This window comes from Hoplias malabaricus, chromosome 1 (assembly GCF_029633855.1).
Source record: "Hoplias malabaricus isolate fHopMal1 chromosome 1, fHopMal1.hap1, whole genome shotgun sequence".
NCBI classification, from domain to species: domain Eukaryota; kingdom Metazoa; phylum Chordata; class Actinopteri; order Characiformes; family Erythrinidae; genus Hoplias; species Hoplias malabaricus.
Window position 1 is genome coordinate 65,539,796 of NC_089800.1, and position 60,948 is coordinate 65,600,743.

At 38.4% G+C, this 60,948-nt stretch overlaps 3 protein-coding genes across 20 annotated transcripts in view; 1 reads left to right on the top strand and 2 right to left on the bottom strand.

Annotated features, from left to right (window-relative positions):
* Positions 1-3,149, top strand: part of pcgf5a (polycomb group ring finger 5a) — a 15,889-nt gene extending 12,740 nt beyond the window's left edge. For 6 of the 9 annotated variants that reach the window (XM_066670855.1, XM_066670888.1, XM_066670880.1 and 3 more), the window contains exon 9: positions 1-164. This exon is cut by the window's left edge and continues 554 nt beyond it. Coding sequence is in view for 3 of the 9 variants with exons in the window: in XM_066670905.1 (XP_066527002.1) it covers positions 414-461 (48 nt within the window). In the remaining 6 variants the exon portion in view is untranslated. Of the gene's footprint in view, positions 165-413 lie in introns of those variants that run through there. The other 3 variants (XM_066670905.1, XM_066670910.1, XM_066670917.1) reach the window with 1 other exon arrangement.
* Positions 3,150-29,986: 26,837 nt separating this feature from the next.
* On the bottom strand, positions 29,987-37,994 carry ppp1r3ca (protein phosphatase 1, regulatory subunit 3Ca). Of its 8 annotated transcripts, none has more exons than XM_066681774.1 (3): positions 37,972-37,994; positions 36,195-36,320; positions 29,987-32,088 (listed from the first exon to the last, which is right to left on the bottom strand). In XM_066681774.1, exon 3 carries the CDS (start codon positions 32,064-32,066, stop codon positions 31,191-31,193), a length of 876 nt encoding a protein of 291 aa, XP_066537871.1. In that variant the 5' UTR covers positions 32,067-32,088; positions 36,195-36,320; positions 37,972-37,994; the 3' UTR covers positions 29,987-31,190. The 8 variants fall into 8 exon arrangements, with proteins under 8 accessions (XP_066537871.1, XP_066537846.1, XP_066537855.1 ...); XM_066681749.1 differs by lacking the exon at positions 37,972-37,994 and adding an exon at positions 37,394-37,915 and having other exon boundaries at positions 36,195-36,315; XM_066681758.1 differs by lacking the exon at positions 37,972-37,994 and adding an exon at positions 37,394-37,915.
* Positions 37,995-50,315: 12,321 nt separating this feature from the next.
* fgfbp3 (fibroblast growth factor binding protein 3) lies at positions 50,316-56,955 on the bottom strand. 3 transcript variants are annotated; one of them, XM_066681811.1, is made up of 3 exons: positions 54,639-54,693; positions 52,939-52,982; positions 50,316-52,057 (listed from the first exon to the last, which is right to left on the bottom strand). In XM_066681811.1, exons 1-3 carry the CDS (start codon positions 54,679-54,681, stop codon positions 51,281-51,283), a joined length of 864 nt encoding a protein of 287 aa, XP_066537908.1. In that variant the 5' UTR covers positions 54,682-54,693; the 3' UTR covers positions 50,316-51,280. The 3 variants fall into 3 exon arrangements, with proteins under 3 accessions (XP_066537908.1, XP_066537922.1, XP_066537915.1); XM_066681825.1 differs by lacking the exons at positions 52,939-52,982; positions 54,639-54,693 and adding an exon at positions 56,868-56,955 and having other exon boundaries at positions 50,316-52,054; XM_066681818.1 differs by lacking the exons at positions 52,939-52,982; positions 54,639-54,693 and adding an exon at positions 56,868-56,953.
* Positions 56,956-60,948: the final 3,993 nt, after the last annotated feature.

Genomic DNA, 60,948 nt, shown 5'->3' on the forward strand with positions numbered 1-60,948 from the left:
GGAGTGGCAGTGGAAAATCTGTTCACAACTACTGACAGCTCTATGACTCACACATATCCTGTTACACACTCACACAAAACACACTTTCAGATATAAAAGGTGTACTTTAATCGATTTGATGATTCTGTTTGATTTGACTTCTGGGCTGTGATTTGGTTTGTAGCATGGACGTTTAAACTTAAATTTGTACTAATTAAACCTTTGTTATATGCATGATATGCAAAGCAAAAAGCAAGTCTTTTTAAACAATAAAAATATATACAATGAAAACAATTATTTAAAAAATATATTCTTGAACAAAATTATTGCCCAAAAATAAATAAATAAATAAAAACACGTCAAACAAGTGTAAACAATCAAATGTTTATTCTAAATCCAAGTGCTTAAATTTTCTCTCTTTTTTCCCCCCTCAGGCATATCCCATGGTTTTAGAGTACAGGCCTCGCATTGACTTTGGCTAAAAAAAAAAGTACATGAACCTTTGGACAATTTTTGGTCAGAAAATGACTGAAAGTCATGGACAGAAACAAAATAAAACTACATAAAATGAATGGATGTGCCTCCTCAGAAATACAAAAATACAGTAAACCTGACATGGCTGCTTCCTGTCCTCCATTCCTGGTTCTTCCCTTGCTTGTTTTTGAGTGACAGGCTTTGCTCCGCCCCAAAAATTACACACATTGCTCCGCCCCTTAAGACTGCTCGCCATCTCCATGGCAACAGAGCGTCGTGAGCGGCCCGTCGGGAGTTTGCTGCTGAGGACAAACAGGGTCGTGACGGACGATAAATAAGAAGCACTTATAAAATAATGCACTTAAGCCACACTAAAGAAATTTTGAAGAAAATACAAATGCAGTGTCCCAGGTTGTGTGGAATTTAAGCTGTTTTTAAATATAAGAAGTGGTGAGTCCACTGTACCAGTATTAGTGTTTGTTTTGGCATGATGCATCGCATCAGGAGAAGGAATTCAGTAGAGGCTTTGCTTTCTGTTTCTCACTTGTATCTTTCTTTTTCCTCCTCCTGTTCTCTCCTCTCTCTCGCGCGCGCTTTCTCTCTTCCTCCCCTCTGTCTGCTTCACTCTTTTTTTAATCTTTATCTTGCGCGCACACATTCTCACACACACTCATCTTTGTTTTCCACCACTCTATCTCTCTGTGATTCCTGTAATGCTGTTTTTGGCAGCCATCTGCGATATTAATGGATCTTATTCAGTTGTTTTTTTTTTAATGGAACTCAATTCCAAATTTTATACAGTGGAAAAATAAGTCACAGAAAAGGAAGAAAAAAGGCAGCATCTACATAAAAACTAACTTTTTGGAGTCACAGTAAAATCCAGGTTTTTAGTATCATGGCATATTCAGAAGCACAATACAACTGAACCTCTGAGATGCAGAGCAAATATTTATTGACTGATGAAAATGGAAAGCATGTAGCTGATGTTTGGAGACAAAAACATCAGTTTGAAAGACTGAAAGCTGGGTTTTTCCAAGGGTTCATGCACAGATCTGCATCATGTGCTTAAATGAATAGGTTCCATTCCATTGCTCCATTAGATATTATCAGAAAGGCCTGGTTTAGTTTAATCTGAAGGAACTGCCAGCATCAGTTTGAGAAGCGTTCTTATAAAGTTTGTTTGTGCTCACTTTCATTAGTCTGAGTGCTCCTAGACTTGGCTGAGTGCCATGCTGTACTGACCTGTTAACCCTATGTTTGATAGTCTGAATTTCATTCACAAAACATTGAATATTATAACTATACTGTTATAAAAAATCTAAGTTTGCCATTTTCCAACAATTGGAATACTGATATAATCATGCAGCCTCTTAGTATATTTTTTTCTACAATATTATCACATCATATAATCAGTTGTTGCCTTTTACATGAACTAGAAATGAAAAACAAGGAATTGAGATTAGTCTAATAATTTATATATATTTCATCATGAATCTTTTTTGCTAGAGTGAAACCAGAGCTACATACCGCTCACAAAAGCCTGGGTTTTAAAATAGATTTGCTATGTATGGTTAGAAGGGTTCAATTCTGAATATGCATTAACAACATTGTAAATATGAAAACAATTTGATTTTACATCAACCTCAACACTGAAAAATACACAGTGCATGAAGATGCTGCCATTTTCCACTTTTCTAATGACTAGCAGTTGTTCCATTTGAAGAAAACAGGCCCAGAATTAGTTGAACAGGCTTTTTTTCTTTAAAAGAAACTCATACTAAGACATGGTATATATAACAGTTTGATAAAATTGTTTAATTAAAACAGTTTTAACCAAGGGCCTCATTTATAAAAAACAGATTTGTTCTTAAAATACAGTTTGCCCAATCATGTGGCCACCTGCTCATCCAACTTGGGTAGTAACAGATAGATAGGGTAGTAATCCAGAGTATCAGATGATACTCCACAGCCCAATGTTAAATGTTTTAAAAAAATATACTCAAACAGCCCAAACTTGGCATTGCTCATGATGACCTTAAGCTGCTATTTCAGTTCATGCCTTTCTCTGGAGATTAAAATCACAAACTGTAAACACTGGGTGCACTTTACAGTGCCTAAATTAAGTAATTATGTGGGGTGTCTGCAAACTTTTGGAGATACAGTGCAAGTTCTCAGTATTTGAATATCTGTGTGTTTCTACGTGTCTGTGTTATAAATGAGGCCCTGCGACATGTAGACCAAAGCAGAACCAGTTAGAAAGTTTCAGTGATTAAGAAGTGAGAGTGTGATGTTTCAGTCTAAGATTTGCAGTAGGATTTTTTTTCATTTTCTTTTAGTCTGGGAAACGTTTCTAGCAGCTTTGAGAGAGTAGTTTTAGGCCCACTGGAGGAACATGTGCAAAGCAAAGTGTCTTTGAGCTCTGATGAAGATGATGAAGATGTATTTTTGTAACTCAACAAAGCACTTGTGTACATTTGAATCTATAATCAAAAGATTTGATGTTGTTTCTTTTCATAATCAAAAATGCTGCTTAGAGTTATTTATTATTCTATTTTTAAATGTAAATTGGCTAGAGATGCATCCCTCCTGTAGACAGTAAAACTGTACTTGAGAAACGTTCTGACATGCTATAATTACTATTTAATTATCATGAATATTAAAAGTGAAAATGTTGCTCGACTTTGGTTTTCTTTTTCTTCTCACTCCTGTTTAAAGGGTAATTCCACAGATCTTTCAGTATTTCAGCAGTGATGTCATTAAAGGTGTTTTGATGTGTAATGGTTCATTTTACACATCAAAAGGTTTCCATGGTGGTGAAAATATCTACAATAAAACCTAAATCTAAATGGTTTCATATGGAAGTATGTATTTCCCCTTACCATATTTATTTATTTATTTTGACTAGTATAGTCAATTGATGCTTGTAGAGAGTAAATATTCTATGTGTAATATGTGAGTCTAAATAACGTGTGTGACTGGGGAGAATCAGTATAGAATTGATAACTAGTGATGGGGGGAGAACATTGAGCTAATAACTATAGGTTGTACTTTTGTTGTAGACATAAAGACGGTTGGTTCTACTCACCACCACTGTAAAGAAAAATTAGTAAGTGTGACTTATGCAAAATTATTTAAGGTTGAATTCCACATTACTTGGCATCTTTAAGAGTGTTTTATCAGCTAAAAAATATAATGACATGTATAGGTTAAGATGAATATCATTCACACAAGTTCCTAGAACTATTTAAACAGCTGAAACATCCACCACTGAAGTGGCTTGGTGTGGAAACGCTCTGCTGTTTTTGTTATATATGTTTGGTATGAATCAGCTGACGAATGTAATGGGAGCAGCAGGTTGTCAGATGACAGACACTCATGGGTAGAGCAGTTGAGAGAGCATATTGTTGCTGAAAAACATAAATCTCCAAAATAGTCAATTTACAGGGGAAGGGAATAAACTTCTAAACTTTCAATGGAAGTCAATGTAAAAAGATTTTTTATTCCAAGTCTTTCTGGAGCATTTCTATTGGTTCATACATCATGGAATTTTCACAAAATTTGAAAGACTGCTGGTGTCCAAATTATGTGGTAAACTAGTCATCGACAATAATAGAGATACATGTTTTTTTTGTTTTGTTTTTTTGGACAGCAGTGATATACTACATACAGTAAGCTGTAACTTAGAGCCAGGCCTTCAATTTGAGCTGTAACCATTGGAAACACAACAAATTTCAGCTAGTAGCATTATGGGATTCTAGTTTTTGGCTGGCACTAAGTTGGCCAGTTCGTAACAGATGTATGGCAGTACATAGCTCAGTATACTGCTCATACATGTAATCATTGACATACTGAATCAAAAAGAAATTGGACATTGTGCAAGATGTAAATAAAAATGCAATGATATGCAAATAATTTACACCCTATATTTAATTAAATATAGAACAGTATGGTAAAGATTTTTTTTGTTATTTGAAAAATAATTGCCCATTTTGAATCTTATGCTAGCAACATGTTCCAAAAAATTTGGAACTGGGGCATATTTAGCACTGTGTTGCATCATCTCTTCTGAAACACTAAACATATGGGGTCTGAGGAGACGAGCCCATGTAGTTTTAAAAGTGAGCACTTTTCCTATTCTTGCTCATTATAAGATTTCAGGTGCTCATCAACTTGTGGTCTCCATTACATCCTGAATGACACAGCCAACCAATATTGTTTTTGGGCCTTGTCCCTTGCCCTTGATATAGAGGAGATTTCTCTGGAATGATATAGATGATGAAATCCCCAAGTTCTTTACTATTTTAAGATGGGAAACATTGTACATGAATTATGTCACGGTTTGCCCTGTTTTTGACAGGGTTGTGAACGCAACCCCATCTGTAATTCTGAAAGACTCTACCTCTCTGAGATACTCTTTTTAAACCCAGTCATTTCATTGACCTATTGCCAATTCAGCTAATTTAATAATTCTTAGTTTTACACAACTTTGCCAGCCTTTTTTGAGAATTTTTCCAACTTTTTTTGGAATGAGTTTGCAACATCAAATTCAAAATAGGCAAGTATTTAAAAAGAAAAAACAATAAAAAATTCAACTTTTGAAATATAACTAAATTAATTCATTCATTATCTGTAAGCGCTTATCCAGTTTAGGGTCACGGTAGGTCCAGAGCCTACCTGGAATCATTGGTTGCAAGGCAGGAACACATCTTGGAGGGGGTGCCAGTCCTTCACAGGGTGACACACTTTTGAGTCACCAATCCACCTACCAAACATGTATTTTTGAACCGTGGGAGGAAACCCACACAGACAGTCACCTGGAGCAGGACTCGAACCCACAATCTCCAGGTCCCTGGAGCTGTGTGACTGCGACACTACCTGCTGCACCACTGTGCCATACTAATATAAATAAATATAGGGTTTAATTGATTTACACATCATTGCATTCTGTTTTTATTTACATTTTATCCCAACCATTTTTGGAAATGGGGTTCTAGAACATATTTAGCACTTCCAGAAAATCTAGGTCATGTTCCTTTTAAAAATAATAATAATAAAAATTAAATAAATTTCCTATACATTGTAAATCAAAACCTAACTGATTGTTTACATTGCCACTTCTTAATAGTGGTTAATATGACAGAGAACACCAACAGTTAAACATGCGAAGGTCTAATTAATGGGATTGCGCACTTGATGTGCCTATGTCAATACCATTTTAAAAAATCCTGATTGGATCATTTTTGCTCCTTTTTGTTTGTGACCAAAATTTCACAGTCAAATAAGAGAAATACATCACTTATAAAGACAACATGCTAGATGACTATAATAAGTAAAACTGAACTTAGGCTTTACATAAAATGCACATGGGCTTTGGCAGTTCCTCACTGGCCTTAGTAAGCTAATATGATGGCTAGCAGCCTGGCTGTACTTCCTGTTTGTTAGGTAACTAGAACATTTGAGCGTTCACATACTCCTCCAGGGTTTGTGCCAGTTTGGTTTGGAGCAGCTGTGTGATGATGATGCCAAAGTCCAAGTTTATTTAGCCACATTTGGGCCTTGGTTTGAGTGGCGTGCTATACATAGTTGAACATGACTCCAGGCCAGTTAAATCAGCCCCAAGTTAAGTGCTTATGAGCTGGATCAACAATGGTGCAATGGCCAGGCTCAACCCATAATCAAAAGGATATTAAATGAGGCTTGGGTCCTTGTGTCCCAGTTGGCTAGTGACAATATTGTGCAACTGATGTTGCTTGATCTTGCATCATTCCTCTTGTAAACTCTTTATTAGCCAGTTAGCATCTATTGGGTAATTATATCAGCAAGCTAGCCATATCCAATGGCCTGCTAGCTGACTCACTGCTGTTAGCATTTATAGATCTGTCACTGGCCAGTTATTGGAGCTAAGATTATTCAGGCAATTCTGGAACTGTGGAGCTATGATTCTGACAGTAGTCATGATCTATCTATATATACATTTTGTGTGTGTGTGTTTTTGTTGCTCTGATATGTGTGGATCAAACAAAGCAGTGCTTTTTGGATTTTTGAACACTTTAGTAAACGTGCTGGACAGAGATTCATCAACCAAACACATTTAGTAAAAAGTGCCCTGTAATACTTGGCCTGTGTGTGAAAACATTGTTTATAAACTGTTTTACTTGTACTAGAACAACACACAGTAACACCACCATGTCAGTTTAGCTGCATTTCTGAGAATGATCCACAACCCTAATGATATATTTTCTATATGTTCTTGTAGGGGTGGATCCTGACCATTGAACAGGGTGAAAGGGGGCTAACAAAAAATTCTTAACAATGGATGCACTACGGTCTCTGATGTATTCTTTGTAGAACTACAAAGTGCATTTATATGGTAGGAAAGAAATATAAAAGCAGCTAATTTGTGCATGGGTAGTAGTTTGTAACCTTCATATGCACATGTTATGAGATAAATAATCTTACAGTATGTCATCTGATGAGTGGTCTAAACATATAGTTCACTGGTATATGTAAAATATAAAGTTTATATTAGGAAGCAAATTGGTCAATATGGGTAGCTAGCCCCATACAAAGCAAGCTATGAGCCACTGTCTATTCTGACATCTTTCTATCATAGCCAGCATTAACTTATTTGGCAGCTTGTGGTACAGTAGCTCTTTTGTGGGATCTGACAACATAGGTCACTCAAATCTTTCTGCTCAACCATTTTTTTCTGCTCTTAACATAGAGCCGACTATTCCCTCGCTGCCTAATATAACCTACACCTTGACAAGCGTCTTTATAACCAGAAACACATTGTTATTTGCTTAGCATGACATTGGTTTTAATTTTGTGGCTGGTCAGTGTATTTAAATATAGATATATATTGACAGGCAGACTCTGTGTTTAATAGTTTCTTTGTGACAAATTATATGTGGTGGCCGGTTCCTTTTTTTAAACACCAACAGAGAACTGGACCCTATCACCTGTTACTTAGATATTTAACCTTCATTCATCACACACACACACACACACACACACACACACACACAAACACACAATCCTCTAGAATGTGTCTATACAGCTGGCTTGCCCTTTGCCACAGTGGTGATGTCATCACTCCGACATGTTTGTGGTTAAGTGATGATTTCATTCCCGAAGCTGACTCCATCGCATGGTGATTTCACCTCTTTACACGAACAGAGCAGTGACAGAAAAGGCTGTGAAAAGTGTGCTGAAAGACATGATGTCATACACAAGCTCGAGACGGACTGTAGACAGATGGAAAGAGAGGGGGACAGACGGGAAAGGCAGAAAGGCACACATACACACACAAACAGAGAGAGAGTTTTGAACTGAACATTATTAATGCCATCAGCTCACATTCCACCAGTTAAACACTGACTCACATGAAAATACTGATAAATTCAGACTATCATACAAAAATTGACAGTCCATAAAAAAAAAAAAGATAATAACAATAGGTCAGTATAAGTTTGGCCATCAACAGAATTAATACACAATACACTCAGATCAATCCACTGTAAATCATGAAATCCACCTTCATCCTCACCTGCATCAATCTTTTAAAAATCAAAACCACATCACAGTCCTGAAAAGTCCAACTTTGTCTTTCTACTAAATAAATAGCATTTTTGCCTGATCTAAAAATTATTCCACTGGCCTTTCTACTTTTGAAAAAGAGAGTCAGAGAGAGAGAGAGAGCACCTCTGAGACAAAGAATATATATATATATATATATATATATATATATATATATATATATATATATATATATATATATATATATATAAGTGTTTGCTGCTGGTTTGTTGCTTTGTGATGTGATGCATTAAAAGGTCTTCAGATTCAGAAAAATGAAGGTGTGGCAAGCCCTCTTTTGTGAGTTCACTTATAGCCTCATCTACTGGAGGAATCCAAGAGCTGCAGCATGATTTTTCTGTAAATGATGTTTATACTGCATTGGATCGGCGCGTGTCAGTGTTAATGGCACTAATGTTTTTTAAGTAATAATTCTTAAAAATAATAATAATAATCATATATTTACATATACCAGCACATACAAAAGGATGCCAAAGGCAAAACAAAACATCAGATCATGCCTTGTAAGGAAATGATGTTGGAGTTACTTGACCAACACTGTTGGAACTTAAGATCCAGACCTTTTAAACCTCAGATTCTCTGGACTTTTATATAATTTTATTTTTGAACATGTTACAAAACTTTTAGAATTGCTGTATTTTTTAACAAAGAAAATGTAGTTGCTTCAGGTTCTTCTGAGCCTCTGATTATTCTCTGTACCCCAGAGAGCCTCCTGTCACTGAGGCATTTCCTTCTAAGTATTAACATGATGTGAAAGAATTTCCTGAGATATGTCCCTCTCCGTATTCATATTCCATGTGCTATTCTGCTTCACCCCGCCAGGGGGAGCCTTTTGTGTTCTCTTTGTGTTTACCACAGGTGCCAAACTTTCATAAGATCAGATGTTACATCAGACCTCAAATACTGAGTTGTTAAATGTCTAAACTAATGTCTTGGAAAATCTTGGAACTTCAAAAATGAATCATGTTTGGGGAAATGCATTGTCACTGATGTTCAGGGTCATTCCTATTACCCCAGGGCCCTTTATTTACTCCTTTTTCCTTTATGACATTTCTTAAATTTAAACAAGTGAATAAATATGTCTGCTGTTATTCCGTTCACTGTATCTACAGCACAGCAATATTATATCAGAATACTATGCCATTTGATTCAAGTAAAAGCTGGACTTTTTGTAGCTCATTACCTGATGTTGACATGTGGGCCATGCCATGGGCTAGTCAATGTTCTGAAAAATACCAGCAGTTCTTTGGTTGTCTTTGATTTCATCTTTTCTGTCCATTTCCTTTTCTCAGTGCAGGTTTACTGATAGTTTCACTGATAGTAAGACTGCAGCTTTATTTTCTCTTCTCTCAAACACGATGAAATCTCTATTTAATGTGCACAGTGCATTTTTGCCCTATCGCTGAGGAAGTTTGTATCGATTAACACTGGGTCACTTCGGGGCACCATTCTACGGTTGTGCTGCAAATACAGGAGCCAACAGATGTTTAGGGTTAAATTAGGCAAACTGTGCGTGTGTAAGTTTTAAATTCCATTTTAAGTGTGTTATTGGTGAGTGCCCCATGCCACAGAAATGCCCGGAATGCCTTTGGCTTGCTGATACTAGACCAGTGGCAGACTGCTGCAAACTATTACCACCGAAAAATGTGTGCAAAAGTATTTAGACATGCCTGTTCAAATGAGATGATGTGTTTATTTATGTGAAAATAAGTGAGCACATTTTCTACAGAGTACACTTACGTATTTTAATATATAGGGAAAAACACACTAATATAAAAAAAAGCTATAACCTTTGAGCATTCCACATTTTATGCTTTTTGTCAAATGGGTTAAATTCACAAAATAAATTATAGCAGTGTACATTCAAATATGAAGGCTTTACTGGCATGTAGGAAAGCAATAAATCACTCAGGGAGCACACTTTTGATAAAGGCAACTTTTTCAGACATTAATTTCCATTTACTACCACTGTGACTAATTCTGATTTTAGATGTTTCTCTAAAATCAGAGAACATTTTGCATTAACCCCAAGCTCTACATTTTTTTTACACTTAAAAGGGGGCGTCAGTAATAAAGATTTTTAAATGCCCAGATGTCAATGAACCACCACTTTATCTTCTGTTTATGTTTTACTCTCAGAAAGTGGGACAGTGTTGTTGTGCAATCAGTCATATAGGCCCAGTGCAATGTCTTCTTTCTTCGCAGGATGCCATCCATGTTTACACTGCGTTTCTTCTAAAATGAAGAGTAATAATCTTTTTATTCTTGTTTTTTTTTTTTTTTTTTTGCTGCAGTAACAGAAACTGCTGGAAGGGATTACACTGGATGTTTGAATGTTACAGGACTTGATGGTCTTCAGCCACATAAATCTAAAATACAGATGTGGAGTGAATAATTCTGTTACTCAAGTGCATCTCAGTGCTACTGGATGTAACATATGGCAATACAGGGTGGGTCAAAAGTCATAGGACACCCTTTTATTTCTATGATATGCTACATGCCCACCTTCCCATTGGAAAAACATGCCCTTGATTCAATATGGCAGCTTTCAAGATGGCGGCCATGTTCCAGATATAGCCTAAATGATAGGCCCCCTCATCCATTACTTATTGGGGTATTCAGATAAAAGGTGACTCACCCTGTAGATTTTAAATATACTACATCTATTTCTGTGCATCGATTTCCTTTATATTCAACTTATAATTGTCACATTTGGACATATATGTGGCATGTATGACCACTTATTTGAAAATGGCCACTTTCATATATGGGGCACATAGGGTACTTTGCAAATGTTTTAGGCACCAGAGATTATGAGATTTAAAAAGCTACAACAAATAACGCCCAACATTAGAAAAAAGCAAATAACATTATTCCAGTGAGTGTGATATTCTGTGTGTGAATGCATTGGTTTAACTTTTTCCAAATCTCATTGTGGCAGTCCAAAATATTTGAGGTTATCTTCCAATACCTAGATTTACTGGTTAATAAATAATGATATTAAATAAACTGTATATTTTATTTAACAAATTCATGCAATCAAGGAGATTCTGAACAAAACATTGTTCTTCAAACTCACTCTTACCTACTACTTTATAGAAAAAAAATTCTATATTTGTTTTATATATTTTTTGTATTGACTGTGATTGTATACAACTTTATATAAGCACCTCGCTTACTGAGAAGGCATTAGTTTAAATAGATATAATCATCTTAGGTGTCTAAGACTTTTGCACAGTACTGTTTGTGTAACACATATATCCAACATTATATAATGGAACTGTCATTCAATCATTCATTCATTCATCCATTCATTCACTGGCCCTTAAATGTATGCAGCTTGTAACTGAAAATTCTTCATAGCCAATCAACCTAAAATTACCCAGAACAACCAAACTCACAGTGATCCAAGAAATAAATCCAGATCCACAAGATGCTGGAGCTATGTATCAGCAAAACGAACTGTTACCCCACAATGTCACTCGCTACTACAGGAAGACATTTAGGTAACACTTAACTGTAGGGTGCTGTTCTTAAGGCTACATGACACCTACATAAGGCCTTTATGACAACTAACACAAGCATACATAAACATTTATAAACACTTATTCCAATTGTCATAAGAGCTGCTTTTGTCTTTGATGTCAAAGACAAAAGTCTTTTTTGATGTCAAGGTCACATAACATTGTTGGTGACATCAGGGTGTGTCATAACGTTTTCAGGGGTGACATGATATAGTACGTTATGAAAACTGATGCTGTAGATCTTTTTTCTTTTGTCACATGACATAGTGGTGAGGATGTGATTTTACTTTCCAAATGAGAAAAAAACTGAACATGTGAAAAGTTCAAAATGATGCTCTGCACCATCAACAATTATTTTGATGTAACAATGACATGAAAACTGTGTAATCAATACACTGAATAAGTTACAAAGCTATGTTATATTTTTGTAAAATGGCATCCATTGAATGGAAAATGCAATACAGAATATGTACAATTCCTAGGACTATAAATTCTGTATACATTTGTGTTCTGAGAATAAGGGTGCAGAATTCAAATGGCAATATTTTCTGTGATTTTCTGTTGAGATCTATCCCCTGACCTCCTTCTGAGGCAGAAAGAAGTTCTTACCTTAAAAGTGCACACCAGCTTAGGCCTTCCACTTCTGGCCTCTTGACATGCCCTTCCATGACTTGATTTTCAGCACTTAGATTCCTCTAAGATTTTCCAAACTTCAGGTTTCTTCCTCACCAATGACGAAACCAAGGCATCTCGAAGCCTGAAGAGCCCACAAGCGGCTCACACACAAAGTTAGCATAGCATCGCTCACCTTAGGTTGTCCCTTCAAAAAGAGACCAAATTTGAGTCTTTCCGTCAAACCGTTCGTGAGTAATCCTCGTGTCAAAAGTAGTGGCCGAAAAACAAATTCCCCAAAAAAACAGTACATATATTCAAAGAATAATTAAATGATCCCTCTAGAGCTCCGCCGTGCCACACATACTCCAACAATCCTAAAATGTCATCACGGGACCTACAAGTGGCTCTTGCCACAATTGATGTCATGGTACATGCATCTTCCATTAGGAAATGACTGCCCAAGGAGGAAACCCTTGCTGTCAAAAAGACATCAGGGCAAGGCTAAAGTTTGCCAGAAAGCACATAGACAAAGACCAGGACTTCTGGAACAATGTGCTTTGGACAGATGAATCCAAAGCTGAATTATTTGGGCACAGTAACAGAAGACGACCAGCACAGCATTTGAGCGAAAGAACCCCATATTAACTGTGAAGCAGGGGGGTGGAAATGTCATGGCCTGGGGCTGCTTTGCTGCACCAGGGCCTGGCAAGCTCTCCATCATAGAATTCAGTGAATTCTTCACTGTATCAGAGGGTGCTTGAGGAAAATGTGAGACTATCTTTGGCCAAATCAGAGCCCGGATCTTAATCCTACTGAGATGCTGTGAGGTGATATGTGCCTTCAAAAAGCCCTCAAATATCACACAGCTTAAAAAAATTCTGCATGGAGGAATGGGAAAAACCACATCGCAGTCGATGTCAGAGACTGGAAGATGGTTACAGAAAACATCTAATTTCAGCCAAAAGCTAATTTCATACCAGCTATTAGGGCACAGGGTGTTGTAACTTTTTCCTCACAAGAAATGTACATTTTTGTTTTCTGATGTACGTTATCAGTTTTCATAACGTACTATATCATGTCACCCCAGAAATTATGACACACCCTGATGTCACCAACAAACTATGTCACTTGACATAGCTGTTATGTCACCTTGACATCAAAGTTGACAAAATAGCCTTCATGACAATTGCCACCTTTTGGAAAAAGCATTTATAAATGTTTTTGTATGCTTATGTCAGTTGTCATTAATGATTAATTAATAATTAATGTAGCCTTAAGAACAACACCTTGCAGTAAAGTGTTACAATATTTATATATCCATGTATACATATGGGTGGCACGGTGGTGTAGCAGGTAGTGTTGCAGTCACAAGTCACGCTCCGGGTGACTGCCTGTGAGGAGTTTGGTGTGTTCTCCCCGTGTCCGCGTGGGTTTCCTCCGGGTGCTCCGGTTTCCTCCCACTTCCAAAAACACACGTTGGTAGGTGGATTGGCAACTCAAAAGTGAATTGTGTGGTAGTCTCTATGTGTGTGTGTGTGTGTTGCCCTGTGAGGGACTGGCGCCTCCCAGGGTGTATTCCCACCTTGCGCCCAATGATTCCAGGTAGGCTTTGGACCCACTGTGACCCTGAACTGGATACGGGTTACAGACAATGAAAGAATGAATGAATGTATACATATGTATCATACATATAATACACATATGCAATATGTATCATATTTACTTACATGCTTACTACATATATAAACATACATCTACCAATCATGGTCTACATATTATGCATATGTGTTTATATACATATACTTCATACATATTTCCGTATGGGTTAGCTGATAGTCGGTAAGAGTTGGCTTAAGTTCTTATGTAGTCTCTGGACAGTTTCAAAAAGGTCAGTTAAGTATATGTGCACAGTGAATACACCATACAATAGCCAAACTTAACAATTTTCATGGGTATCTATAAAAAGTGTTCTAATAAACCCTATATATTAGGACAGGCAAAACATGACATTGTACACAATCCTCTGTTTGGTAAAAAATGTTATGACTGAATTTTGCTGAATGTGTCACACTGTAAAAAGAAAATAGTTGACCAACTTAATTGAATTGCTTCAATTGGTAACAAGTAATTCAATTAAGTTTATCCAACTTAATTTTTTAAGGTTTTTTAAGGTTAACCTTAAAAAATTAAGTTGGATAAATTTAATTGAATTACTTGTTACCAATTGAGGCAATTCACTTAAGTTGGATCAACTATTTTCTTTTTACAATGCACTTGTTCAGCTGGATTATTTACTCTAATATATGCTCTAAATATCCATATGATTTCACTCTTCTAACCAACACAGCGGCAACCAGCCTTTAACACCTGTACTGTTGTGATGGTTTGTAGTGTCATCTACAATCAATCAGTCTGCTTATCAAGACTGTGTATAATATATATATATATATATATATATATATATATATATATATATATATATATATATATATATATATAAAACCAGACTTTTTGCCTTAATGTGACACACAAATATCACTTTCAAACATACGCTTAGTTTAGATACCTCCCAGATTTCGCTGAAAGTGAAGAAGTATATGTTTCAGGTCTGAAATATTGCAGAGCAGAAGGTTATCTTTAGTCTGAACCTTTTGAACGTGACTGTGCTGTAGATAAATGAATTTATAAATGCAGTGATGTAATGGAAAGCTGTGTGTGATAACATTGTGGACTTTGTATGTCATGTATTCAGAAATACTTGGTGCTCTTGCAATGATGCTATTCCATGGCTACACAGACCCATTCTGGAGGACTTCATACTCCAGATGTAAATTTACTGTAAGTGCTTTTCTTTTGCCGATTTTTTCCTCAATGTGTGGCTTGTATGGACTGATATACAGCTATCATCATATACTTTCTTTTCCCTGCCATGACTTAAATTTGACTGAATGATAATTTTTTATGTCAAAAAACAGGATTATGTTTGATGGTGAGGTCATGCTTCATGTTTGTTTTTCTGTGGCTTTTATATTGTTCATATCACCTTTATACAGAATTATATTGTATTAACTGAAATTAAGATAATGAAATATATTTTGGTCATAACATCCAGCCCTATTTAAACAGAGTCATCTAACAGGTGCTGCAGTCTCATGTTCCTGGAGTGATAAAGTGCCACATTGACACAATTAAAGACCAGTAACGCAAAGTGGGGCAGTCCTTTGTTAAATTGAAGGGTGGAAAACAGGAGGCTTTATTTTTACCTCAGTAAATAACTCAGGCCATTAACAGAGACAGAGAATAAATACTTACTGGGCCATGACCAGAATGCTATTCATTGTTATCTGCAGGAGATGAATGAGCAACAGATTTGAATAGCTTGCTAATGAGACTAATACACAACAATCAAAACATGTACACACACACACACACACACACACAGGACATACAGAAAAAGTTAAGCTATTACTTGTGAACTTGCCACTGTGAGGAGTTGGAGTGTTCTCCCCGTGTCCGTGTGGGTTTCCTCCGGGTGCTCTGGTTTCCTCCCACAGTCCAAAAACACACGTTGGTAGGTGGATTGGCGACCCAAAAGTGTCCGTAGGTGTGAGTGTGTGTGTTGGCCTGTGAAGGACTGGCGCCCCCTCCAGGGTGTGTTCCTGCCTTGCGCCCAATGATTCCAGGTAGGCTCTGGACCCACCGCAACCCTGAACTGGATAAGCATATATACATATAATGTTATTTTATTATACATATAATACACATATGCAATATATATCATATTTACTTACATGCTTACTAGCGGTAACAGATAATGCATGGATGGATGCCCCAGCCAATGTTTGTAATTGAGAAGGATGACCTAAGGCCTAACATGCAGCTGCTCCAGTGCATTTTACTGGCCATTGGTTTGTGTGACGATTATACATATGGGCGTGTGTATGTGGACAATTGAATATGCATGTCCACAAGGGATACACATTAAAGTAGCTGGTTTCACTAAATATGTCTGCAAATATTTGCATATGCAGTGCATTTGTGTGCTTCTTATGTTTTATTTAGTACAAAAAGACAGTGGCTTATTCAGCCTCTGTGGTTTGAGTGGAAAAAGAGTGACCTCAATAGACTTTGGAAGGGACTGTGATGATGTGTGTTTGTGTGTGTGTGTAAAGCATGCAATTCATGGTCAAAGCAACCCACATTACTTAACTCTCGCCAAGCTGATCTTCAACAGGGAGCAGTGTCTAGCAATGTGTTTGTGTGTGTGTGTGTTTGTGTGTGTGTGTGTGTGTGTGTGTATGTGTATGTGAGAAAAAGAGACAGAAAGGATGAGAGAGAATCAGAGTGAAAGACACAGAAAGAGAGACTGGAAGAGGGAGTGGGAGAGAGGCAGAAAGACAAACAAATAAATAGATAACCAATATTTCTGCAATGAGGACATGCTGTCTCTTCAGGTGCCTTGTGTTCTCAATAAATAAACAGTTAATAAACAGGACAGAATTTTTTTTTTTACTTCCAACTGACCAGGTCAATCCAGGTGAAAATGAAGGTCAGAAATGAAAGTCAGAATCTAAAATCACAAAAATTATCATATAGATTTGCTTAGAGCAGCCACATCACAGCAAAGCAAATTGGTTTAACAAAGAAAGGAGTGGTGGTGCAGACGAGAGTACGTTTCTGCATACTTGACTTGGCATGTGACTGATTCCAGTGATGGCACTGAAAAAAATTATCTGTTCTTCATTCACATGCCTCTCGTAGTGTCCCTTTCACACACACACACACACACACACACACACACACACATACCTGCTTCTTCTGTGTCTCAGTTCTGAATGTACTGAGACCTGCATTAAATGCCATTGCACTTAAAGACAGTTTTCCACTGTCTTCCCCAGCCCAGTTGTCCAGGGTGACATGCAAAAAATGTTGGTTCTTCATTCACATGTTTAACATACTGCCCATTCACACACACACACACACACACACACACACACACACACACACAGAGAGAGAGAGAGAGAGAGAGAGAGAGAATTTGCATTAAATCTATATTTTAATATATTTTTACATTTCTAATATTTTAGACTCAATGTCCATTTTTTTCAGTTCTATGTAATATATAGGTGCAGTAGGTAAAATATATATTATTGTAAAATTAACTTAAGTTACAAATCATCATTTCTATAAAAATTATAACTCAATTAAAATATGTATTATTCATTTGGTAAAATGTATATGTGTGTCATGTAAATATATGTGTCATATAGTAATTATTACATTATACATATTTTATCAACATAAAAAAATCATTAAAATGTTTAGATGAATAATCATTATTATATATTATTTTAGTATATATCCAATAGCTGAATATACTTCAGGGCGGCATGGTGGAGCAGCAGGTAGTGTTGCAGGTACACAGTTCCAGCAACCTGGAGGTTGTGGGTTGAAGTCCTGCTCCGGATGACTGTCTGTGAGGAGTTTGGTGTGTTCTCCGTGTCCTCGTGGGTTTCCTCCGGATGGTCCGGTTTCCTTCCACAGTCCTCCCACAGCGCAACACCTACACGTTGGTAGGTGGATTGGCGATTCAAAAGTGTCCATAGGTGTGAGTGAATGTGTGAGTGTTTGTCGCCCTGTGAAGGACTGGCTCCCCCTCCAGGGTGTGTATAGGGTGTGCCCAATGAATAGGCTCCGGACCCACCACAACCCTAAACTGGATAAGCAATTGCAGACAATGAATAAATGAATTAATACACTTCACAGGCCAGACCCCACCCTCCTGATGTTCTGTCCAATACTGACCATAAATAGTCTGGACTAGAAGACTTGAAAGTTCTGGAGTCAAGTACTTCAGTGACATTCAGGATTTCCTTCACTGAGGGTTGGCCTAAATGTTATTATTGTCTAAACATTTAATATTTTAAACATTGAAAACCAGGAGAACCTGTAGTTTGACTGGGGCATGTTCACCGTGACCTGTGTTGACCTGATAAATTTAGCAGTGTTAACATTTTTATTTATTGCCACCCCACATTCTGTTTAGAGTAATGGACATATGCTTCCCTTCTATAAATATCTCAATGCCATATCCTTTAGCCAGAAACTGAACCAGGGGATACTTTTGCAAGACACACTTGAAAGAGAGACATCCACACTGTAACATGTTAAGAACGTCTCATTTTCCACACCTCAGTACAGTACATATTGTATAATACTGTCTCGTGCCCAACACATCAGCAAAACTGACCCAGATCCAATGGCATACAAAGTTCATGTCTTTAAAATAGACCATTCAGAACATGCTATCCACATTAACAGAATGTAACAAATTCAAACTCTCAATTAAGTCTATAACCCTGTCATCCCATATCATTTCATGCTTTTGTATGGAGGTTATACCTTATATGTGGAGGGTGTGTGCTTGTATGACTTAATAACTATTATAGCTTCACTAATATTACAATTATATACACTAATGTTTATAAGTTCACTAATGATTAGGAGTATCTACAAACATTTGGGCACTTAGAATATGTCACTATCCAAGTACTTCAGGAAGTTGTTGGTATGGCTAGGCATTTGCTATGACATTTTAATTGTAACAAAGTTGTTGTATTACTTGAAGGAAGTTGTAAACTGGTTTTTATAGGTGTGATGGTGGTTTCTAAGGTGCTGTTCTGCCTAGACCATCGTGTTGGCCTGCTTTGACTGCTAGAAATGATTTTGGAAGAATAAATGTGCAATAAGAGGCTTGTACTTGAGGAAAGAGGAACCAAGCCTTGATTAATACCCTTCAGTCCTCTAGTGTTAGGTCACAGAGCATTTATTGTTTATTTGTCCATGCCAAGAGCTGTACGAATTAGAGGGAGGCCGGGCTTCTTTTCTGGACTGGACTTGTGTCCAAGTGTGGAAGTACACACTGCTGTTTCTGCTATCTATCACTGTGTACAAGCATGCCTGCAGCATGTACCGGGGGGTGGGGGGGGGGTCTCGTGAGAGACATTGGATACCACTCATATATCAGAACAGTGGTGGTGGGGGGTATGAGAGGGGACCACTTACCTCTACCCTACTTCTGAGGCTTTTTAAAAATGTGAGCCATGAAACTGACCTCTTCAGGAATAGCATGCTTTAAAGGAGAAATCAGTCTCCTTTTTTTCTGAGAACAATACACAATATTTATGAAAAGATTTACTATATAAATATTGTTTTCTTTGAAGTGCAATCCTCATGAAATTAATCAAACTGATTTGTGGCCGGGTGGCAAGGTGGTGCATCAAGTAGTGTCGCAGTCACACAACTCCAGGTGACTGTCTGTGAGGAGTTTTGTGTGTTCTCCCTGTGTCCGCGTGGGTTTCCTCCTGGTGCTCCGGTTTCCTCCCACAGTCCAAGAACACACGTTGGTAGGTGGATTGGCGACTCACAAGTGTCCGTAGGTGTGTGTGTGTGTGTTGCCCTGTGAAGGACTGGCACCCCCTCCAGGGTGTGTTCCTGCCTTGCGCCCAGTGATTCCTGGGTAGGCTCCGGACCCATCGTCACCCTGAACTGGACAAGCGGTTACAGACAATGAATGAAAGATTTGTGGCCAAAAGTTTGCAGATACCTGTGAATCCAAAATTCCTTCTGAAATAAAAGTAGTAATATGGTGGTTATTCTCATGTTTCTGCTGAAACATCTGTTTTTTTCTGGGAAGGCTTTACATGCTTCAGTGAGAACCTAATGGCATTCGACTATGAGAGCATTAGTAAGTATAAGGTGCTGATGGATCTCCTTTGCTGTAGAGAACACATTGCCAGTGCTTCAGCTCAAGGTTGGGCTTTAAACTCCTATCCTGCCAATGCCTTGCACTGAGCATGGTGATTTAGTCTCATATGTGGCTGCTCCAGGGCATATTTAACTTCTTTTAACTTCTTGCATTTCTGTGGGTATTAGTAATGGTCCCACCTTATATTAGATGAATTCTCCAATTGTAAATGGTGTCTACAAATATTTAGACTAGTTATTTGGCTTTCCAGTAAATCCAGTAAATATTGGTTATTGGGAGAGGTGCTTCTTTATATATTTGCAGTTCTTTCAGCTGTTGCATCACGCAGCAGAGTGAACTAAGTGAACTTTTCAGTCTCTACTGAGAGAGATGTAGACAGTAAGACCCTTAACCTGTCAGTCAGAATAATCAGAGCATAGCAGTTTTAAGTGTCAGCAGCTAACATGGCTTTGAGCCAAATAGTGCTCGGGTAAGACCTTTTGCTTCTGACCCATGTCCAGTGACAGAAATGGGCATTCCTTCATCCCTATAGAAACTTTGTTTATAAACTGTACCTCTTTCCCTTCACAGTGACTCTCTTTATATATGTATATTCTCTTACGTGCTCAAAACATCAATACAAAGCATCTTCATCTGTCGAGACCTGTTATCTCCACTGACCCAAGTTCAGCCCAGATAGGGCCTTAAAGTGTAAGAGATATGTTTGATCATATGACAGGAAATATTACAGTCCTGTGCAAAATGTCTTTATCATGTGACCTTTTTTTGTTGTTGATTTAAGTCAAAAATAGGTGTGCCCTGTGTTGGACTTGCATCCCGTCCAGGGTGTGTTCCTGCTTTGCACCCAGTGATTCTGGGTAGGCTCTGGACTCACCGAAACCCTGAAATGAATAATAACTGATATCTGACAGCTAGAAAACCCACATACCAATGTGAGTAGTATGGTTAATTACTCATATGTCTTATAATATACTAAATGCTTCACATTCCTTTAATTTAAGTTGGCATAAGTAAGGAAAGTGATTTAAGTGTTTTCAAATATAAACAAGCTTCTTACTTAAAATAAAATAAAGCAAGTCTCCACAAAATGAATGGATGGATGTCTATGTATTGATCCTTGAAAGCAATGGAAACGATAGACATGTGTGTGTGTGTGTGTGTATAGTGTGTGTTGGGGGGAGGGGTCTTGGTGTGTGTGTCTGACAGTCGGGCTCAATTTGATCTTGCCCTTAAATGACTTGTAAATTGTTTCAAAAATAGCAACTAAAAAAAAAAAAAAAAAAAAAAGATGAACAAGACTGGTTTGCAAATGGAGACTTTCAATTGAATCTTATTTTGATCAAAGCTCATACTGTATGATTGACCAAGTAAAAAGAATACAAAACCAGGCACAGAGAATTACATATGGCTAAAATAAAGAATGCAAAGATCTTGATTCTGAATTTTTTCTAAACAATTGTCAGGAGCGAGGGGTGGATTGAGGGAGGCGGACGCACTCGCTAAAACACGGTATATTTAATATAAACAAAACAATGATACTTAAACAGAGCAAAAACAAACAATGAGCCAAACAAGTTAAAATAAACAAAGGAAACTAGACAGGGTAAACAGGACAGACGGACGAAAAGCGACACGACGACAAAGGAGAAGAAACGGGGAAACTCTAGAGACAGACGGACAGACTAAATAACGTGACCTACTAAACAAAGGATAAAGGGGAAATGAGAAATGTACGACAAACAGGACGTGACACAAGACGGCTTAAATACAGACACAAATGAGAAACACCTGGACAGATAAGGAGGACGGGTTAACACATGACACGGACGAGGAGGCGGAACAAAGGCGGGACGAGGGCGGAGACAAGGACATAAACAAAACATAGCCATGTGCTAAAAGCATATGGCCGGGGACAACAGACATGACAGGACGAAGGCGTGACAACAATATTTGTACCTACTTATTCAGAATAATTATTTGTTCAAATCAGAGCCATAAAAAGTTCATCAATAATAATAAAATTCACCAATAATTAAAAACACGGTCCCAACATATCAGTAATACCTAATCCTGTCCAAACAGCTGCAGCTTAGACAAGGTTAAAATAACCCAATGATCTTTGCAAAGGAATGAGATACAAAGGTGCTGGATCATGTATCCTGTTATGTAAATGCTTTAGCACCCCATCATCAGAAAGGAAACAATGGAACATCCACTATATGTCCAAAACTTTGTAGACATTCCTATTACTACAGTTATCTTTGGGATCAATAAAGCATTGTCATATCTTATCTCTCTTATCTTATTACACAAAGTTGTTCCATTGTGCACACTTGTAAAATTTTCATTAAAAGACTAAGGCTAGACTAAGGCCATAATGCTCAGTGTCAAGTGTGGGTTAGAGTCCTGACACAGTCCTGTATCAAGTAGCCCCTCAGTATCAAGTATTGGGCTGTGGAGCAGTGGAACTGTTTTCTGTCTGACACTGCTGTAGCATCTCGTGGTTGTCATTAAATCATCACATCAGTGTTCCCACATGTAGTCTAAAGCCTTTCCAAACAATAAAAGCTGTGCTGGCCTACACTATTCTGTCCTCTAACTGAAAATACATTTGAACTGTACTGAATTATATTGTAGGGAAGAGTATATTTAAAAATCCATGCTCATGCACAACCTAATCCATAAGTATACAATAACAAACAAACAAGCAAAACAAAAATCAGTTAAATTCATGTACTGCAGTCCCTTTTCCTGAGCCATTTCACTTCTGCAGAATAACACTGTGTAAATAGAACCGGAGCTCAGGGAAAGGAACAAAGGCTGCTCTGTGCTCTTTATAGTCCTAGACTCTGTTTCAGTGCAGAAATCACAGGCAAGTGAAATGCACATGGAAAGTCCAGCAAATGGTGAATGATTGACCATCCAGAACCAGCAGAGACTGGAACTGGGTTTTCTCTTCTCTCTAAGATAAAAGCTTTAGATGCTGATGGGGACAGTTTCAGTGCAGCAAGTTTTCTCATCTGTTATTGGACACTTTTCCCTGTATGTATTTTAATCTTGAACTCCTATTAACATAAATTCATTATGTAAGTGTATTATCTTACATCTGTTCTTCCCCAGTATTGTCAGTTTAACAATTGTGTAATAATTATAATCCCAAAGTGCTTATATATATGCTGCATTAATAAGAGGTCAATAAAACCTTATTAGATTTGATTGATGACTATACCCTTCTAGCCCATATTTGCACTGAGCATGTTATGTGTCAGGACTGTGGGACGGACTGACGGAGGCGGACGCACTTGCTAAAACAGACAAATTTTATTTATAACAATAAATAACAAAACAGGGACAGACTAGGATAACATGACAGAATACTTAAACAAAGAAAGACCTAGACAGAGAGACTTGAATAAAGAGGAAACTGGACAGACAGGGAACTTGACAGAGAAACCTAGACTGAGGGAGCTAAACAGACAGAGAGCTAAACAGACGAACAATACAGGGAGAGCTAGACAGAGACCTAGACATGACAGGACAAGGGTGTGACAGTATATCACATGCAAAAGCTGGAATGTAATAAAAAACTACTTTACAAGAGAAGGCAAAAAATCTGTTTTTACTGGTCCATTCAAATTTAAATTTTCACACACAAAAAATACCAACATGTGTTTACAAATTAGGAAAATAATAATAATAAATAAATAAATAAATAGTCCCGTTCCCGTAAGAATAAAGAAGAAAAAAGGTCTTAGATCTTAGAGTAATTTAGCCATTTAAATTATATTTTGCATAACTGTGTATGTAACAATGTAACTATTGCATAATCTGACCCAATAAATGCAAACTGACCATTTCCCGAAGAGGTCTGTTTACTTTCACCCTCTGATTTGGCTCCAAGGTAAAGAGTGTCTAACTAACTATGGAGCAGCCACAGCTGTGTGTGTATGTGCACCAGTATCAGTCTATTATACCCACTTCCCAAACCTCAAATCCAGTGTTGGTTTTATGATAATTTTATAAAGATTTGTTAGAATGTTTAAGGAAATTTGGCTTTTATTTTTTTATTTTTTTTTGTTTGTTTGTTAAGTTGCAGCTAGAGAAGCAGCTATTACATCCAAAAGTCCTTCTTTTCCATGTAAACTGAAAATTTATTTTTTTAACGCTCTTGTCTGTACTTAAAGGTCATTCTATGCTTCCATATCCACTTCCTCTTAGTACTGAATTATGATTTTTTTGTGCAGCTTCTCCCTTCCTGGATCAGGGCCTTGTTGTCGCGGAAGGGCTTGTGTGGTCTCATGACCTCCTGGGCTATGTCGTCGGGAGCTGTTAGCTCCCAGTAAGGTCTCCCATGGCGAACAGGTCTGGAGTGAAGATCCAGACAAACATGATCCAAGAAACATCCCTATGAGTAAAACCATTAGAACTCAGTGTACCCTGCCCAGGAGAGGGTTACCTGGACCTACCCCTGGAGCCAGGCCTGAGGGTAGTGTCCGACGACGAGTGTCTAGTGACCAGGCAGCCCATATAACCCGGTCGGGCTCGGCACGAAATGGCAGCGTGGGAGGATCATGTGGGTTCACCACCTGCAAGATCCAGAGTAGGGGTGCAGTGCAGTGCCCATCAGGCACAGAGGGGTGGTGAAGAGCTCACTGGTGTCGTGGAACTTGTCCGCGGAAACTGATTCTTGGTACGTGGAACGTAACTTCACTGGAAGGGAAAGAGCCAGAGCTGGTGTGTGAAGTCGAGAGATACCAGCTTGATATAGTTGGGCTCACCTCTACACACAGTCTGGGCTCTGGAACCAAACTCCTTGATAGGGGTTGGTCTCTCTCCTAATCAGGAGTTGCACAGAGTGAGAGGCGCTGTGCGGGTGTGGGGATACGGGGTCCCCAGCTGGCGGCTGTACAGCTAGAGTTTGTCCCACTAAACGAGAAGGTCACCTCAATATGGCTCCGGCTTATAGGGAGGCAAAACTTTGACTGTTGGGTGTGCATATGCACCGAACAGCATCTCTGAGTATTCTGCCTTCTTGGAAGTAGTGAGTGGAGTATTAGAGAGGATTCCATGCACTGACTCTATTGTTTTGCTGGGGGACTTCAATGCTCATGTTGGCAATGACCTGGAGAGGAGTGATTGGGAGTAACGGCCTATCTGATCTGAACCCAAGTGGTGTGATGTTGTGGGACTTCTGTGCAAGTCATGGTTTGTCTATAATGAAAACCATGTTCGAACATAAGGTTGCTCATAACTGTACTTGGTACCAGAGCACCCTGGGCCAAAGGTGAATGATCGACTTTGTGGTCGTGTCTTCTGACCTGAGGCCATATGTTTTGGACACTTGGGTAAAGAGAGGAGCTGAGCTGTCAACCGATCACCATCTGGTGGTGAGTTGGATCCGATGGCGGGGAAAGTTGCTGGACAGACATGGTAAACCCAAATATAAAGTGAGGATGTGCTGGGAAAAGCTGACCTTCGAGAGAACTTCTCACATGTTCCGGATGAATCTATCGTGGAAGTGGCTGCATATTGCTGTGGTCAAAAGCTTGTCTGTGCCTGTTATGGCGGCAACCCAAGAACCCATTCTGATTTTGCGGATGGGTACCGGCAGGTGAAAAAGGCTGTAGCTGTGGCAGTCGCTGAAGCAAAATCCAGAGCATGGGAAGAGTTTGGAGAGGCCATGGGGAATGATGTAAGGAAACGGACGTGGCAGACGCTTGCAGATAAAAACAGGACTTTATTGACGAGGGGATGATTCTTGACAAGGCAGAGCACAGAACACAGGAGAACTGAGGACAAGAACAAACAGTCTAAATAGCATAGCCCAGAAGCCAACCGAAAACACGTTACCATTACAAACACTATAGACACACAGCGATTGGAGCTCAGTATGCCCTAACGAAACCGAAGGCAATACTTCGCAAAGAGCAAATAACATCCTGTCCTACATATACACGCTAACTGAGAGCAACAGGTGAAAGAGATCAGAACTCAGGGGATGATTAACAGGGATGTCGCTCTTGACTGGCCGACCGTGGGCAAGTGACAGGAACTTGGAACAGTGCAGAATCATGGGAAGTGAAGTCCACTCTGTCTTGAGGGTTCTTAGAGGGGTGGGGAGACTCGATAGGTGTGACAAATGACTCCTGGGCAGCCTCAGAGAGGTTCTGGAAAACACTCTGACAGCTCAGGACAAGGAGGGGGGCACTGTCCAAGCTGTGCTCAGCAAGGATGGTGAAAATCTGAACTCGACTAAGCATATTGTTGGGCATTGGACGGAGCACTTGAGGAACTCCTTAACCCAAGAGACATGCGTCCTGTGCATGAAGTTGGGCCAGAAGTGTCTGGGGTGTTGAATTCCATTTCCTTGGCTGAAGTCACTGAGGTGGTTGCAGTGGCAAAGCTCCAGGAATGGATGAGATTCACCCAAAGTTACTGAAGGCACTCGAAACTGTGGGGCTGACTTGGATGACACGCCTCTACAATATTGCATGGACCTCAGGAATGGTGCCTTTGGATTGGCAAACAGGGGTGGTGTTTCCTATTTTTAAAAAAGGGGACCAGAGAATGTGTGCCAATTATTGTGGCATCTCACTTCTCAGCCTCCCTGGGAAAGTCTATGCCAAGGTGCTGGTAAGGAGAATCCATCCGATAATCGGACCTAGGATTTTGGAGGAACAATGCAGATTTTGTCCTGGCTGTGGAACTATGGACCAACTCTTTGCTTTTTCACAGATGATTAAGGAGGTGTTGGAATTTGCTACTCCACTCTACACATGCTTTGTGGATTTGGAGAAGGCATATGACCGTGTCCCCTGAGAGACTCTGTGGGAGGTGCTTTGTGAGTATGGGGTGCCAGAGTTGCTCTGGCGAGCCATATGGTCCTTATGCTCTTAGAGTTTGAGTTGTATTTGCATCCTTGGCAGTAAGTCAGGCTTGTTCAGTGTGGGCATTGGACACCATCAGGGCTGTGCCTTGTCTCCACTCCTATTCCTGATATTTATGGACAGGGTGGCGAGGCATAGCCTGGGACAGGAAGGCTTTCGTTGAGGGGCCCAGGAGGTGGCAAGTGTAAAGCAGTCAGTATGCAGATAGGCACCTCCATGTCTGAGGCCATGGTTATCTCTCGGAAATAAATGGCATGAGAATATACCCCAAGTGAACGAGTTCAAGTATCTCGGGTTCTTGTTTACGAGTGATGGGAAGAGGCATAGTGAGATTGACCATAGGTTAGGTGCAGCTTCTGCAGTAATGCGGTCACTGTATCAAACCGTTGTGATGAACAGAGAGCTGAGCCATAAATCAAAGCTCTCAATTTACCGGTCAGTCTAAGTCCCCACTCTCACCTATGGTCATGAGCTCTGGGTAATGACGGAAAGATCGCGGATACAAGCGGCCGAAATGAGTTTTCTCAGGTGGGTCGCTGGGTGCACACTCTGTGATCGGGTGAGGATTGGGGGAAGTGATCAGTGATTGGGGGAAGCTCGGAGTAGAGTTGCTGCTCCTTCGCGTTGAGAGGAGTCAGTTGAGGTGGTTTGGGCATCTGATGAGGATGCCTCCTGGACGCCTCCCACTGGAGGTATACCAGGCACATCCAACTGGAAGGAGGCTCCCGGGGTAGACCCAGGGATTATATCTCCCGGCTGGCCTGGAAATGCCTGGGGATCCCCCAGGAGGAATCGATGGATGTTGCGAGGGACAGAGATGTCTGGACTTCTTTACTCACCTTGTTGCCATCGCGACCCTGAAATGGACAAGCAGAAAATATGATGATGATGATGATGATGTGCAAATTCTTTGGCCCATGTTTATCTCTTAGTTCACTTCAGGGTTTTTCCATGAGCAGTTTTATTAATATTTTCATTAACAATATTACGAACTTCTGGCCTTATGGCTCCATCAATATCTTTTAACATCTAGACAAGTCCAATTCTGCTGATGTTTCTTGAAGCTGTAGGTGTTTATAGTATCACTAAGTAAATTACCTAATGCACATTTGTTCAAATAGTTTTGCAATTTTCCAATTACGTGAAGCAAAATTTTAAGTTAATTTTAAAAAGGAACACTTCCTAATCATTGAAATCAGGTGTCCGATTACTACAGATGTATAAAATCAAGCACCTGGGCATTCAGTCAACTTGTGAAATTTGTGAAAAAATGGTTCGTTCTAAAGCACTGACTGTGAGCCTGTTACTATATTAGGCTACAACAAGAAGTTTGTGATATTTCTTCCCTTCTGGATATTCCACAATCAACACTGAATTGTATTATTAAATATTGGAAGTGTTTAGGAACCACAGAAACTCAGCCCTGAAGTGGCAGACCATGTAAAGTTACAGAGTTTTCCGGATTCCTGTTTTTTCTGTTATAAAAGAGACTCTTTTCTAAAGGATTTGGTTAAATCTGATTTACCTACAAAGCTTGCACCATTCTTTAAAATTGTAGCGTAGTAACAGTGTTTAAGTTGGTTATGTTTAATGGTGATTATCACTTATAATAATTATTATTATTATTACTGAATTGAATGACAAAATTATTAACAATTTATTAGAGATGGAAAAACTGTCAACGCTAGGTGAGTTCTCAGAATTTTCAGACTCTTAAGGAACAAACTCCACACACTGTATTATTTCAGATAATAGAAATGCTTTATTAAAAGGAATGATAATAGGTTGATAAACATACCACAATCATCAAAATCTCACGAAATCAACGCAGGTGAAACCAGTTCGAATTTAATACTTGGCTAGGCTATATGACTTGGGAATAAAGTGTTGCTAAATGATTTTAATTAGTGTGTAAATTTATCAAGAGACTTAATTCGACATCAGCTCTGAAGATGAGGAATTTAGCTTACTCTTTTTCACGATTCAACCACTCGATGGGTACAGCAGCGCTTTGAGGTTATTGGAGAGAGGCCCAGCCTGGCTCCGGCAGTTCTTTTTTGTGGGAGCGTTGCTGTTTTCCTCCGATCTTCAGAAGCTATTTTCCGAATTAATTAGCTAATACTTATTTTACAATTTTCACTCTATTCCAGCGGATATATATATATTGAGTATATTACCAACTATTCTAGATGTTAGAGATTAATTCATCTTTCTAAATTGAGACAGGAATTTTTCCTCGTGATTAAAACAGTAATTCACATCACTTGGATAGTTAGTAGACAGTCACCTGAGAATAACAGAGGATAACATTAATAACACATTGCATAATACATATTTAGAAACAACGACACATGCATCCGATATGATGTGTTTAGAGGGAAACAGGGCGAAAAGTGATTTCACAAATGTCCACTTGTGGGCACTGTTTGTCCATGCTGTTTGTCTGGTTTGAACTAGGGTTGCGAGAGGTCACCACAAGGCAGTTCTGAGTCATCTGTTGATTTTTTGCGATAAGATAAGGAACTGTTATTTGGAGATATTGAAGCTTCCATGTGTATAAACTTGTTACAAAAAATGATAATAGGACATTAGATTCATAATATGTCAATGAACTTTTACTTTCGATACTTAAGTTCATTTGAAGGTGGTGATTATGGTATAGGGCAGCACAGTGGCAAAGCAGGTAGTGTCACAGTCACACAGCTCCAGGGACCTGCTCCGGGTGTTCAAGTCCCGCGCCGGTTGACTGTCTGTGAGGAGATTGGTGTGTTCTCCCTGTGTCTGCGTGGGTTTCCTCTGGGTGCTCCAGTTTCCTCCCACTGCCCAAAAACCCACATTGGTAGGTGGATTGGAGACTCAAAAGTGTCCGTAGGTGTGTGTGTGAGTGAATGTGTGAGTGTGTGTGTCACCCTGTGAAGGACTGGCGCCCCCTCCAGGATGTGTTCCCTCCTTGCGCCCAGTGATTCTGGGTAGGCTCCGGACCCACCGTGACCCTGAATTGGATAAGCGGTTTCAGACAATGAATGAATGAATATCTGCTATAGATATATAATTGTCATATTCATATCATATACATCGCAAGTGAAACAGACTCTGTTTAATATGGTTGAATAAACTGAAAAACACAGAAACATTGTTTAAAGACCAAATATTGACCTTTTATTTATTTAGCAGATTTTTTTTCACATTCACTCATATAACCATCCACGCATCAGCATTAAGGCACACCACATTTGACACGTTTTATATTACAAAATCCTTCAGAACTCACATATATTTGTCCTTAGAAACAACTGAAGCATAACCACATTTGTTTGCCATGTCCAGTTTAGGAGCAGTGTTCAGGCAGGCTGTGGAGAAGCCCTAGCTTATACATTTGTCCAGATTTGGTGCAATTACATGTGATTCATTCACAGATAAATGCCTATGACATGAAATTAAAAAGTTTTCTTTACTCCCACATTCCTGAGGCCCAGAAATAAGTGAGGAATAATCTTTCTTTAACAAACATTTTATCACCAGAAATATTAGCCCTTCAATATGAAGGAACATCTTCCTATTGGCCTGGCTGTTCCTCTGCTTGCTGTACTTTAAATTTGAATTGTACATGTTTAAAATGTGACCTGCCTATCTGGCCACTTCAAATCACTACCACATTTCTGGACCCATTTATAGTGCCCTGCCTCAGTTTCAAAGGACCAAAGCATACAACAAATAAGCAGCCAAGGCATGTAGTGCATTGAACTGTAGTATAACAGTATATTTTAAAAATGTCCACTCATAATTAGCTAAAAACAAAATGAGTCAATTAGTTTTATAATAAAACATGCTCGTATTGTTCCAAGTGAATGAAACATGGTTTTAAAAAAAACAAAACAAAAAGATTTCTTCTTACACATTTATTACTAATGAAATAAGGTGCTTTTAGCTTATCTCTAGCATAGCAGCTCAAGCTTTTTGAAAGGCTTGTGAAAAAAATATCATGTTCAAAACCCTTTTAAATTGACATTGTCCAGTCTATTAAATATTCTCTAAGATGACTCACGGTATTTCTCCAAACTACCAGTAGATGGCAGTGATTTCAAGAGAAAAGTCCATTTTAGCCGTTGAACTTCATTCATTCATTCATTCATTATCTCGAACTTGACATAGTCATTGTCCAAGTACATTAGTCTGCTAGGCAGTAATCTATGTACCTTGTTGCTTATATATAGCACAGCAGTGCTGTTTTTCTGAAGGACTCATGGAGTCACTGAGACTATTATCATTTTCAAATGTAAGCAGATATATTGTTCAGCCTCCAAGCTACCAGCTGGGAACAGTGATTTAAATGCAGCTCCTTCCCTAACACTCTGGAAAAAGTCTATTCCAGCTGTTGACGGAACTGTTCAGCTGACCAAATTTCTTCTCTTTCCATCCCCTAATTTTTGGGCCCTTTTCTGTTTTCATCTGTTTGTCATTAGTCTTCCAGGTGGTGGGCACCAGTCCATAGTTCCTACCATCGTTATTGTCCCAGTGTGTATGCCCCCCAGCCACATAGCTGAGGCAAAACTCCACCTTTTCCAGAGGTGGGATGTAGGCAGGAAGTTCGAGGGCAAAGGAGAAGGTGTCTGTATCCTGGCAACCATAGACATTGTTCATGTAGCTGCACTCAATGTCCTGATAGGTCTTCCACGAGTCAAATGTTATACGAACTTGGACAGACTTTTCAAAGGCCAGGTTGCGCACCTTCACTGTGCCGGTTAGTGCCCTCTCCTGCAGTGTACAGTTTTCCAGGCAAACAGAATTCTTGGTCAGGTGTTTCCGGAAGTCCACATAGTCTGCTGCAGGTTGAGGGAAGTCCAGAACTCGGCTCTGGACCGTGTTGATCCTCAAAGCTGCTGTGGCAGTTTCCAGATCATCTACAAATTGTAGTCTGGATAAGGTCCTTGCTTCCCTGCTGTCTGGCGAAGAGAAGACATGGACAGCTGTCAGGGACATGCCTTTAGAATCAGCAAACACTACCTTCTTCTTAGCCTTGTTTTTGGATGCCTGCCAGCCCAGGCAGGGCACCCCAAGCTGGGTTTTAGGGCTGAGGCATGGCCGTAGGGGCTTGAAATGAGAGTTGACCCGGTTCCTGGTCCTGTATTCCTCATATGAGCTGAGAAAGCTGCGCAGTGGAGGAGAGTGAGCAATATACAGCTGCACTGCCACATCAACTGGCATCACTGGACCCGGCATTGGCTCCAAGATATGTAGGACACTGTGAAACACAAAGACAATAGTAATGATGAGAAACTTTGTATATCAGCAACTTCCCCATATAATTAAATAAAACAACAACTAGGCAATGGACATAAACCAGTGTTAGTAAAGTTGCATGGTAAAATTTAGGTCACCCAGTTCAAACGATTTGTTGCTTTTACAAGCAACTATAAGTGAGCACTTCATCTACAGGTTCCAAATGTAAATCAAATGTGCACTTGCAAACGTTTTATTTTTCCCTGTATGAAAAGTCAGAAAATCAAATATATATGATTAAATAGTAAGCAGCATTATTTATGTAGATTTATTATCATTATATGCACATTTCTACAGATTGTTCAAAGGCATTTTCAGGCAGAAACAGATTATTCCAGTTGCAGATCCAAACTGTGAAGAATTTTTTGGGCAAATATCCCCGTCACATAACACTAGGCCATGCATTATGTTTGCACTTTCAGAAATTCATACTTTAATTTTTAATGTCATTCTCCATAAGAATTCAATGCAAGTTCAGATACTAATAAGACACTATGATGGCTCGTTAATGTCAAGACTGCGAATAAAACTGTGAACCTTAAAGATGATGTAATGTTGTGCTGTGTTGCATACCTTGCAGAGCTCATTCCTCTGAAGAACAAAAAAAACCGCTCATTGCAGTTTAGTTAAAGTCTGGGGTGAGTATTTCAGGGTGCAGTGTGTTTATAAAGTCCACTTCTCGCTCTCGCCCGGACTCCCGTTCGCCGGCGCTCCACGCTATTAAAACTACTGCGTTTCCACTCATTTGCATATTCATTAAAGCGATCCGCTATTGGTCAATAGGCGCACAGCAGACAGCAGCAGTGGCCAACCACAGAAGAACAGTGTGCTGTCAGCTCAGTGGAGAGACCGTCACTGCGCGTGGCATAAGTTCATGAGAGAGCGCGCGACCCCAGGCGGCAGAACTACGACACTACACCATCTATTTCTTTTTGGTTAATTTATTTTCGGTTATTTCCTTTTTTCTTAAATTTGTTTAAAGCTAATGTGCATTTAGTGACCTACTAATACTCATACACCATGATGCATATGGCTGTAGAAATGATAGATATAGGGTAGTATATTTTAAGTATAGTGTAGTATAATACTGAAATATTATAGTATACATTTAGTATGGTAAATTTGTCATTACATTTTAGTGTACTGTTGTCTGCTATAGTCTTAGTAAATGTATTGTTTGGTTTTAGTATAGAATAATTATAGCGTAGTAAGTTTTACTATTACTGTAGTTTTCATAGTTTTAGTATAATATAGTTAATAAATAGAATAGATTTGGTAAATATATATTAACCTAAACCTTGGTATAATATTTTTTATCAAAGTTTTATAAGTGGTATTACTTTAGATATAATTTTGCATGTGTACTTCAATTTTAGTACAGTTGAGTATAGTAAAGGTTAGTATAGTTTTCAATATTAAAGTGTAGTTTAAGTACAGTTTATTGCACTGTGTTTATTGCACAGTTTATTATTTAATGTGTATGTTTAGCATGCCATAAGACTTGTATGGATTTACTGAGGGAGCACTGGACTATTTTTATTCCTCTCCCACAGAATGACTCTGTGTATTGAGGCCATAGTCAGAGTTAATGATTCTCTGGTCTCTATATTAAACACCTAAGTGTGCTGAGCTATGACACACTATAAACACACTTACACCCCCCACCCCCACCCCCTAGCACCACACACACACACACACACATTGTGACGATGTGTTGATGTGAACCTTGGTCATTGGTCCATAGTGCAGTCTGATCATGACTAGGAAGCCTGACAGAGCATTGACACACACACACACACATACACACACAAACAGCTACAGACCATCATCATCATTGTCATCATCATCCACACCACCTCAGATGTGTAAACATACTGAGTAAATCTCACTTTCTCTCTCTCTCTCTCTCTCTCTCTCTCTCTCTCTCTCTCACACACACACACACACACACACACGTACACAGATGATGCCTCATTAATTAACTCAGTTTAATCAGTTTACTCTTCAAAGCTCATCATCAGCCATTAAGAATCTCTGTCAGTTCTCTTTGATATTTAATCCTGTGGCGCTTGTGAGAAATGATTGAGATCTTAAGAAGTGATTTAGTGATTGAATGATTGAAAGACTGAATGATTGATTGATGACAATTTTTATCTTGATGCAAATATTTGATTAATGGATTTACCCAGGTAAGGTGAGTTTTTTTTTGTTTGTTTGTTATTTTTTTGTATTATGTAATATTTGAGGTTCCCCACACCCATCAGTCATGTTATTTTGAATGAATATAGTATATACAAATCTTTGATTTTCACTAGGATAATTGTCAATACACCATTTCAGTTTAGACTTATCTTGATTTTGACAGTGTTGTATAAAAAGTGAAAAATCAGACAGGAATACCACTTTTAATATATTTTACTTTTTGATTACATTTTTTATCTAATTTATATCTTATGATCCAAAATAATCTAGAATTCAAATTTGGGTTCAATCTTGGCTGAAGTGGTAAGTGTTTATTTGCTAAAAGTAACCCCCAACATTAGAATAAAACCGAATAACATTATTCCAGTGAGTGTGATATTGTGTGTGTGAATGTGTTGGTTTAACTTTTTCCAAATCTCTCCTCGTGGCAGTCCAAATTATTTGAGGTTATCATCCAGTAGTTTTACTGGTAATAAATAATGATTTTAAATAATGTGTGCTGTTGACTTAACAAATTCATGCAATCAAGGAGAATCTGAACAAATCATTGTTCTTCAAACTCACACCTACTACTTTATAGGAAAACAAATCTTATATTTTATATTATTATTTTCTTGTATTTACTGTGATATATAACACCACACTTACTGAGAAGGCATTAGTTTAAATATATATAATTATCTTAAGACTTCTGCACAGTACTGTATGTATATATATATAAGATAAGATAAGATATATAATCTAATACAAGGAGATTTTTTATTTGCATGCTTGAAATGGGACAAGACACTTTCACTGGACAAAATTACATAAAACAAGCCAAACTTTGCAATAGATTGAATAATTTATAATATTCTAACGAAAAAAAAAAAAAACAGAATGAGAAAATTACATATAAATGTGGTCTAGGTATAAGATGATTTCACTTCATAAAATATAATTTCTAAAGTGGATAAATACATTTGAGTAAATATAATGTTAAGTTTATCTACTTACCATATATATGTTTTTTTAATGTCAAACAGAAGGTTGTGTCAGTCTTGCTGTAGATTGATTGCACTATATTGTGACTTCTATCAGCTGAAGAAGTTGTAGGAATTCCCTTCAAGCTTTAGAATAGCGGGTCATTGGCCCCTTAACATCTGTTTACCTACATTACTCTGGACACGTGTGTAATGCTCCTTATACACTATATGGAACATTAAACAACAATGGACCAATTTTTTGGCACCAATTCTTTCTTTTAGTTACAGAATAAAGGATTGGCTGTTTCACTCTCTTGAAAAACCAAATGGTAATGGCTTTCATTTTTTGCTTATTCTAGGTGTTGAATTATTTTTATAGTAGCTTTATAATATTTTATAATATGATTTTAAAATATTAGTTAATAAAATAATATTTTCGTTGTTTGATTAAACAGCACACCATATACATATTTGTGGTTAAACGTACTAAAGTTGCTTCAAATTGCCCAATGCAAAGTGGTGGAGTAAAGCCACCGTATTGTGTTCTCTAGAGTGATTAGGCATCATCCAATCTCTTTGGGAAAAGCTGAAGTGGTGTTTGAGGTCCAGAACTTATCCTCCAGTATCAGTAACTGACTGCTCTTACTGCATCAAAAATGGGAAAAACTCCAAATGGTTTTTGTATTTAACTCGATATAAATATGAATATAAATATAAAGATATTAAGAACATACTATTTTTCAGTGGATGAATGAATGTTTATTAATGTCTATATAAATCAGTATATAAGTTTCTGCAAATTGAACATTTGATGATTATATGTTGCTCTTAGGAAATATGCTGTAATTTTATGAAATGTGTGAAAACATTAGTTGAAGTGTGTAATGTTTAACCTCCATACCTGCGCTGATCTGTTGCTCTGGCCCGCCTTTATCTGCTCACGATTATTGAGGCTTAGTCTTTTTGAACTTTAATTACTATTCATCAGTGATGTCAGGTCACTCCAGGCCTCCGGGCCTCTTCTATCCTTAATAGAAGATATGGCTTAATGGAAGATATGTTAGTTTTATATATTACAGTATATATACACAGATGGACTAGTACTATTATTAATTTTGAACTTAATCTGAAAGTTAGAAAAGCAAAGTTTTAAAAGAGAAACATGACTAAGCACACGGTTCATTTCAGCCAAGTGTTGCGTAAGTGAAGCTTGTAACATTGTCACACATGGCAGGTTTTCCTGCACGTCCAGACTTATTTAGGCTTGTTTTTGGTGTGTTGGCATTGAGCTCAAAACAGGGGCTCACCACAAGACCCAGAGCTGTGATTGCTAAATCATTTTTTAGGGGGTGGGGATTCTTTGCTCTATTGAAATCTGTTTACTCTTCAGTGCTGAAATTTGGAACTGTAGTAAGATGCACAAGCCAAATCAATGTAGTAATACTCCACTATGCCCTACTCATAGAGTGTGTTTCCCAGTGTGTTCCTTATAAATCATAATCTAGTCAGCATTCCAAACACAATCCATACTGATGGGACAGATTTTTCGGATGCTGTACTTGAACGGCAATGACATCATGGCTCATTCTTCCAGCTGTATGATCTCTTCAGCCCACAATCACTTCAGATTTCTCCCCTCATCTCACAATCACCTCATAGTTTTACTCCCCTCACCTCACCTCACAATCACCTCAGTTTACTCCCCTCATCTCACAATCACCTCAGTTTACTCACCTCAGCTCTCACAATCACCTCGGTTTACTCCCCTCAGCTCACAATCACCCCAGTTTACTCACCTCAGCTTTCACAATCACCTCAGCTCACAATCACCACAGAGTTTACTCCCCCCAGCTCACAATCACCTCAGTTTACTCACCTCAGCTCTCACAATCACCTCTGTTTACTCACCTCAGCTCACAATCACCTCAGTTTACTCACCTCAGCTCTCACAATCACCTCAGAGTTTACTCCCCTCATCTCACAATCACCTCAGTTTACTCACCTCAGCTCACAATCACCTCAGAGTTTACTCCCCTCAGATCTCAAATTCACCTCAGAGTTTATTCCCCTCAGCTCTCACAATCACCCCAGTTTACTCACCTCAGCTCACAATCACCTCAGAGTTTGGGAGGAAAAGGTGTTAAGTTCTTCATGATGCCCAGTGTTGGATTATGGGACAAGATCTCATGGGTAAGGGGTCAGAGCTTCCCAGGAATACCAGTCACAAACATGGACAGTGACAGAGGTGAAAAACACAAGTCGTGGTTACAGTGAATGAGGTCAAATTTATTGATCCATTCACTGCTAATGCTAGCAAAGGCTAATGCTGGACTAGTTGCTAATGGTATCAAGGAACTGAGGGTTAGCAGAAAAGCTAATGATGGGTCTTTTTCCCTTGTTGTTAATGTTGCTAAAGGAGCAATCTGTAACACTGACACCAAGCGCTTAACATCAGAACTATAATAGTTTCAAAAAAGTGAAGAGAGCTGTCTGCCTCTTCTCACTCATCCCCAGACGTGAAGCTTGAGCAGGTTGCCAGTTTGAGTAAAACTGAATGAACAAGCAAGAGACGAGTTTAAGAACTTGGGCTGTAATAGCTAAGAAGAATGTACCATAATCAACACATTTACACAAAAAAAGTGTTCATCATTTCACTAAAAAAACATCTATCTACCTACCCAGGTTCTTGAATTCTCTGTTCCACCTTAAGAGCTGAAGCTAGCACTAAAGCTTTTGAAACTTTTTGGAGCAGCTGTTATTCCACTTTATCCATTTAAATCACACAAACCAATTGTATTATTCAACCAATTATGCATAATTTCATTATTCAAGCATTCAGGTCCACCATAAATGGGACTGTTTAAAATCTTATTTACTTTGATTTCCTAGCTTCTTATTGAATACTCATTTCCACCTTAGATAGCTTTGCGAAGCTAAAGCTAGCGCTGCGATGTATAAACAGAACTTGTTTTGTCACTAAAAACTACCTACTAAAAAAACATCTACCTACTAGAAAAACAATTAAATTTGCTTTGTACTACCAAGCTTACTCTGTTCCTCCTTAAATAGGTGAATATGCGAGACTTTTCAAACACTATTCTTATATCTTAATTTGTTTAAAACACACACCATGGAGAAACTCACATGAATCTGCATCAATTTCTATAAAACAAACAATAGTATTTACACTTTTCAATCATGTTGTTATTCACCTTCTTCGAATAAAACACACAAAACACAGTCCTAACACCATTCAAACATTGCTATGCCTCACTCTCTTTATATAAAACACACAACCTATGGCGTTTACATCTTTTTAATCTATTCATGGGTGTCTGTACTTCTATATTTTTTCAGAAATAATTTGCTGTTACCTGTTCAGGAGAAAATTATACAGCTCTGGCTCTGTTCTGTAGTGTTGCTGCTTGTAAACTGCCTCCCCTTTTAAAAAACAGGGCCAATTTCCTCTCATTTTATTCCGCATTTTATCACTAATTACAGTAAATATCCTACAAATTTCTTCTTTAAGGGATAAAGGGACATTTCCCAAAGCCTCAGTAGTGGGAGGGCCCGTGCATTGCGCAGCAGGGAGATAGTGTACCAGGTCCATGAGGGACATTGGACATCTTACCCTGTACTTACCTAGGACACCAAAGACTGTCATCAACTACAGCGCCCCACCTCCTGCACACTGAATTCTCTGTTCCCAGGACAACCAGGTCCTGGGGATGAGAGGCATGTGCATGGACACTTGAGTGACATTTGCTTAGATGAAAAAGACAGCTTTTGACAGCTTCTGGACACCTGGCGGGGCTAAATTATATGGGGAGAGCTCACAGCATGCAATTTTATGGGTGGTTGTTGTGTTTTAGGGCCTGCTTTTTACAATTTGAACATGTGGAAAATTGTTTTTTGTGTTTTTATGTGTCTGTGTGCAAGTTTGTGGTGTGTATGTTAAATGATGTAGGTATGTCAGTGGAGGTCAGTGCCATCCTGTGTAATCTGCACAGGTGCTTCTCTGAATCTTAGAGTCATATACTCACATAAAAAAGTATTACTTATTTTCTTACTCCCTTTCTGTCCTGTGCCCTATAAGGGGTGTAATACAAGGGCACATTTGATGCAGTATGGCAATGTTTCATTCCCCATCCAGCAGGCTGTCACAATACAGGGTGGGCCATTTACATGGATACACCTTAATAAAATGGGAATGGCTGGTGATATTAACTTCATGTTTGTGGCACATTAGTATATGGGAGGGGGGAAACTTTTCAAGATGGGTGGTGACCATGGCAGCCATTTTGAAGTTGGCCATTTTGGATACAACTTTTTTTTTTCAGTGGGAAGTGTGTTCAAATAAAATGTGTTCAAAGTGCGGCCCCATTGTGTTGGATTGTCAATGCAACCCTCTTCTCCCACTCTTCACACACTGATAGCAACACCGCAGGAGAAATGCTAGAACAGGCTTCCAGTATCTGTAGTTTCAGGTGCTGCATCATTTTTCTTGTGGAATTCCCAATAAGTTTGATGTGTTACATGACCCTCTTCCCATTGAAAAAACAAAAGTTCTATCCAAAATGGCCAACTTCAAAATGGCCACCATGGTCAACACCCATCTTGAAAAGTTTCCCATATACTAATGTGCCACAAACAGGAAGTTAATATCACTAACCATTCCCATTTTATTAAGTTGTATCCATATAAATGGCCCACCCTGTATATTGCATGTATAATACATTTTGATAGATTCTTTAGAAAAAAAGAAAGATAAAAAGCAAGAATGAAATGAATCATGTATGAAAATAAGAAGAACAATGATTAATGGTCTTTTGTTAATAGATTCATTTTTTTGAATGTTTTTGTTTAGTCTGGAAAATAAATAATTTGTCAGTCTATTTACAGGTTTGTTGGAGTCAGAATGTGGAAATTTCAGAGGACTGACCAAAGTTTAAGTCAATCTGTGGACACATGTCTAGAGTAACCTTTTTGCCCCAGTGCTCAGCGCCAACCCTGACCCAGACCTCTCACTGGGCTCGGGTTCAGAAATCTAGTATAAAACAGAGCCCCACACATTGCCGCCCATGCACAATATATTTTAGGCAAGGCAAGTTTATTTATAGAGCACCTTTCATACACAAGGGCAATTCAAAGTGTTTTATAGAGTCAAAAGAAACAGTAAAAAGCAGATCAAATAATAGCCAGATTAATTAAACATAAAAGGCATTTAAAAAATTTAAATAGTACAATAAAAGAAAACACAAGATTAAAATGATTCAAATATATTAAATGATACAATAAAAGAAAAAGAAAAATAACCCACTAATGTACATGGAAGTGAGTATTTTAAACTGAGTGGTAAACCTGTTTAAACAGGAATGATTTCAGTGTTGATTTAAAAATCTCTAAAATCTGGGTTCTTCTAATGTTCTGAGTACGTTAGTTCAATTTAAGAGTAGCATAGTAGCTAAATGCCCTTTCTCCATGGCAGGAAAAATGGACAAATTCCTAAAGATCTGAGAGCTCTGCTCAGCTCATATCTCTGCAGCAGATCTCATAAATACGCTGGCCCCACACTATGAACATTCATAGACAAGTAACAATACTAAAAAGCCTATTCTGCAACAGACTGGTGTCCAGTGTAAGGTGGTAATGTGATCTCTTTATTTACTCCTAGTGAGAACTCTGGCAGCTGCTGTTTAATGGTCTTAAAATAATACAACAGAGCATATGTATTTGTGTATGTTTCAGCTCTTATAGACTGGAATAGAGCTGTCCTACCACATATCACCGCTAGGGGGCTCAAGCAGAACACATTTCTAGTACAGGCGCGTCCACGGGTTTTGGTACCTCTGATCACTTGATGTTGGTCGGTGTAAATAAATGAATACGTTTCTGCCCATGACAGTTTTGCAATGAATGCCATGTTTATGAAAAGTGTATCAGTGGGCCGCGCAACAGCCATTTTGTTTCGTAGTGTCGCATTTGCTTTTTTTTTTTAAATGGTCGCGCGGGGACGACGACACAGGACGCCAGATAGGTTGCTTTATTTTATACAACGCAAACTCTGAGATGTACACACAAGTTAAGAAGAACAAACATAGGTACATACGTAGACATGAAACTTCCATAAGAGACAAATTGATAAACAATAACAAATGAGTGTACGTGCGACATACACATTAACAATGACCAAGACCACCACAAATGAACAAGACTTATAATCACAAAAATAACCCAGAACACCTGTGAGCTCTGTCACATGACCACAGAAACTCAAGAAACACGAGGACACAGGGCAGGAGCAGAAGCGTGACAAAGTACTTGTTTAATAAATAGCATTTTCCTCTTTATTTATATCTACATGGAGTCCCATTTCAACTGGTAATAGGTTCACTACACAGAGGTACGGAGTCGTGCTGGTGACAATCCTGCACAATAAAAGTAATGTGGGGGGAATTATCTAATTTTGAATGGTTACAAATCAATCAGAAACAGTGACTTATTGACTTATTTAATTGTTCCAATCGGCATCTCCATTCCAAACATTATATAATTCCCATTACTTAATTATGACTTTGGACACCCCTGCTCTAAGTAATTTATAGGAATAAATTGAACCTCCATAGTTCAGTCTTAGACATTGATATTTATAGATATATTTATAGAGTCTATACTGTCTATGAGACTTTAATCAGTAGCACAAGTATGAGAATCATAGCAATGAATAAATCATGAACTGGAAGAAAGCAGGTCTGAGGTCAGTAAAGAAACAGGGAAATGTGATCAGAGAGGTTTTGGTGTACTTGAGGCAGAGGAGTATAATTTAAGAAATTATACAATTTGAAAGAATTTTGATTAAAGATTCTCAGCAACAAAAAACTCTCCACAACAAAACACCATGGTTCTACAGGAAATAACATTGAAGGACAGTCTCAGAAATTCAGGAAAATAAATTAATCTAGAGTTTTTTTCTTCCAAGGGAAGTGTGAAAATCTATCAAATAACTAATAAATGGCTAATAAAGAAAGAATAATATCGCTCTTTACATTCATATGAGTGGCACGGTGGTGCAGCAGGTACACAGCTCCAGGGGCCTGGAGTTTGTGGGTTTGATTCCCGCTCCGGGTGACTGTCTGTGAGGAGTTAGTGTGTTCTCCCTGTGTCCATGTGGGTTTCCTCCGGGTGCTCTGGTTTCCTTCCATAGTCCAAAAACACACGTTGGTAAGTGAATTGGCGACTCAAAAAAAAATGTGTCTGTTGGTGTGAGTGTGTGAGTGTGTGTGTTGCCCTGTGAAGGACTGGCGCCTCCTCCAGGGTGTATTCCCACCTTGCACCCAATGATTCCAGGTAGGCTCTGGACACATCGCGACCCTGAACTGGATAAGCAGTTACAGATAATGGATGGATGGATGAACATTCAAAAGATAATACCATTTACAACAAAGAGGCGCATATGGTACAAGTATTTGATTAAAACCCAACTGATATCAGCTTCAGACATACTACATAGACAAAATATTATAGACACCCACCCTTCTGGCTAAGACTATTGGAGAGTACACCCTTCTGGCTAGTGGACTATTTTTATTTAATTTATTTATGTACTGATCCTGATTTTTTGCCATAAGCCCTCCATCCTTCATTGAAGTGTTTCACTTTGATGATGTTGTTGAAAGATGAGCAGAAGGCGCGAGGATTGAAGTGTTCAAGTGGTCAGAGAGTTGAGAGCTGAATTGGGGCACGCTCGCTCTGCTTCAGTGCTGTAGGCCCACCATCCACCGCGATGAGCAGCTCAGTGTTTTGCTGGAGCTTCAAACAGAAATGTGCTAAATGTTGTTGAGATAATATTTATCATAGTCTCTTCTTTATTTTTGGAGAACGTTTCTGTGACACAGCTTTTTGTTTAACTTTACGCTAAAACTGACAAAATCTCTGGATTATTAAAGTCAGGACACCAGAGCGAGGAGTTACTCAAAATAAATGAGGCTGTAAATAAGTCACAGCACCATTTTATCAATCAGACCCTTATAGAAATGTAAGTCAGTAATAAATAACTAGTTCCAGCGATGCCCTGCTCCTTTATGAAGTATAGATTACTTGGTTGATAAAATGTTAAGGTGCTTGGTTTTAGAAATGTTCAAACACTTAAATGTTAAAATGTTGTTGCTTTCTGGTAAACGAGTTGCTTTAATGTCATGTCAACACAGTGATGATGATGTTGCTTCATATGAAAATTACAGGCTTTCCATGATCATACACACACTTTCAGCAACTGACAAGATAAACTATTTTTATAGTTTGTTATTTTTTGTAATTATTATTTAAGTTGAATGGAAAGGAATATTATCTGTCCTTAAAGGCATGTGTTTGTCTGTCCAAATTGTCCTTTTTTTCTAATCATCCATTTTATCCACTCCATTGAACATAATTTCATTCCTAATTACAAAACTACAGACTTTAGCCCATATATTGCAGTACATACATTATTTGCCCCCTTGCACCATGTTTTCAATTGTCAGGACCCCCACAGGGCAGATAAAATTTTAATTATGGATCATTCTGGTCTGTGTTTTGCTGGTACAAGGTGATCAGACACAGCAGTGCTGCTGGAGTTTTAAACACTATGTCCACTCACTGTCCACTTTGTTAGACACACCTTGTAGGTCCACCTTGTAGACGTAAAGTCAGAGACAGTAGCTCATCTGTTGCTGCACGATGTGTGGTGGTCTTCCTCTAGTCCATCATCAGTGGACACAGAATGCTGTTGCCAGGATATTTTTGGTTGGTGAACTATTTTCAGACCAACAGTGGGGTTTAAAATCTGCAGCAGCACTGTTTGATCCACTCGTCCCAGCACAACACACCACCACCACGTCAGTGTGACTGCAGCGCTGAGAATGACCCACCACCAAATCATACCTAATCTTTTGGGGTCCTGATCATTGAAGAACATGGTGAAAGGATTTAATCAATATATTCAGAGCAAGAGATGGACTACATTCTGTAACAGTTACAGTCTCCATATTGTTTGTTTACTTAATTTATTTTCATGTCCGATATTAGTAATGTACCAGTGTGAATGCTAGAATAATCAGGACTAAATGTAACAATGGTCCATTTTATGTTTGCCCAAATACACTCTAAACACACTATAAATATAAAGTATAAGGGTAGAACTTCATGTGCAGAAAGCAAATGAATGTAGGACTATTTTGTGGTGAAGTATTTGCGTGTTCCCTGATTCCAAGTAGCGAGTAATCTGGTTCTTTCTGTGCTTTTCGCCTCTTTTCTTGTGCTCTAATTAGCCTGAACGTGAAGCTATGGGGCTGACGTGATGGTGGGGGTATGTGTGTGTGTGTTTTAGGGAGGGGGTCTAAGAGTTCATCCACCCATTTTGTACCATCCTGCTCCAATGTGGGAAGGGGCTAGAGGCTTTTTATGGTACTGAAGGGCGTCCTGGTGGGGTTTTGAGGCCCAGGTCAGATTTGCCTCTGCCTCGCCTCGTGGTAGGGTGGGAAAAAGGCCCTTCAGTGGGACGCCTGGCTCACTGCCTGTTTTAAACACTTTATTCATGTACTCGGATTACAGGCTAGAGGACCAAGGATTTTGTTTGTGTGTCTCTGTGTGTGTGTGTGTGTGGAGTGCATGCTCAAATGCATGTGAGAGTTTGTGTGGTGTTTTTGTGTGTGTGTGTGTGTGTGTGTGTGGGGGGGGGGCTCTGCTTGTCTCTCTGTGTATTTGCATAATAGACGGAACTACGCCTCATTGAAATTCTGTCTCCACTCCTATTGGCTACTCAATAAAATGCTCTGCTTCTATGAAGAACTACAGCACTCTTTATGGTCCAAGAAAACAAACCAAGGTTCTGTGTTCAAAGATATTTTAACACTGAAGCACAATGTCTAAGAACCTAATAACATGCTTAAAACTACACTGCTTTGAAGCTGTTTTGTTTTGTTTGTGTTAGAACACTAGACCATGAGCTAAAGGTCATGATCATGCCCAATGTCAAGCGTGGCAGGAGGGGTAAAAAGTCCCCCGGTGTTGGACCGTAAAACAGTGGAACACTGGAACTGTGTCCCCTGGAGTGGTATTGCTCCTCTCATTACAATTGGGACCTTAGTATCACTCTCATGGTACCCATAAATTTTCACAGCAATGATCCAGTGTTTACTGCAGCAAGGAGCAATGCAATTCCTGTTAATGCTCTTATTTTCTGAAGAAATGGAAAAGGGGTGTCCACAAATTTTGGTCCACTCATTGTAAAATATGGTCTTTTTAGTCTGTGGGAATAATTTGCAGAGAAAGGCGATAGAAGTTAAATTTGATATTCTCTCAGGTTTATTACATTCCTAATTTGTTTGTGTTATTTAAGCAGAGCATTAATCTGTTGTATATCTCACTTTCTTTCTCCTGAAAGTTTTGGTGGTATTTTTATTTATTACTAAGCTATTCAGACTTCACTCAAGGACAGAGCTGCAGTGCTCAGCCAAAGAGAAGCTCCCAGTGTTTTGTGGCCCTGTTCAAAGCATAAAAACCTCCATTATATTTCATTTTTGTTTTTCAGAGTTAAATCTCAGTTTACTTTTGGTACTGTACTGCCCTGAAGTAAATAGACTTCGGATAGCTACCCTAGTTTTCCGAAAACAAAAGCTACAGATAGTTTTCTGAAGGAACTTTTAATAACATTTGATTTGCACAAATTTACACATAAAAGGCTTTCATATCCCAATCTCAAAAGAAAAGTGGGCCAATAGAAATGATACAAAGTTGTCAAATTAAATCAGTTTATATGAAAAGTGTCTAGACTACCTGAGACTATGCTTGTAGACTGTAAATAATTGGTATTAAATCTGTTTATCAATGGTTATTAATTAGGTTGTCAACACCATAATTTATAAACCATTTATAAATGATATTCATAAAAACAGCTATCAGGTCATGCTATCATTAATGTCTAAAAAGACATTTTGCTGATGGTTAATCATTTTTTAAAATAAAATTGAATAATTGAACTTTTAACTAATATGTGATGAAGTTGACAAGACTAAGGTTGACTGATGGAGGAGGCAAAGTAAGGCATGTATCTGGCCATATCTGAGTTTTAACAGTAGAGGTGAATGTGGAATTACTACTTGGCAAACAAGTCACTATTGCCCTTTATGTCTTTGTGTTATAAATGATTATTAAGGCACTCTTATTATAAAGCGTTGCCAAAGGAAGAATGCCCTGTAAAGAAGAGAGTTTATTAATTGTATTGAATTTATTAATATAAATATATTGTTTAATTGTCTGCACTATACTGTTATGTCCATAAATATTGGCTTACCCTGCAATTCTTTAATTAATTAATTTATTTATTTGTATTCTATTACCACAACAACATATAAAAATCAGGGCTGATCTCATTCCTCACATAAAACCAAAGCATTTTCAAACAGTATAGTGATTCTTGTTTAACCTCTGGTTTTCAAAAGAGGCAGAGGAGTTTTAAATGTTTTGTCATTCCTGGGCGACAAAATCAAGGGCACTGCTGTTTTCTCAATAGCACTTCAGTTCAATGCAGCTTTGAGCTTTGTTGTCATGCATTGAAAAAAACATGTTTTTGATGACTGATGACTCACTGCTTCTTCTCTGCCACACCCTGATATTAATGATTGATAAAGAGGAAGAAACAGAATCGACAGATGTTAAAAACACTATTTAAGTAGATTCATAGAACGTTGAGAGGGTGGTGTAGCAGTTGGATCCACCATAACCTTGAGCTCACCTTAACTTGAAATAAGTCCATAATCCATTATGAACTTTAAAGGCAGAATGTCTTATCTGTTTTTGCCTGTTTAGTGCTACAGAGCTTTTGGAAAGCTCAGACTCATTGTCTTATAACATTCACATTACTGACCTACAGTTCTTCTACTGCTGAATATTTTGATATTGATCTAGATGTTTTTTGTTAAACATTATTTTAATCTTTTTTTTTTCAAGAATTTTCTTGATTAATATCAGTCATATTTATAAAGTTGTGGGTTGTTTTCGGCAAGTGGTACTCAACAGAGAGTCACGAACTTTCACACAGAGGTACAAGAACGTTGTACTTTAAGTGAAACTGCAATTCATCTGATCATATGATCATATTTCGGGTGAGTGGTCAAACATCATCCTCCATGCATTATTTTAATGTGAGGAATAAACAATAATAAAGGATCAAATTAATAAAAATGAACCATGAAATGAGAGATAGCTGCAACCTTTTACCTTTAAAAACCTGTATGATAATGTAAATGTCAATGCTACTATTGTGTCTTTTAAGGATGGACTTGGGGAGGTGGTAAAACCAGCAAGACCCCCTGCAGGGCTAAAACGAAGTGGGGAGGAGGGGATGACTATCCCAACACACATACACACACAAACACACAAGTAAATTCACCGCCTACAAGCTGCAGGACCCCCAGCTCTAAGCCCCTCAGTGAGATCATCCACCAGCTCCAGTAAATGTTCAGTTGTCTACAGCGCCTCCACTAAGACAAAAGACTGATTAGCCTCTTTGATTAGCGATTAGTGCCAGCAGACAGCAGGCTGTTTTGAGAATAGTAAAGTGCTCTACAGTCTTTGGCTCCTCCCACTGTCCACAGAGTATTCGCACCCTGAAGCACTCAGCGGGCCATCACTTTTCATTACATCAACTATTCACCATTATTTAGTATATTACACAGGAAACCATTAGCACTTGTGCAATACATCCAAGCTTCCCATATTGCTATTGTATATGTACCCCAAGAACTGAGTGTAAATATGACCAATATTTTTAAAGTGGTATTTAACTTAAATCCAACTATTTTTTATAATCTCCAGAATATGGGATGCTCTAGAGCAGCCCAAGTTCCCCATGCCCAATGGCAAGTGTCAACTAGAGGGTTAAAGTTCTATAGTTGTTCTATAGTAGTTCTAAAGTTCTATATCTATAGTTGTGTTCTATAAGATTTGGACTTGCCAATCACCCTACCAACGTGTGTTTTTTTTACCGTGGGTGGAAACCGGAGCATCTGGAGAAAACCCACATGGACACGGGGAGAACACACCAAAGTCAGTCACCCGGAGCACAACTTGAACCCACAACCTCCAGGATCCTGGAGCTGTGTGACTAAACATAGACAGTACACAATACAGTATACAATAATATGTCAGTGGTCTAAAGTAATATCTGCAAAAATACGTGTAAAGGTAATTCAGGCTTTCAGGGCTTGTAGATTATCAAGGTTGTAGGTTCAAAAAAAAAATCCAACCTCTCAGCTTTCACACATTTCCCAAAGACATTTTTTGTAAAGTGCAGAACTTTACCCGAAGGCCTTTCCTTTATTGTTGGAAGTTCATAACACTTGTGGAAGCAGAAGATCAATATGATCAATAAATTTGTTATTTGCTCAAAGAGTGTTCCTCTAAGTCTATTTTTTTCTCCTGAGATATGAAATTGGAGGTCTAAATAGTGGTAGGTCTAAAACTAGAACACACTCTAATCAGCTTGTCCAAGATTAACTGGGACTGTAGATTTAATGCTGTACTAACTGCATTCACAATTACTTTTCCACCTTTCTCCACTTGAGAGACCCATCTCTATGTGACTGCTCCTAATTACACTCTCATCTCTAGATGAAATCTGAACGTGAAATCACTGTAGTCCTGTCATAGGTTTGGTGGTATAACATGAAATGAGGTACTCCATGGATGGCCATTTTTGGTCAGTCGTATGGGGTATTGGATAGGAAAGCTTGGAGAAATATGAGGAATTATGTGATTCAAATGAAAATGTAATTCACTTTATGTCTGTAACTGACAAAAACAAATTTTGGACATTATAATTATATGAGTGGCTCATGGTACAAAAGGTAGTGTTACTGACAGGTTAGGGTAGGCTCTGGACCCAGCACAACCCTGATCAGGATGAAGCAGTTACAGAAGGCTTATACATGTATTCATGCAGTATATGTTTACGCCAGTGTTATGGAAATTCTTTTGAGTCTTTAATTAATTTAGAACAATACCAGAGCAAATGTCCAGTAAAAAGCATGACATTATAATCATGAGGCCAAACAAATGAAGCTGTAGTGCACCTGCCTTCATATTAACTGGATTAATAACTGCAATGTGACTGTTAAATGTGGATATTGTTTCAAAAAAAGGAACCTTCTTCCAGTGAGTTTCAGTAAGAGATGGTATTTACTGCTGCCTCAATACACCTCCCACTTCATCCACCCACCCACAAAAACACAATGTTTGTGCACCCCCAATCGTGAATGATTTAGCACAAAGTACACTGTCCTTTAAACCTCCTCCATCCCATAATTATCTTTTATCAGTCAGTGCTGCTGATGCCTGCGCTGAAGGTCAGTGGAGCTCGCCAAGTCCTCTCTTTATTAGTAGCATTTTCTGAAAGTGACCGCATTAGAAAATTCCATTTGAGATCTCACTAATAAGAGCTTTTTTTTTTCAAATGTTAATGGAAGCAGCTTCCGAAGGCCATTTCTCATATTGGGCTTAATTTCATTACAGTTTGTACAAGTCTGAGAGACACGTATTGCTAGGAAACCACTTAAGTGGTTACTGAGGTCACTGTCCTGTGAGATAAAGGCAAATAGTTGGCCACAATACTTGAAAAAACTAGCAAAAAAACAATAATTATAATAGGAATGTCCCCTAATATTAAAGCTTACTAGATACTAAAACTGTGCTGTAGGGATTTAATGGGTTTCTGCCTTGAGAGCATTGGTGTAATTCTGTTACTGGATGCCAGTTCATCACATCCGTATTGAATGGAGCTCCATCACTCCAGAGAACATAGCCACACTGCTCCACAGCCCAGTGCGGGGCTTTATACCTTTCTGGCAGATTTTTGCATTGGTCATGGTGATCTCACCATAAGCAACTGTTCCAGAAACATTGGTAAAAGTTTGGTGCAAACCAACTACAGCAGATTGTTGTATATTCTTCTTATTCATGAAATAATCAGACATCATTTAAATACAGACTGTGAGTTTATTCAATTCTATAAAAGATACAACATTTAAACAAACCTAGTAACGTAGAGACTTAATATCCACAGATACCAATGTCTTCTAAAACTGACTGTAACCACATTAATCTCATTAATAGGAAAATAAGGATTACGATCTTTACACCAGATGAATTAGATTACAGAAGAGGATACTTTCTCATCCTTTCATCATTATCTCTAAAATGTTTGTGTTTATTTTTTCTCATGTCTTTACAGAAACGTTACATTCTTCATCAATTTTGAACGAGAGGCTTATGAATTATTGTCTGGATCTTGTTGCTGTTTTATGAAAAACTTCTCTGAAACTTTACAAAAAAAGTTAGATTAATGTAAATGCAGATTTCTATTGGTGCCTTTGTCATGAAGTGTCCACATAGTGTAAAGTACAGCATGTTTGAACAGTGAAAACAAATAAATAAAAAAGAAAAACAAATTGTAATAAAATGTTACAAGGTTTTCTCACAAAAAAAAGACACTTCTTTAATTTCATATGTTCAGCTGTTGTGTGTTGTAAGAAAACATTTTTAAACAAGGCATTAATGTTAATTATGTTAATATAGATTTCAATTTAAAATTTCTATAAAGATTTGTGGAGAAGTGTGGAGATTTAAATTTTTTTTTTGGATTTCTATTGGTCCATTCTCAAATCTCAAGTCTCAAATGTCTGACATTTCTAACATCTTTAACAGGTTCTTTTATGGCAGAAATCTGGTGGTGATAGCCTCACTGTTTTAAGAAAACTTTTCATCATTAACAGCTGTTTATACCAATTCAAAAGTTGAAGTTATTTTTTACAGATTTCTCTTGATCCATTTTTCATGAATGTGGGATTTCTAATGTTTCTGATTTGTGAAAAAAATAAACCAAAATTAAAACAAAAAAAACTTGTTACAAGATTTTCTTATAACATCAACTCTCTCAGCAACCCAGGATGGGCCTCATCCATCCAGGAGTTTGGTGAAAAAGTGGCAGAAGGTGCTCCAGCCTTCTCTGCAGAAGGTCTCAGATGCTTCTGAGTTGGTGCCGTCATTCACTTCCCCAAAGCCAATAGTGTCTCCTTGCATCAGCTCGTCTCCTTCCTCTTTCATCTGCTTCTCTTTCTCTTTCTCCTTCTCTCCATCCTTGTTACCTGATCTCTTCTTGCTCCCTTCAATCTGGCCATCTACTTTCTTCTCAGTCAGCTTCATGTGAGCAGCAGATGGGGCTCTTTTGCACTGACGAGTCTTAAGGAGCTTCTCACCTTCGCAGGCATTGGTTCTTTTCTTCAGTTTCCCCACAACCTGCTTCCAGTACTGAGCGGGTTTATCTCCATAGGCTGGACACTCTTGAGGTTTCCCAGAGAACTGACAACTGTAGGAGTCCCTGGACACCCCTACCATTTCCCCAGGAACTGAACACTTGACCAGGAGCAGGATGTTGCTGTTACGCCCCTCCTGTGTCTCCCAGGTGCAGCGATGACCCTCCTTTGTGCTCAACTCTCCAGATGGTCCAACTGGTGCTGTTGGGCCCTCGTCTTCACCCTTGGCCTTGGTCTTCTTTTTTGCTGCCTCCAAAAAAGGCAGAAAGCAGAGAAAGAGAAAAAGAAAGAAGAAGCAAGGGATCGCCGGGGGTCTCATGGCTGCAGGAGGTGGACGTTCAGAGCAAGATGAGCATCCGTACACAGGGCCACAAAGGACAGAGAGACAGATTGCAAAACAGGAGCCCGGCACCACCTGCTGGGATGTGGAGAACTTATTAGTCGAGCAAAATTCAAATGTATGCACAATTTTTTTTGGCACCCCCTCATCAAGATTTTAAAGTCTAAATGAGCTGGTTACAGTGAACAAATTTCAGAATCGCACTTGCATCTGCATATTCCAGTCTGTGTCCTTTATATGTCAAGATAAACTTAGAAAAATAAAACAAATGCCATGACATTTACACATGGGCATATTCTGAAGCTACAATAGCCATACATTACATTACTCTCTTAAATATAAAACTGCCTTAAACTATTCTTCATGCTTTTTTTTGATAATTTATTGTTGGAAATGATAATGTTCAAGTCTGATAAATGCTTTAAAATGTCTAATCAACATTCACATCACAGGCATAACTTTTGTTTGTGGGTTGCTTGCACTTGAGGAAACCTTCAGTGGGCATCAAGGGTTTTGGAACTAACCAAAAATAAGACCTTTCACCACATATTGAAATAAAAATAAAGCAGTATTAGTAATAACAGCAGTTTAGTGTTTTCTGTTTTCTTTGGTGTACACTCCCAGGGTGAAAAAAATTAAATAAGATGTCAGAAAATTGCAAAGCAAATATATTAAAGGAATGTAGTCTTAGGTCTATGTGTAAGTCAATTCCTACTGCAGACTTGTAAAAGAGGACCAATAATATAAGTATAAAGGAAATTATCTTTCTGCAGATCAGTAAAAAATAATTCAAGCAGAATTCAACAAAAATGCAATGTCTCCACTGTCTGTAACTTACAACAAATACATTTACTACAGCTTTATTTCTTCCATGACTTATGGTCAAGAGTAAGGCAAATACATATCAAATCTTATAATCAAATTTCTAGAAGTTCATCAAAGTTATATTATTTACTCACCGAGTGGAGGAGTCTTCCTTCAAGACAGTGAGAAGTAAAGGGTTCTGAAGAGGAGGATAAGGAACCAGGGGGCAAGGAAAAAAGAAAGGATGGGAGTGAGGGATAAAGAAAGAAGGGGGGAGGGGGAGGACTTTATTGGGGCATCAATAGAGCAGCCCAAAAAAAAAAACTCCAACCCTCCAGAGAAACAAACCCTCCCAGAACTGGGCCCCTCCCTTGTAGCCTGAAAACAAACTGACAACCATCCCGCCTTCCCTTTCTCTCTTTCTCTCCATTTCTCTTATCCCTCCCCTCCTTCCCTCCTCCTCACAGGCCTCTCTCTAAGACTCCAAGCAAAACTGGTTTAGACCCACACTGAGCACAGGAACCATTCTTAAGGAATGTCAGCTTTAAGGTACTGAAAGACTATTTGGAAATTCAGATTTGAATTCCAGTGTCATTTCAAAATGCATAGTCTTTGGCCAGTACTTGTGTGAATAAGAGACAAATATTTTTTATTTGGGAAGCACATGATAGAACTGGTTGTAGCTCATTCCTCTTACGCAATCTTTCACTTGTTCACTCACATTTAGAAACTGCCACAAAAATGGCAGGATTTGTGCAAATTGTGCTAAATATATTTCGCACAAATTTGTACTAAAAATGTTTGTGGATTTTCATGTGACTTTCTAACAGCTACCTGATGTGTAAAATTAGCTTTAAAGGAGCAATCCGTAGCACTGACACCAAGCGTTTAACATCAGAACTATGATGCAGTTTCAAAACAGTGGAGAGAGCTCTTTGCCTCCTCTCCCTCCTCCCCAGACGTGAAGCTCGAGCAGGTTGCCAGTTTGAGGAAAACGGAATGAACAAGCAAGAGAGGAGTTTAAGAATTTAGGCTGTAAAGGAATAGCTAAGAAGAATGTGCCATAATCAACATATTTACACAGAAAAATTCATCACTTCACTAAAACATCTACCTACACAAAAATAAAACAAACGAACAAAAAAAAGAATATGCGGCCACCATTTCCCTGCATTTACAAGCCTTTACTGTCCAAATCCACAAGAAATATTTTGACTAGACAAGGCTGGTGTTACTTGTTGATTTTTCATCCACCATAAATGTCGTTTAGGAGGCAGATCTTATCCACAGTTTTCATAGTCAAACATTTTGTTCCATCTTATGTGTCTGTTTACAACTTGGTTCTTGAATCCTCAGTTCCACCTTAAGAGCTGACGCTAGCGCTATAGCTTTTGAAACTTTTCCACTTTATCCATTTAAAACACACAAACCAATTGTATTATTCAACCAATTATTCACTTCAATTATTCCACCTTATATGGGTCTGATTAAGAGTCTTATTTGTGTTTTGTCCACCTGTTACTGAATACTCATTTTCACCTTAAACAGCTATGCGAAGCTTAAGCTAGCGCTAGTTTTTATAAAGAAAACTCATTTTGAAACATTTTTGTTTTCCTATTTTATCGATTTTAACACATGACCAAGTGTACATCATATCACTAAAACATCTACCTATTAGTGAAACGCTGGATTTCTCCGTTCCACCTTAAATAGGTGAATATGTGAGGCTTTTCAAACACAATACTTATTCCTTAATTTGTTTAAAACACACACACACACACACACACACCACAGAAAAAAACACACGAATCTGCCTCAATTTCTTTAAAACAAACAATGGTATTCATCACTACACCTGGCTCTGGTCTGTAGTGTTGCTGCTTGTAAACTGCCTGCATTCTATTTTGAAACATGGCCAATTTCCTCTCATTTTACTCTGTCTCTGGTGATTTTGATTTTTAGAATGGCAGTGGGGCTTTTTGGGTCTGGTAAAATATAACATTAACACTATTCACTTGGTCATTTCATGGCTGTGAGACACTGTTTGCAGACCTGGCCACACAGTGGACTGTAAAACGATCGAACAGAGGGTGTGATCACAGGCAGTACCTCAGGCGGCGAGATCACAGGAGCTCTGCTCTGGCCTGGGCACTTCACAAGGAAAATATACTTTATCTATGATCACACACCCTGGACATTTTATGACTATGTAAAGTAAATATCCTACCGATTTGCTCCTTTAAACCTGCCCTTAAATCTAAACCTAATACTAGCCATAACAACAAACTATTTTGTAAACCTAAAATCAAAGCTCCAAATGATAAGAAACAGCAGTGGTTTGTGCTTGTGTAATGTTATCAAAAACAGCTAAGACTAACAGTAATCCTAACCATAACATCTTTACAGCTCTGTTTCTGTAGCTGTGTATTTAGCAAAACAGCACCGCTAGTGCACAGGAGCGCAATTAATAGTTAAAAAAAATTCTGGATCAGTTAGTTCAAACTTTCTTGTCTTGTTTTGGACATTCATTTCTGATTAGAATGAGAATAAATAAATCACTGGTGGGCGGCAAAGTGGCACAGCAGGTAGTGTCGCAGTCACACAGCTCCAGGGACCTGAAGGTTGCACATTTGAGCCCTGCTCCGGGTGACTGTCTGTGAGGAGTCGGTGTGTTCTCCCTGTGTACGTGTGGGTTTCGTCCCACAGTCCAAAAACACATGTTGGTAGGTGGATTGGTGATTCAAAAAAGTTTTCCGTAGGTGTGAGTGAATGTGTGTGTGTTGCCCTGTGAAGGACTGGCGCCCGCTCCAGGGTGTATTCCCGCAATGATTCCAGGTAGGCTCTGGACCCACCGCGACCCTGAACTGGATAAGCGATTACGGATAATGAATGAATGAAGGAATGAATAAATCACTATATAAAGTGATATAAACAGTGTGTTGGTGTGAAACTGCTCAGTGTAAAGAAACAGACTAACTTTTTTACAATTGTGGTCATAAAAAAAATCACATTGTCTAATTTTAAAACGCAATGTTTCTGACTTCAGAGATTGTCTTTCCCAGCTCCATGCATGCATCTCCCCATCATTTTAAAATTTCCAAATGAACAGTGGTTGTGAAATTTTTGGAAGAAAAACCACTGTGCTTTTGCCCAGTGGGGTGTCCAGTGTCCTGTGGATGGCCTCTCTGCTGGACAAAGTCACTGTGAAAGACTTGGCAGAACTAAAGGAGTGAAATGACTTTTAGAGAAAGAGAGAGAGAAGAGAATGTGAGCATTTGTGCCAGTTAATGGCAGCCACCCTTGGAAATTCCCATTTCTTGTTATTTATCACTCTTTGTGGAGATGTAGCCCTTTAAATGGACACAATAAATGAATGCTTTTCATTGTGGAACTACGTTCTCTAAAGTGACGGAGCTCCATCCAATAGCTTTTAGATTAACCGGAGTACTGTTTGTGATCCAGAAATAACCACCCAACATTGGTAAATGATCTACCTCACTGAAATTTATGTGGCTGAATGCCATCAAATTCTCACAGAAATATTCCAATTTATAGTGTACAGCTTTCCCAGAGGAATAGAAACTGTTAAATATAATATAATATTATATTATATTATATAATATAATATAATTAAGCAATAATACATGAGAGGGAGTGCTATAACATGAGACATTGGCAGATCAGTACACCAGTGCCAATATCTCACGTTATAGCACAAACCTTGAGTGTACTATTGCGATTATATTATTATTGGGATTATAGCACAGTTCATTATCACCGTAAACAAACTTTTCAACAAACTCTGGTAAACGATGCCAAGTTCTCTCTGTTTAAGCCAAAAGTGAGTATTTTGAAGTATCACTTCAGAGCCACTTCAGTTACTTTCCGTTTTTTTTTTTTCTTATGTTTACAAATCAGAAAGCAGATAACAGTCCACTGCGTCATAACTCTTTACACTTTTCAAAATAAGGTGCGCAAACAGAAAATTAACTGATTCCCCATTGGGTGTAAAACATCCAGGCACAGTGCTGTCTCATAAGCGCTGGAGTCGTTGCTAGGTTACATGTATTTTGCGGAGTAATACCTGAAGATCTTCAGTCAGAGTCCAATTATTGTGTAACATCGGCACTCCTGGAATGTCTCTCAGCCAGAGTCACATTGCAGAGTCGGAACTAACTGTGGTCTAATATAATATAATATAGTATATATATTATAATATAATATATAAACCAAGTCCTGATTCAGAAAGTTAGATTGACTGTATGTTGTCCTATGTAATTTACAATAAAAATGTAGAAACGGTAAATAGAAAGTAGAATGAGCAGACTTGTAATATTGCTTTCAAAACAGCAAGCAGCAATTTTCTCCAAACAGTCATTACACTGACATCTAGTTGCCAGGAGGTGTCTGGACTAAACCTATTGTGATCCTGGCCACGCCCATTTCAGAGGTCTGACCTATGGAGCATATACTGGTTCATTCAGGGACAACAAAGTATATTGATTCTTAATTCCTTGACAGATGCACATGAACAATCCCTTTCATAAATATCTCTTGCTATTTTTTTGATGGTAGAAAACTGGTTGCACTTTTATGTTTTACCTTATTCGCTCACCGGCCAGTTCATTTTAGGCTTCTTCTTTCTATATAGTTTCTCTCTTCTTATTCAGGATGAAGTGCCGATGCTACACATTCCTGTCTTAAATCATCACTGTCTCCATATCAACCAAAACATTCCAGACGCTGGAGTCCAGCAGCAGACCACTATTTTAAATGTTCCCCCAGTTCCACAGTTACAGTCTCTTGATTTCCAGGGCATTGCTGACTGGAACTGCTTGTGTTGAATATGAACAAGGGGTTGATTTTTTGTTATTAGGCTTAGTTAAATTAAACCAAACCTAACCTAAATCTCAGTGCAGAGGTATATTTCTCACAGTGGCTCACGGAGGTTCTCATTATAAAACAAAAAGCTCTCTGAGCATGTTTTTATCTGAAAGCATTTGCTTTAATGCAAAAGGAGGTTGTGTTTATTTTGTGATTAAAAAACTAGTGGAAAGTAAAAATGTTGTTTGGAAACAAAGAAGAAATACTCCCCTCTTGTGGTGGTGATGTGTCTGTGTTTGTATATCTGCATTTGTGTGTGTGCGTGTTTTCATGCAACGTTTTCTATATGGACAGAGATTAGTCTCAACATACTTTACAAATGCGTAAATGTTAATCCACAAGTTAAACACAAGTCACAAATGTGTTTCACCGTTTACAAATGAACACATCCCAGTCTGTGTCTCACAGTCTGCAGTTTGTACAAATACAGTTACATTCGTAAATACATGCTTTTGCTTTTCACAGATATACCATAATTTTATGCGAAAGTAAATACATTTGTATTTATGTCCACATTTGTGGATCAGGCTGCATTTGTATTTGGATCGGGTGAAATGAGAAAGGAAAGTCTCAAAATCCAACAAAAATCCGCGAGAGGAAATGAACAAATGCACGTCACGGAAAACTCGTGAGTGACTCGATTCACAAACGCAGATTCAACAATTTACAAATACATTTTAAATTCGAGACTTCAACTTAAAAATATGTAAACAAATTTATTTGTTTGAGCATAAAATTATGATATATCAAAAACGTGTATTTATGAATATGATTGTATTCGTACAAACTGCAGACTGTGAGACACAGATTGGGATGTGTTCATTTGTAAACGGTGTAACACATTTGTGTTTAACTTGTGGATTAACATTTACGCATTTGTAAAGTATTTTGAGACTAATCTCTCTCCATATTTCTACATTTATATGCACATTTTTACTGTTGGAACCCTCGGGGATTTCTAAGAAACTAATTATATATTTAACTTTTTTATTTAATTTTAAATCACTTTTATTATTGTATGTACAAGTACTACAGAAATAGTATTATTTAATTGATAAGTATTACTTTGAAACACAAAAGTATTACACCATATCTCATGGTAATTTCGAGATACAGCCAAACAGCTTCAAGACCTTAATGACAATTAGACCATTATGAGAAACAAACTTTGCTTACTGTGTTTTCTTTTAGTAAGCTATTTTAGTAAGACTATTTCTAATGATGACATAACATTGCAGTTGGCATTTATAGCTGTAGTAATGAGGGGCCTTTGACAGTGCCACTAAAAATGTAACATTCCCAAATCCATCCTAGTCAGTTCAGTTCAAAAAGGTTTATTGGCATGATCATATTCAGCTACATCATTGCCAAAGCATTAATGCAGCAACACAGAGCATTAAGAATATTTTTTTAAAAATGCACTTTCATCAAAATTAGTATTATTAATAATAATGAACAGCAATCTAGCAGAACTGTAATAATCAAGGAACCAGTTAAAACATTAATTGTAATAAATAAATAAATACAACTTAAGTGAAATGTGAAAGTGGTAACAGATAGAGTATTTGTGTGTGTGGGTGTGAGGCAGTGTGTGGGTGGGTGTGAGGGGAGTGAGGGTATATGTGTGTGTGTGTGTGTGTGGTCACTCACTGTCCCTGAATGTGTGGTAAATCTGTCTATAGCCGGTCTGTATGGCCAGGCTGTGGGCACTGAGTCTGTACCTGGTCAGTGCGGCTCTGTGTGTGTGGTCCGTCACTGTGCTGAGGTACTATGCTACAGTGTACTTTCGATTTAGGGCCAGATAGCACTGCATTCTGCTTTGTGTCTGTGTGTGTGTATGTGTGTGTTCCAATGGGTGATGTAGTTGTGTTTTTGGACTGTTATAATTTGGTTGATTTGGGAGTGATTCAGACAGGTCCTGACGGGGGTTAGTGTGTGTTAGTGAGGTCAGGGTCAGGACCAGCTGTGTGAGGGAACTCTTCTCTTTGTTCAGCTCTTTAGCCTAGATTTTAGACATAGATATAGGATTAGAAATTATATATTTCCTTCTCTCTCTCTCTCTCTTTCTCTCTCTCTCTCTCTCTCTTTCTATTTGAGGGTACTAGGCTAATCTTCTTAATAATAATAATAATAATACATTTTATTTTTGGCGCCATTTAAAACTCTCAAGGTCACCGTACATAATAAAATCAAAGCAAAACAACAGGTATAAACAAAGCTAGTTAGCTACACAGGCTAATTAAAGAGATACATAAAATCAAAAATCAAAGGACTAGGCTAAAGACTGTATGCTGTCCTGAACAGGTGGGTCTTTAAAAATGTCCAGGGAGTAAATATTACGAATGTCCGGTGGGAGGGAATTCCAAAGACGGGAGGCGGTGCGGCTAAAAGCTCTAGACCCCATGGTGGACAGACGGGCTGGAGGGACAGTGAGACTGATGGATGAGGAGGATCTAAGAGTCCGGCAGGGTCTGTTTATGTGGAGGAGCTCTGTGAGGTATGGTGGGGCAAGGTGATGGATGGCCTTAAAAGTAAGCAATATGAGTTTAAAGTCAATGCGAGATTTAACAGGGAGCCAGTGGAGCTGTTGAAGAACAGGGGTGATGTGATTAATGGATGGAGTTCTAGAGATAATACGGGCTGCAGCATTCTGAACCAATTGCAACTTATGAAGGGACTTGAAGGGGAGACCAGATAAAAGAGAATTGTAATAGTCCAGACGGGATGTGACCAGGGAGTGGACCAGGATGGCAGTATTGTCAGGAGTGAGGGAAGGACGGAGGCGGTTGATATGACGAAGATGGAAGTATGCAGAGCGAGTGATGTTATTTATATGGGTTTGGAAAAACAGAGTGCTATCAATGACGACACCCAGACTCCTTACCTGAGGGGAGGGGGAAACAAAAGTATTGTCAGTGGGGATGGAGAAACTGTTTACTTTTGCAAGAGTGGATTTTGAACCGATGAGGAGAACCTCTGTATTATCACTGTTGAGTTTGAGAAAATTGGAGGAGAACCAAGACTTGACTTCCTCTAAGCAATTGCATAGGGAGGTGGGAGGGAGAGAGGAAGTGGGTTTGCTAGAAAGGTAGAGCTGGGTGTCGATAGCATAGCAATGAAACTGGATGTTGTGCTTACGGAAGATATGACCAAGGGGGAGAAGATAGATTATGAAGAGAATTGGACCAAGGACAGAGCCTTGAGGTACACCAGAAGTGAGAGGAGATGGCTGGGATGTGAATGTCTTTAACTGAATAAACTGAGTGCGGTCAGAAGGATAT

Excerpts from the sequence above, each read along its gene's own strand:
- fgfbp3 (XM_066681811.1), bottom strand. The coding sequence starts at position 54,681 with ATGCAGGCAGTTTACAAGCAGCAACACTACAGACCAGAGCCAG. Across the intron at positions 52,983-54,638 it reads ACACTACAGACCAGAGCCAG|AACCCTTTACTTCTCACTGT; the intron begins GTGTAGTGATGA and ends CCTCCTCTTCAG. Across the intron at positions 52,058-52,938 it reads AAGGAAGACTCCTCCACTCG|CAGGTGGTGCCGGGCTCCTG; the intron begins GTGAGTAAATAA and ends TCCACATCCCAG.